Here is a 72,089-nt window from a genome sequence, read left to right as displayed (position 1 = left end):
GAGTGAGGTACAGCAAAATCCCAAGACGCGGCGCTTTTTGAATCGCTGAACGAGTGATATAATTCAGGTTGGCAACTCTGATGTTTTCAGCTGCAGGACTAATGTGACATTTGCTGTCAGCGCGCGGCCATGTTTAAACAGGAAGTGACGTACTCACCTTTTTTTTAAATAAACTTTATTTATACAAAGAAACTGAACAACAATTTTACCAATGAAACAATAGTAACCATTCAACATATTCGCTAGAGGTAATGCAGAGACCATAACAAACAAAAAGACAAAATAATAGTTTTAAAATAAACTACAAATCTAATTTATTACATAAGGCGTTGGTTTTCACAGCTTTACAGTTTGTGCAATATTTTAGAGTGTCCAGGTTGTATTTAAAAAAAAGGACCTGAAGACGGTAAATATTAGTTTCTGATTTGCCAATTTTTTGGTGTGTATATGGCATTTTACTAACACACATCCACAACATCCATTTTGTGTATGTGTGTGTGTGTGTGTGTGTGTGTGTGTGTGGGGGGGGGGGGGTAATTATCAAAAATATCAAATCAAGTCAAACCAATTTTGAGTTTGAGGTGATTATCTAATTATCTGCTTAAGAAGAAATACATGTTATGCCAAAGTGTCTGACTAAAGGTTAAATCACATAAAAGAGTTACGTACGCAGCTGCTGCAGCGTCATTGCGTCCCGTTGACACCAGATGGCGCTGTTGCACTGCTCTCCAATGCACCGCCGGGAAACCGGAGGCCCACAATCACTGCTTAGTGCTGCACGACAAAGTTGAAGTATGTAATGTGGACGTTCATGTGTTGAAATAAAACTATTTGGAGGAATTTATGCTAACTTGAAAATCTCCCAGAAGTTAGAGAAAAAAAATCCATTGTTTGTATAGGGCCTAGGCGTACTGTGGATTTATAATGTAGTAGGCGGCCTATGTATATAATGTATATTTTATAATGCTTTCAGAGGTGGTAGAATTACTCAGATTCAGAAAATGTGCAAGAACAATTTACTTAGAGTATCAATGTAAAAGTATGCCCGCTTATTAAAGAATTAGCCTTTTCTAATGTTATAGGCATGATATAGGCCTACTGTTGCTAATACATTATTTTATTTCATTATTAGTACTGATGCATTTAATATTTTATTTCACATACCGTACATAAGCTATGTAGGCAGTTAAATGCCTCAAATGTGTTAAAAAAAGAAAAGATAAAAAGTACTGAATACAATGCATTAAAAAAATTAATAATCCAGTTTTAGGTTTAATAAGGGTAGTTTACCTTGTGAAAAGATAATATCAGAAGCATGACAAAAAAACACTAAACCAGCAGTTAGATTTTCAGATCACTTTGTTAATATTATGTGCTGTCAGTTTGGTAATCGTTCACATTCTCCGTCCTGGAATTTGTATTTTACATGTGTTGTCTTACATCAGCAACATGATGAGTTTCATATCAGTTTCCACTGTTGACCCCAGCAGAGGTGAAACACAGATTTCCTGAGAACGTTCATGAAACCAGGGGTCAGTTATCTGGTGCCGTCCGAGTGCAAAGAGATTTCTGCCCACTGGGAGCCAAACTAACCCTCCCCACCCCACCACCCAGTCTCGGAACATGGTGATTTCACACTCCTGTTGTGTAAAGCTTGTTTTTCTGTGTGTGTGTGTGTGTGTGTGTGTGTGTGTGTGTGTGTGTGTGTGTGTGTGTGTGTGTGTGTGTGTGTGTGTGTGTGTGTGTGTGTGACAAACACATGGTTTTCTGTGAGGAGAGGTCAGTGAAGATATATAAAAGAGATGGGCCCTTTTTTGTAATTCAGTACATATCCTGTTCCTGCGTGACTGCATACATAAAGCCAGGAATGACTTTTAACAATATGACAACAAACAAATACACACATTGACATCAGGCTACCTGAGACAATGCTTATTTTCATACTACCGATTTTTTACCCATTTTATAAAAGGGTTTCAAATGCATTCAAAAAAAGGATATTTACATCTTTGCACTTCATACTTTACGATTTCTTCTGCACTGTACAATAGTTTGACTAACTTTGCTTTCTATAAACAGTATATGTTTTATTGAGCATTAATAAAATACTTAAACATTCTCAGAATTATAAGAAAAGCAGAGGTACAATGCTCTCTTTTTTTTCTTCGGTCTGACTATTAAGGTACTAAAGGCCATGGGGTGGCGAGACTTAACTGAGAGTTCCTTACCAGTTGGGAACCCAAAAATGGCAGAGAAGGGACTTGGAACTATCACAACTGTATAAGCTTTTTGTAACGTGTCAAAATATTTTGTTTAAATTGATTTGAAAATGTTGTCTTTGAAAATGGTTGGTTTGTCCCACAAATCATTTCCACAACCAGAAGAACAACCTGACATTTGCTTCTCAACAACCAGGGCGAAAACATTTAGAGAAAAAGCTTGATTACTGCAGTTGACCACGTTTTTTCTGCGGAAAAAATCTGAAAATGAATGGAGGCTTTACACAGTTAGGCAGCAGACAAAATGCATCTTACATGGTGAATCTGCAATGCGTGATTATCTGAACGGTGACATTGATTCTAGTTGTGGCTCACTCTCTCGTGAGCACCCCATGCTCTTTGGGACACCAAGACGAGTTGTTCCTCCTCTAATCATCTGTGACAGTTCAGTTTAGAGACGCTCAGATGACCAGATATTTGACTTGATAAAGGCAACAGGAGTCTGCTTTAAACATAGAAGGCTTCTCCGAACATTGCACTCAAAGATGTCTGTTTTTAATTTGATTATGTGGAAGATGCTACTAATATCTTCTAAGCCCTCTCCTTGGTCTTATATCGTACACTTCTCAAAATCATTCCAAGTCATGGGTTTATCACATTGACCTGAACCTACCTTATTTAATAGTTTTTAATATTGATTAATAAGGTACAAGGTAATACATAAGTGCTTCTTGATTTACCAAATTAAGTTTTGACTAATTTCTTGGCTCTGCTAGAAATGAGACTTGAATTTGAGATAGTTGTCCAAATAATTAGAAAGAAGAGGGATTGCTGCAGATCTATGGTCCGACTCGCAATTAGGTGATTGACTACAATCAGTGCTCGGTACACATTTTCACATTTTAAACCCACAGAAGCTTCAAACCTATAGTGTCTTTCGTTCGTATGTGGAAAAAAGTAAAGCTCTCTTTTGAAGTTCACATTTTCTGGCATGACAAGCAACTATGACACAAACAACAACAGGAATACAATAAATACTTTGACATTTAGGGAAAGACACCATCACTTATTGGAGGAGACTTAGACGATCACTCTTATATATGTCCATCAAATAAAAAGCTATACAGTCAGAGGCTGAACAGTCATAAACATGCAATAATTTGTTCTAACTTAAACGTCTTTGTTGTGTCTCTTCTTGTGTATTAAGACTAGGGCTGCAACTAACGATTATTTTGATAATCGATTAATCTGTCGATTATTTTCTCGATTAATCGATTATTAATCGATTAGTGTTTTGGTCCGTAAAATGTCAGAAAATGTTGAAAAATGTTGATAAATTTTCCAAAGCCCATGTTGACGTCCTCAAATGTATTGTTATGTCCAAAACACACAGATATTTCAGTTTACTGTTATAATAGGATTAAAGAAACCAGAAAATATTCACATTTGAGAAGCTGAAATCAGAGAATTTGGACATTTTTTATTAAAAAATTACTCAAAACGATTCATCGATTATCAAAATAGTTGGCGATTATTTTAATAATCGATTAATCATCGATTCGTCGATTAATCGTTGCAGCTCTAATTAAGACCTTTAACGTATCTGGCTGGACTGAAAAGCTTCTGTTAGGGCTACGATAGCACCCAAGACAGCATCGGCATGGCACGGCTATAGCTTTCCAGGGCCGATAACGGTAAGTTGTGAACTAATCAATCAAACTAGGCAGTCTGTAGTCCAATATGACAAATTCGGGCTCTGATCATTTTTCATTTGTGGAACATTGAAATACCACATAAAAAAACAACAGGGATACAACTTGGGTTCTTGTCTAAACCACTGAATCACTGTGTCCACCCCAAGCCATTGAACGACTTAAACCATTTTATGCTGCTTACTGCTGACCACCAAATAATACATTTTCTAAGGAGGATTATCAGGATATTAGCCAGTGACTGACTGACATGACAGCCAATCCTTTTAGGGATTTATTTTGGATTCGTAGATTCTGTTACTCAAACTTTCATATTGAGTTAATGATTTGTGCAAGCAAATAAATGAAATAACCCAGAAGGTTTTCTGAGTACACTTTAGTTTAACCTACGTTAAGTCGAGGCACATGGAGGCAAACACATTGTTTTTTTCAAGCACTGGTCAGTTTGGCTATTTTGTTCCATAACATGTTTTCTTCTCAATACTAGTATAGATAAAAGTTTCAAAATGTAAGTGTTTTCGTTTACCAAACCTTGCCTGGTTGTGTCTGCATATTTTTCATACTCAACCATCTTTAACGCTCAATTCTCTAAACTTTAAAAGCACTCATAACATCTGACTGACTTTTGTGGATTCTTTATCTCCTTTACTAAAAAAAAGGGAATTTTGCTTTTCAAAAGAAAAACTATTTGTGAAAATAGAGTATTGCCTTCTTGCATTATCGCAGATGTTAATGTCTAAACTGCTTTGAACTCATGATGCTCTCTTTTTTCAGAGTATCAGAGTACATCTTTCAACCACATATCATTTTATGTTGTTGTTTTTAAGTTTATATTTAGAAAAAAACTATGGATAATTTCCTCAGCACCATCAGTCCGAATAAAGGGATCTTTTCAAACGCAGGCCCCGTGTGACTTGTAGTCTGTGAGCTCTTTGTGGTTTCCCCTTTTGCTTTTATAAAGCAGCTGTGTCCAGGCTGAGCACAGATTGACGTTATGGTTGTGTAGAGCACCTAATGGGAAGGCAGGATAACAGGGTCAAGTGATCTCCCTCTTCTGGAAGGATCTCTCAGATGCTTGTGGTGAGACTAATTGTGACAGCATGCAAAATGGAGGCATTACTTTTATCTTCATTAACAGGGAGACAAAGATTTTCTTTTACTGTTACTTCCCCCCCTTACCATTAGATTTGTCGACTCTTTTATGTCTTTGATTAAAGCGAAAATGTTCTGTGTTCTTTGGAAGTCAGATGCTTGTGGCTTCTTGCCTTAGTCAACAAATTAATGAATGCTGAGAGGGTGATACCCGGCCAATGTCATTATGACCAATATCTAAGAGGTCGGTACTGTCTGATTTTTAAATAAATACTATTGCGGTTTTTATAACTTTTAATACAGATTTTATTGTTCGAACTAATTATATAGTGATATTATATAGTGGTATTTTACCAAAGCAAACAATTATGTTTCCGAAATAGTAGTTTGGCTCCATTTCCAAACATTTGTGAAGAACAGCTTAAGCTTTAAAAAAATCTGACCAACTTTTGTAGGGCTTTAATAACACAATATAATTGGATATCATAAAGTCCAGGATTAAATAACATTTTAACAACAGGAAGCTCATAGGGCAGTGACAATCAACTCTTTATTTCTACCGTATAATGCCGAACACCATTGTTTTGCGCCATGTTGTTCTTATTGTATGTCGCTGATAAATAAATGACTTAAAAAAACTATAACTTACTTTGTTAAACAATTAACAGCCAGTGAAGGCAGACAGAGTAACTATAGCTATGGTATGATATGCGCTCAAAGTCGGTCAGTGCTTCACGTTGTGATTTTTTTGCCGTGAGTGGGTCGTGACCTGACCTGCTTCCTGTGCTGTTGCTCTCTCTGCAGACCTCGGCTGGCAGAGCTGAGACGGCACAGACACACTGGTAGAGTGTGTGAGACCACAAGTGGATTTGCCATGCACATTAGAGCGTGATAGCCAAGCAGTACGCTCCTATCACATGCCACACACACAAGTACAACACACACACACACACACACTCACACACAAGTACACCCCACAGATACACTCACTAAAGCACAACACACACACACACAGACACACAAACACACACACACACACACACACACACACACACACACACACACACACACACACACACACACACACACACAGCATTCTTGGTCGTGTAAAATGGATTGTAACACTGGCCACTGTAATGAAATGATGCCAACAACCCACAGTATCCCCTTTACAGCCAAACTTACAAAAGGTTTCAGTGTACTCTCAGTGACCAGTGTTGTCACAAAATTAAAACAAGGACTTTTAACCACTATGATTTGTTTACGTTGTGAATAATCTGTGTTTCTTGTTCTGAATGCAGACACCGTGGAGGTATCCAAGTCATACTTGATTCTCCTTCTTTTCAATTTATTGGACATAGCACAAACATGTTTATATATAAATTAATTAAAAGTAGATATCAGTTTGATATGACCAATATAAAGACATTGCAGTAATAGAACAGGCCTTCTGGTTGTTTTCCAGTCAAACCTTTGAAGGGATTTTGCGGAGTGACAAATATCATCAAGGCGGCACACTCCCTAAAATGGCGGTTCCCTGATTTAACCATATGCATGCTTCAGGGAAATCTGCTCATCTGTGATCTTTCATATTTAGGTGTTTAGTTTAACCTGTTTATTGAAAAAAGAAACGGTAGCAAAACAGAGTTACTCCTTGAGTAAATGCAATGATGCCCCCATCTCTCAGGCAACTGACACCAACACCAAACGCTGCCTTATCTTAGGGACATCGTAGGCGGCCATGACAAGTTATACGCCATTTTGAAATGTTGCATTATCTCAATGCGTTTGCGACGGTCTCAGGCGAAACATCAAAGACACGACACCAGCCCTTGGCTTTGACATGGTACCTCGTAAAAAAAATGCACAACTGAAGAGTAGCAGACATCTAACGACCAACGCCATCCTTATATAAGGTGAAAAAAAATTCTAACAAAAAGAGGAGCTTTGTTTTTTTTTCTGTTGCGTTAAACAGAAGAGGACAGGTGGGGCTGTGCTGTGGCCTGATAAGAGCCTCTGGATTCACAGACAACAGGTTCCTAAACGTATTGTGTTAGGAGGATAAAGGAGAACTGTTGCACCTCCTGAGACGCTGGGGAGACAACAGTCATCACGGTTGCTTTGTGGTGTGCCTTGTATTTTCTACTTATTTGTTCCGTGTTACTTCCGGCCTTCAAAGTGTGCGATCGCTCTCATTTGAAGGCCTAACATTGTCTCTTTATGCGTCTCATTGTCCAAAGTGTTGGGGAAGCTACTATGCTACAAACACATTTGGTTTGTTTTCTATAATCTGTGGCTCGTCAATGGGGGTTCAATAAGAGAAGCAATGCTCTATAAAATTCATTCCTTTCCTTATGGTCCAACAATGTTTACAGTAGTTAACTGCAAAACAAAAATGGCACAAAAATAATGTAACCGTTTGAATCATTGTGCAAATATGAACTTAATTGAACTTCCAGCAAGCCACTGCAAAATGTAGTTAAACTACTACTTTAATTAAAAATTGTGAACACATTGACTTCTCACTAACTCTGTGCACCCTCTCCATTGTCTTCCACATGTTGCCATGTCTTCTAAGTGATGCTCTCTCTTTCCCTATCTCCCGTTTCACTTCACTTTTAGCTTGTTGCTGCTTGTGCCAAGTGAAGGTGTTCCTAAGGAGACACAGAATTCACACTCTAATGTGCAGTGACAGAGTGGGTGACAGATCAACCCCCGGCCCTGCACCCATCCAGCTGAGTCTGCCAGTGCGTGTGTGTGATGTCACCTGTGGACCGTGCTCATTTCCACATACGTGTCCTCTCTGCTAAGGCAATCAGTCTGTTGATGCTGTTGCAACAACGAGGCAACATCTACAGCTTGGCCTGATATGATTCTAATTTTTAACCAAAGTTGCACCATGTATTTTAAGTATTTTAAGTATTTTCCTTGTTCCATTTTGTCCCCCCCCCCCTTATGATACCTTTGATCTCCCTGGAATTTCAGCGCACGCTGCCCTCTCTAAGTGGCCTTTGGCTGTGTTTGATCACTGGTTGAGTTATAGATGTCTCTGTGACACATAACTCAAACCCCAGACTCAGATGTCAACATAACATATGTTTTTTCCCCGCTCACTTCACCGCACAGTGTGTGTGAGTGTGTGTGTGTGTGTGTGTGTGTGTGTGTGTGTGTGTGTGTGTGTGTGTGTGTGTGTGTGTGTGTGTGTGTGAATGGAGTACATGGCGATGGGTTAGGAAAGAGTACGCTTTTTGGTGAGTTGCCTTGTGCTCTAAAGAAGTGGTTCCAAACCTTTCCTCTTTGGATATCTTAAAATGAAACAATGTCTACTTGTGTCCCGAGAGTTCAGTTGGGAGCAGATCAACCAAAAACGTTCTCTGCTATGACTCTTTGAACTGAAGGATTTTTAAGGTAAAAGTTTTCAAGATTTAAACCTCCTATACGAAGAACTTTTCAATGTGTATTAAACAGTCCAATTTTACCATCGATGATCATAAATTACCTATAAACAACGCTATGTTTTTATATAGCCTATTTTTATTAATGCCTTTGCTCTTTTCCATGTCCGATTTCAAATGTTAGACAAAAAGATTTAATGCAGGCAGACGGGAACATCCTGTTTCCTGAACAGTACTCAATCAAAGTTCACTTTGCTTCCCAATCTGAAATAGTCACATATTATAAATACATTAACTCATCACAATTCATTCTGCGGTCTGTTTCACTGGCTTCCTAAACAAAAACATTTGTAGATGACACGCGCTAGCAAAGATTGTGTCGTAAAAACACTACTGCTTCTGTCCAAAAGGGTCGCTCGAATCAACAAAAGCTGAAAGTTCCTTATAGCTACTTTAAAATGAAACAATGTCTACTTGTGTTGACACGTGTGTAGTAATATTTTCTTTCAAAGTCTGATAAGGATAAAGTTTTCAGTATTTAACAAAGAAAGAAAAAGATGAGAAGCATTTTGTGTAACAGGATCTTACTCGCTTATCTTACCCCAATCCTCTATAGCTCCTCTAAAGGACCATTTCAAAAAGGGTAATGCTGAAACTGTTCTACAAACTCTAGTCTTTATGGTGTTAGGAATTTCTTTTGAAAATGTATTACATTGCTTGAATAAGCTGGCTCACCGTCGCTGAGCTTATTTTATTGGACCTCCGTTTCTCTTATATACACTGTATAGAGCCAGCTGAACAGTGGGGGTTCAAGCGAGGTTCACACATATGGCTAACTGGTTCCAAATGAGTGCGAGGAATGCCTGCGTCCTTATTAACCAAACATCACCTTGTCAGATCCCACATGCCTGTTCGGAGCCCCTCCCATCTGCCACGCATAATGAGATGAATATCTCAAATCAGCTTTCTTTAATTAAACTTACAACACTAAGTAAGCTTCTCACCAGTCTCCTACTAAGAGGGCATTTTATACGCTCTCTCTCTATCGTGATGAAATGATTCCCATCAGGAAGTGATTACACATTTGGATAATTCTGAGCAGATGTGGAAATGTCTCAACAAGTTAACAAGGCTGCGGTGGAAGTACAGACCTTGTCACATGGTGAAGCAGCGTTGAATAACTGTCTCCGGGGTTTTGAGCCTGGCAATGGAAGTAAACTAGAATGGAGCAGAAGATAATGGTAAAACGTCACCAGTTGTTAGCTATTTTTTTTGGGGGGGGGGGGGGTTATGGACCAAAACACCAGAGATCTTTGGGTTTTCCATAATGACCAGTGTTGTAACAACGAGTAGTAAGTGACCAATATTTTCATTTTCGACAGAGTTGAAGCCAAACCTCATGGCACAACTATTTATGATGTATGTATCGAGTACTAGTGGAAATTTGAGGTCATTTTTATACACTTTTATATTGAAAATAAAGAACAGCACTTGCCTTCAGCATGAACATGACAGCCAAAATGGAAAATAAAAAAGCTCCGTGAAACTATTGAACAAGATTTATTTATTTTCTTCATTTTTATTTTCACATTTCAAACCAGCAGGGATCATGAGACTCGTGAGACTTTTGTCTGAATGTTCACTTTGTTTTGGGATTGTTTCATAGCTACGATTAAATGAAGTATTACACCTGTTTAATGACATTTTTCTTGCGGATTATATATTTTACTGTCCGTCCTCTCCCCTTTAAACATGACCCACATTTGAAATAAAAACAAGGTTAGTTCTTTTTTATTGCAGTGACTTTATTTACTGTGCAAAACAGACAGCTATTAGAAACTGTTCTACTACTGCAGAAGTGAAAACATGTACAAGTATAATTTGAACATTCTGCACACCATTCACCAATGACGAAAAGTTTTTGTTTTGTTGTTGAGGTCAACACTCTACCCTAACTTACTGAAAGATACCAACAAGCACTTTTAAAATTTGAATGTAGCAAAGGAAAAAAAAAGATTTCTACACACTTCATGCCTGTGCGTTTTTCTTTTGTTAAGCTCAAATGGAGATAAAGAAAGCCTAAATTGGCGATGCCTCCCATCAAAGGTGTTTTTCTTTTTGTGCTCAATGTGAACAGCTTAATGTTGTGTATGGAGAAAAATACATGTAGATAGAGGGGAAGGGGCTTGGGGGAGGGGGGTCTGGGTGTTCACCTACAAGCAAAAAAAGAAACTTTGGTAATTGCCATAACACAAATAATGAGAGGCTATATGCAGAAAAGTGTTTGAAGAGTGGTTGTTCTGATCAAGATAAGATTGTAGACAGTATCATAAGACAGAGAGAGGGAGAGAGAGGGGGAGAGAGAGGGAGAGGAAGTGTTTTTCCATCTGATACAGCTGAAAGGGAAAAAACCTAAGTGACAGAGTTACTTATGCGAGCCAGACGCTGAGACGAAGCCCGCAGAAAACAACCAGGCTAAGTGGAGTTTATGGTGTGATTCGGATGTCACTTGTGGTCAGATCATACAGGAACATAATGCCTTTATACATATATTAGCACTGCAAACTCTTATGTTGTTTGGAGCAGCATACAGATCACACTAAGGTACCCAAATGTGGGCATTTGTTTGTCCCTTTCCTAACATCATTTTACAGATAGTAAAAGTGAAATGATCGTCGCCCACTAGTGGACATGGTGCCACAAAAATATTTCAATCCTAAAAATAAAATACTAAAAAATGTATGTTAAATGTAACTGTTTTTGCTGCTGATTTCTTAAAGATTACCAGATTTATATAATAACAACTTTTTTTAGTCATAGACATGACTTGATTCAGTTCACCAACCACTAAAGTTACCATAAAGTTAAGCAGGCATCATGATCTTAAATTCATCATATGGCCTTCTCTAAATGTCTTTGAACAAGGTGTGACATTGAGATAGATTTGGACAAAAACAAACTAAAAAGCAAACCTACAATAAAGTGCCATAAAAGTACCAAAAGACAATAAGGTAACTGATCTCATATGGCCTGTAGACATTTTTATCTGGATGAAAATGGTAGCGTTACAATATCACAAAAACATTAGTATACTGCAGTAAATGTATTTCTGGTCTATAAGTAAAAAAAGAAAAAACACCTTGTGTGTGTGTGTGTGTGTGTGTGTGTGTATGTTTGATAGATATATCCCAAACATCACATTTAGATTCATAAAACATGCAAATTATGCAACACCCACACTAATTACCAGCAGCTGCATGACAAATGAATACCAGGCTAATAATGATTAGGATAACAGTGACCCGATGGTGCTGGTGAACCAATAATATTTGCATCGGGAAAGCTTTATATGCGCGTAATCCATCCGTGCCATTAAAAAAAAACATACCTGTTGTGGCTTCAGATAAACAGCGAAAGGTGAAATATTTTGCAAAAGAAAACGCTTTTTTCACTCGAGAGATTTTTTTTTTTTTGGTTGCCATTGTTTGGGTTTCACATGATTGATGCTTGACTTAATCCAGTGCTCTCTGCCGCTTCCCAGGAGGGTGAGGCGGTCTCTTTGTGCTTCTCTGGCCCGTGTGAAGAGAACCAAAGCGGGAGAGTGAGGGTCATAGCTATTCGGCAGGGTACCAGATCCTTCCCACCGGCACATCTGCATGTGAAATCGCCATTTCACCCCTCCACACTCCCTAATTGTTGCTAAAATTATTTGTGAAATTGCCTTCTACCAGGAGTGTTTTCCACGGCAATTGTCACACAATTTTATATGCACGGTGGGCCCACAGAGTTGACACATGCACCTCTTCTTTTCAGCCATATGTGCTCTTTTTTATTGTTTTTTAATAGTGGTGCGCATTATTTATTTTTTAACAATTACCTTTAAGCAATTACTCTTGTCTGGGCAAGTCAACCTGTTGTCATCAATAGCGGGTCGATTCAAAATGCTGTAATTACCACGAAAAGCTATAGGAGCGATTTAGATTGTTCATGGTGCACGCATTTACTTAATTGAAAGGTTAACAAGCCAAAAGCATCTTATAGTGTAACCCTTAGCCAAGCGGGGCTTTTCTTTTGTCGAAGAATTTGTCCATTCAGAAAAACGACATCATCAGGTCCTGACTCAATTATTTTGGGCCGTCATTTTAATTCACACAAAGCTCCGCGTGCGTCTATGGAAGAATAACTTTAGATAATACGTTTGATTTTTTTTTATCGTATTGAATTAAACAAATGTTTTTATCGAAAACAATATTATTTGGGTGAACAACTGGGTAAATGAATACATTTTCTTTTTCCAAATGAGATATTTTGAATCGAACTTTAATTCTTATTTTTAACATTAAACTATTTTTAACAACTTGCAATTGTGTTTTTTAAATCATTTATTGTAGTATAACTTTGGGGCTCTGCTGTTTTTCTATAGATTAAGTTTATAGGCTTTACTTTTTAATTTGTTTTCAGAGTCCCATTATCAATCAAAATAAGAAATAAGAAAAGAAAGAAAGAATAAAAAAGAAAGTACGAAAATCGAAGAGAAAACCCAACAACACCATTTTAAAAGCATTAATATTCCACAGGTCTGAGCAGCTGAATGTCATGGAGGCAGACACGTTTTTGAAAAGACGGGATTTAGAATAACATTTAGATATAATAACATTTTGAACCGCATGGTTTTTGGTCTATGTGGTCTTATGAAGGGAGACAGTCGTGAATTAAAAGTGGAATGTATCGCTCTGATTGGTCGGCCGGCTCCTGGCTAAACCCACTCTCTTTCATCCATAAAAGAAAGGTCTGGGAGCCTATGGGAGCGCTCGGCTGTCTCCTCCTACGACATGCACGAAAGTTGGCCACTTAAACTACTTCCAACCAGCCAGCAGACATTATACTGTATCCGAAGGGAAAAGAATAACATTACATTGTTTTGGTTTTTTTGCAGCTCAGAATCAAAACTTCAAGTGCGAATGCTGTATTTTGCAGAGTTTTTTTAAATTTGATTTTTAGCTACTGTTCATTCTTTATATTCTGGCATCGCAGAAAAGCATCACTTTAGTTTTTCCCCGGTGGAAGAAGAAGGGCTTGTCCAGTTTCTCTGCCTGGGATTTGGGATTTGACCGTAACTGCAACTTTCTAAGCGATTTGAAGACATTTCCCCTTTTTTTGTATTGGACTTTGTGAGAGTATAGCAGGTTCGAGTCCGTTTGGTTGTTCGTCCAGCAGTAGCATGATGGCTACTTTACCAGGAACGATGCCTCGGATGATGCGCCCTGCGCCAGGCCAAAACTACCCCAGAACCGGCTTCCCTCTGGAAGGTAAGAGAAGTGACAACATGTGTGTTCGATTGATGTTTGAACTTGACAAAACTCATCAACTCTACACTCTGTCAATGTGTAGTTATAGAAACACACAGCATAGTTTTTTTTTTTTTACTGGGGATTGTAGGGAAATAAAGAAAAAAGCTGGTTGAACAAATACGACCTCCGGCCAGTGATTAAAGTTAACTGCCCGGAAACCAAAGTGAATTGTAGTTGCAGAAAGCGTCAGTTCGTGCTTTGAAAATCAACGTATAGCCTAACCTTTGAAAATACCTGCTATGCCACTCTTGTGTTTTGATTCAGGTTTATATTGTCCTCAAATTTATGGTCAGATTTTTATTTATTTGTAACTTATTTTATTTGGAGTCCAGACATATCTCTGTTATCCCTGCTTGTTAATATTCTGGAAATATTTGTATTTATTATTGTTATATGTTTTAAATTCATGGATTTTTTTATGTTTACCTTTCAAATAACAACGAATTTTATTTTAAAATAAAGGCCTATTATTAATTATTTAAAAATTAATAGGCATACCAATTGTGTTTTAAACAATTATTTGTGCTAAAATTGAAGCCAGCCTGACAGGAATTTACGCACATAAAATGACATTTTTAGGAACATTTCTTAAATTAGATTGTCACAAGCACACACAAACACACACAAAAAAAGCAATCTAATTGGTAATTTCTCAAAACTCCCGATGCCCATTCTCGAGTCGTCTGAACATATGGGCAGAAAAAAAGATCACTTTGTATTTGCATGCATTTATGGAAACAGTTTTCCCATTACACCCAGTTCGTGCTCAAGTGGCCAGGACTGAAATGTGCGAAAACCACGTAGCTCGCGAGTTACTCGATCTCCGGGATTTGTTCAAGTGTCCTGCTGCTGCAAATGGCAATAATACACACAGCAAAGAGATGACTCAAAGGATCACATCAATATTTGTACAGCATGACTAGGAATAATCAAGGTGGCGAAGTGTCACCCTCTTTAGTGTCTCTTGAATGTGAAATTGGATCCTGAAGTGGCCTTGGATACATCCTGTCAACCAGACAGACGCTGGGTGAATTTGGCACGTCGCTCTCTTGAAATTGTATAATATGATAATGTGCGTAAACTGCGTCCCATTAAAAAGTCAGTAACACAGCAAACACGCCACTGTTTGTGACAAAACCAAGACCGAAATAGCTTCATACACAAACCTCAAAGTGATAACTTGTAGCAAATGTTGTTATTTCTTGTCAGTTTTTGAGACGTTTGTTGTTTATTGTGGCGCAGTGTCCACCCCTCTGGGCCAAGGTAGGGTGAACCAGCTTGGCGGGGTGTTCATCAACGGGAGGCCGCTGCCAAATCACATCCGACACAAGATAGTGGAGATGGCCCACCACGGCATCCGACCCTGCGTAATCTCGCGACAACTGCGAGTTTCTCACGGTTGCGTCTCCAAGATCCTGTGCCGTTACCAGGAGACCGGCTCGATCCGTCCAGGCGCCATAGGAGGCAGCAAGCCGAGGGTGAGTGGAGTGATGAACGGGTGTTTGTGTGTGTGTGTGTGTGTGTGTGTGTGTGTGTGTGTGTGTGTGTGTGTGTGTGTGTGTGTGTGTGTGTGTGTGTGTGTGTGTTTCTGTAAGTACGGGCGTCACGAGGTGCACGAAACACCTGAGTGAGCTGAACACTGACGGTTGTGTGTTATTATAAACAGCCTGATGCCTGACGTTAAGACAACATATATTTATATATATATATATAATGAAAGTAATAATTTATCATCATAATCATTATTATAGTTATTATAATGTGCCTTATCCAACCAGGATAAAAACATGTTCTCACATTTACATTGCAGCCCACCTGTAACATCCTTGTAGTCTTGTCTGAATACATAACAAACTTTGCAGCTGATATTTTTGATCTCCTAAATGTAATTCTGAATATAGGCCTAGATGGTATAATTCGAAGCTGAAAATGAAAACAGTTTCAGACACTATTATCATTTTTTTGTTATTGTATTTTTTGTCTGCAGTGCTTGGTTTTACAGTATCGTTAACATTTAAAAGTAGATAATGGGCATATTAGATTTTTGAAATTACAGTAGTCTATTTGTTGTTATTATACCCTAGACCTATTATGCTTTATGGGGAAGTAAGATAGTCTTTTACTGGTGTTAACTAGTGCCATGTCATTTTCCTATTTGAAAAAAATAAATACATATTTTGTGTTGTATTTGCAATATGCGTTTTGTATGCTTTAAAGTAAAAAAAAAACGTGTTCATCTTAAAAAAAAATCCTCTCCATTAAAACCGTCTAAATTCCACGTTTTTTTCTTCTTTCTCCTGCCTTTGAATCACTTGAAACTTTAAGCAAGTGGCAACTCCAGACGTGGAGAAACGGATCGAGGAATACAAGCGAGAAAACCCCGGTATGTTCAGCTGGGAGATCCGGGATAAGCTGCTGAAGGACGGGGTGTGCGACAGAAGCACTGTTCCTTCAGGTGAGGCTTCATCTGGTAAGCTGCGATTTTTTATTTTTTTCTTATTACGAGTTCAACACTGCAGCACCACTACTGAACACCACTTTGAATCCAACATGTGTGTAGCCCCTTTACTAATAATACAATGTCACTTATCTAATAGCAAAAAAAAAAAAATCCTCCGTTATTTTTATAGCCTATAGCTACCTGCATTCAGAGTATAATTCAAATTTTATTTAGAATTTTTTAATTATATATTTTTTTTCAGCGCAGTTGCTTTTATGAAACTTTTTCCTGTTCTATATTTTTGAATGGTATTTTTCAAAAAATGTATGACAGGATTACTATATGGTTCTTTTATGGGGTTTTTAGGGCTAATCACCCATTTATTTACCTTTTTGTTGCCATTAGTGAGCTCCATCAGCCGCGTTTTGAGGGCCCGATTTGGCAAAAAAGATGACGAGGATGACTGTGATAAGAAGGATGAAGATGGAGAAAAGAAAACAAAGCATAGCATCGATGGCATCCTCGGTGATAAATGTAAGTTAACTGCAGAAATTATATATATATTGATATGGCCCTTTTGCATATGTTTGAAATAACTAATTATTATTATTATTATCATTATGACGTAGAGTTAATTGCAGCCTTGTCAACAGGACGCGACTGTTTTAAACACACTTCCAACTTAAACGTCCTCTTGGGAAATTGTCCCACACATCTGAGTTACGGCTAAACGCAGTGAATTTAGTTTTTGCTTTTAACTCCGAGCCAGCAGCAGCAGCAGTTGTTCATTCACTCAATTATTTATGACGAGAGCCTTGGCAGAAGGTATTTAACTGCAGAAAATTAATTTGTGTAGCGAATTCCTCCTCATTCATTCAACTCGTTTAACGACCTCTAAACGACAGCTGACAGTTGACCCAGTTCACAATCGATGTCAGTTCACTGACATTTCACCACTTGTCACTTTAAAGTGGGAATCAATGTTAGTATTATTATTTGCTATTAGTAATGCTGCGAGGTGGGAGACACACGGCTTTGATGTAGGTTTTGGATGTCAGTTTTATTCAATAGTATTCACAAGCTGATAATAACCCTAAAATGAATTGGCATCTCATGGTATGTTATATTTATGTAGAATATTTTACACATTTGATTTTTTTTTAATATAATTCTAATGCTACACGTCAGGATTAAAATTAGACTTTTATTAAGTTGTTTGTAACAAACGTCTGATTTTATTGTCATATTGTTTTGTTATGTGTAGTGTTTCAACAGTATTTACAGGCTGATAATAAACTTAAAACGCATGGTTAAACCCCTGGTATGTACAATTTTTGTAGAATATTTTACATTATTTTTCAAATATAATTATAATACTTAGTCAGAATTAACAACAGCGAGAAATTTGAATTTATTGTTTAATAGAGTTTTTCGAAATTTTACAAGACAGACTTCTGATTTTATTGTCATATATTTTTATTAAATGTAGCCTATAGTGCTTCACTGTTTGTCATGCCCCAGGAGTAAAAAAACGTTTTTTTAAATGCACATCTTCCGAACGATATAAAGCCTGGCTCCTTTATGGAGGATCAAACACGTGTGAATGGGGTTTAGGTCCCTCAAAAAGACACACTGCCAAAATATTTTTCAAACTTGAAGATGAACTTCAGTAGCGAAACCTCCCCTCCATTGACGCTTTTTGTAAAGTGAAGAGTCCGGGGTACAAAAGCAAATCCTGGAAAGCAGGGCAGCGCAAAGGAGATTGTGGGCCCGCCCATTCTCATTCAAAAATCGGGCAAAAGAGAGAGAAAACTTTGGACAAAGGACAAGGAGAGACATACAAGGAGATGAATTATTCAGTACGCCCCGCTGGTAGATAGTTTTGTAATTTTATATAATGGCCCATTGGAGAAGAATCGGTTGATAGCGTGAAAACGGTCTCTTTTTTCTCTGTCACACCACGCATTAAGGTTATGAGGAAAATGTCACAATTTTGTTGCAAATATCTCCAGTGTCTGTATAGAAGGGCTGTTAACCCTGCTGGCTATAAATGACCAACATTTTTTTTCTTTTTCTGGGCTGAGTCTGCTCTTTACGCACAGCCCAGGCGCGTAAAATACAAGGACACGTTTTCGAAGTAATGTGATAGTTTTGACTTGTTAAGTGTTAACCACATTACCGCTGCATTATTATTGACTTTCCACTGTTGGTTCAAAATATCCAGATAATGTTCCTGCTTCCATTTTTCTGCTTAGCGCTGCCTGTGTTTTAAATTGGGACTCAATTACGTTGCTATAAAAAGAGACGCATGCCTGTGTGCGTAATAGTCTACCGGCATCCGGATGGCATCTAATAATGTTAATACTTATTAGAGTAAGCACTGGAAACGATGGTTGCTGAATAGGTGGCTGTGTTCGTGCCGGGTGTAATAGCTCGCGGGCATGGTAAGAAATGTATTTATCCCCAATCAGCCCCTCACTCTCCCAGTTTGAAGCGCAGCCCTTATGTGGAGAGGGGTTTTAAAGCAGATTAAATACAGCCTTTTATTTCTTTTCACTTTCATCTCAGAGCGGAGCTCACAGTGGCTCGCCCAGGGCACAAAATTCATGAGATTTTTTTTTTCGTTTGCTTATACAGATTTTAAGACTTTATTTATTTATCTATTTGTTTATTAGGCCCATATGTGAATATGATTTTCTCAGAGGTTACATCACGGATTTATCCCAGCTTTAATCTGGCTTTATTAAACGTGTTTTTAAACTGCTAACCACATTACAATGTTGTAAATGGTATTTTCTTGCATTGAGTAGGATGTAGAAGCATAGTGTATTTGCCCTTTCACGCTGCTGTATTGCATATTTTTTATTATTTCTTTTTATAAGTGTTGAACCTCTATAATCTTGGTCCATCCTCAATTCTACTATTTGCTGAAATTGTATTCAAGTTGCTCACGTAAAGCTGAAATATAACGTGCCTAAATTGAATTACGCGCGAGAATTCGTTCAAAGGTTGCACTACATCTGTGCAAACTTGGGCATCCAATATTTGTTTAGCGCCACATGCTCCCACACTACTTAGAAAGGGAAGGTGAGTCAGCTGTCCAGCGTCCATCTTCCACACTTAAGTAACCAACCTGACCGTCAGATGAGGTGCAGACAGGCGATGGACACTTCAGCAAATCGCAGGATTACCTGCAGGTCCTCACAGTAATTAAACAGATGCCAGGTGGGATTATTTACGCGCGTCAGGGAGGGAAAGTGACAGAGTAGCGGAGAGGTGTGAGGAGAGTCAAATATTCTGGTTAGAATTGGCTAAAAATTAGGATATATAATGCGTAAAAATTATATGTTTTTTAAACTTTTACATTTTAATGTTTCCATTTCCGTTGCAGTGTGTGCGGTGTATCATCTGTACGTCTTTCTTAATTTACATCATAAATCAACCCATTTTTCCAGTTGTATTTAACACTCCCATGTGGCAAGTGTGAAGCAAAATTTTAGTTAAAGGTGCAACACACTTATTATTAAATGTGCTTCCTACCGAAACAAAGAAAAAGAATAATATCTGCTGTAATTAACGAGAAACTCAGGATAGTGGTGAAAAGTGTAAAAAGCTGCCCTTCTCCATGCTTTTCCACGATACAAACACACACGTGCACGCTTGCACTATCACACACACACACACACACACACACACACACACACACACACACACACACAAACTTCTGCGCACACCCAGCCAGTCTCTAAGTGTATGGTAATATAATGTAGCTATATTTCGGGTCTAAAGCCGTGCTGAATGAGGAGGACAGGGGAATGAAGCGAGAGACCACTTCAAACAAATCCATCTGGAACAGTGTGTGAGAGAGAGATTCAGTGAAAGTATGGGGAAGTTATTTAGCTATTAATAACGTTTTTTTCCTCGGGCATTGAGAGTGACTCCATCTGCACTTTCTCGCAGCTATTTGGCTGGGTGGAAATTGAGGGAGACCCAAATGTTGGGCAGAGATAACATACCCATCATAGCCCAGACCCTGCGCTGTGCTTCACTGCATTAAACTAGGATTAACCTCCCATGTCCCCGCAGCCACTCAAGCCACATTTCACCGGATTTTACATCGGTAGGCCTACACTCCGTATAAAGGGGGCAGGCGCTGATAGACTCATGACTTTATCGATAATAATAATAATAATAATAATAATAATAATAATAATAATAATAATAATAATAATAATAATAATAATAATACAACAAATGTTTTATTTTAAGTAGGCCTAAATAAAATAATTATCAAGTGAATATTGCATAGCCTAATGCAAATACATTGATTCAAATTTCACTTTTATTTTTTTATTTTTTTTACTTAAATGGGCAACTTAAATGTGTAGGCCTATACATTTTTTACAGCCAAGTAAACAGTGTCCGTTAAAAGAGCTAATTTTACACGTTTAACAGAGATGTATAATAGGCCTATAAAGCCAATTAAGTTATTCAGGAAGGCACTTCCGCTGCCTTGTAACTCGTTGCTTGTAATGATCTAACTGCAGTTTATCTCAGGCTGTAACGTGGTGTGACCAGTTTTACTTTTAATTTTAATTCTTGGACGGAAGTTATATTATAAAGCTGTTCAATTATTTTCTCCATCCATTCATTCATCTTAGAAGGCATCTTCAACATCGTGAAGTGTGAGTAGGCTATTTCCCCTCAGATACAATTGGTGCCATCTTTTTTTTTATTCAGCATCTCAAATTCAAAATTGGTGTTAGCCTATAAATTGTCGCTAATGACACATTGCCATATATTATGGTGAATAGCTACTGCCAGTGTAACAAATTAGCCTATTGGTTCCAGCAAGGTAACATGAGCAAACCGTGCAACATATTAACATGAAACCTATTGCTTATACGAGTAATGAGTAACGCATCAATTTTAAGGAGAGCAGTTTAAGCTTGTAGTAGGCCTACCGTAGCCTATACTTGGAGAGACATGTCACTAGCTTTAAGTGTCGGCAAAGTATTAGGTAAAAAAAAAAAAAAAAATGGAGTAGGCTTAAATTCATTCTGTGCTGGCATTTGACTTTGATCACATCAGAAATATTCATGGAAGCACAAACACTGGCTCAGTCTGCCGCCATTATCCCGGCTGACAGTGATACCTCTCAAGGCTGTCTATTAATTAAAGTGGCGCTCACCATGTGGGACGACTCCCTATCTGGGCACAAAAATGGTTTTTCCATCTCTTGTGGGGCAATCTTTCCTCTCCAGCTTCTTGTGGGAAATTTAAAAGTGCACAGAGGAAGACATGGGGATTTCTAGCTCATTTATAAAGACGAGTTTATAATCCTTTCCTGCTTAATAACTTAAAAGGATTCAATTTCTCCCCTCATTTATGGGGTTATGATCACACATTGTTAGGCGCAGATAGTAGCATTTCAAGGTTAACATTTCCTACTCTAAAAAAAAACATCAGAATATAAGCTGTAAACCCATAGGTCCCCTTTGTTTAGCCCCCTACAAATACTGATAGGTCCACTTTAGATGTTGTTACTATTAATGTGATAACAACGTAACGACGAAAGCCGAGGAAGACCGCGTTGATAAGATGCCGTCTCTTCTATGCCACCGAGCGTCTTTTAAATGAAGTGATATTTAATTATAGCATATAATTTCACCATCGAGAATTTAATTCAGTAGGCTTACGCAGACTCTGAGGATTGGATGTCTGGTTGGGGGTCTGAAAACCCCATACGAGACAAATTAAAGAGGAAACGTTGCCCTCCAGGTATCTTCCTGTCACAACAGTAGGGTGCTTCAGCGCGTCTCTCATTTCGGTCTGTGTTTTATTCCGCCAATTTTTCCCCTATGCCGCTGTGCCTGCAGGGCTGCAGTCCAAAATACACATAACATATCAAGTTTTCCTCTTTTAAGTTTGATCTTATTTGCTTAAAGTGAGACACTGCAGGTAAAAGTAACGTTTTTTCAAGCACTGGTCAGTTTTTTATTTTCAATTTTTGGATATGCTTCCATAACATATCTTCTTCCAAACTAGTAATAAAACGACCAACATGTACATTTAGGTGTTTGTTTTATTGTCTGTTTGCACGGCCATTAGCTCTACATTAGTTTTTTTAATACTCTGGAACAGAAATCTCAACTTTTATTTCCAGACTTGCTTATTCATACAAACATTTCTGAAAAAAACATATAATACAATGCTGAATGGGCAAAGTTTCATGATGATATCTATAAGTACAAATTTTACCCTATTCACCTGCAGTGTCTCATCTTAAATGTTACTTCTCTCTGTTTCTCTCTCTCTCTCTCTCTCTCTCTTTCTCTCTCTCTCTCACACACACACACACACACACACACACACACACACACTCACACACTCACACACTCACACTCACACACACACACACACACACACACACACACACACACACACACACACACACACACACACACACACACACACACACACCACACATATTCATCAACAGGTGTGGTTTTGGGTACTTTACACTTTAAGGGAGCTGAATTACGTGTAACTTCATTTAGGTTTGTTTTTATAATCCATAATTCAAAATCCAATTAATTTCATGATGTGTCCTGGTTGTAAATTAATTTCTTGGGAGGCCTATTTCAAGTAATTTGTGACTGACTTTGTGGCTTTTGTTTTTGAAAAATAGAGTTAATTTTTTGACAAATATTTTTATTGTTTATGGGTTAAAATTCCCAATATAAATATATTTAGATTAAATTAAGTCAATCAAGATGAGTCATATTTATGCTCACTTGAACTATGACAGTATTTTTACTACTATTGTTGCTGATGCTATTTTCTACTAATGTCAGTGATAGTCTCCCATCCTGTCATCGCCTTGCAAACATTAACATTTCCACTATTAGGCGTTTAATGTATCCCCCCCAAATTGCCCGGGCTTTGTGGAGCTGAGGATGTTTAATTGGCTGGAAGAAGATGAATGAGTCTGACAGGAATCAGCTGTCCAGAGATTCCCCCGTGAGTCTGACTCGGAAATCATAACCTGACCAGCTTTTCCTCCTCTCCAACCCGCTCGTTGAACTTGTCACATCTAATTAGGGTGTTAAAACGCAGCGAGTGCATCGGTGGGAAACAGTAGGTGGTTGGTCCTGGGGCAGCCAATAAGGCCTTTTTGGGTCAGATGGTGGGGGATAGGGGGGGCAAGGGGGCAGGGGGGGATAAACAGTGGTTGGATAGTGAAGTTGTTGAATTGGACCGCTGCTGTGGGCTTTTATTTTCTAAAGCAGGCCCCTATTTTTCCGCTATTACTCCAATTATGGCCATGCAGCAGCAGGGCTAAACAGGGCCAGCCTGCATGGACTGGATATCCTGGTTTTAATTAGCTATGAAATTAATTACTGCAGACATCTATTAAAGACTTTTAAGTTTTTTTTTTCCTTTTCTTCCCCCAACAGAGTTTAAAGGTGTAACAGTGGATTAATGGCTTACAGCCAAAATTACACTTTATTGCATCCCGTCAGTTTCTGTGCCGCCTGTCTAACAGGTGTCAGGCAATCTTTGAATTCAGATACACAGAATTCAATGTTTGAATTTGCCCAGTTTTGTTTCACCTTCAACTGTGTTATAATCTAGAAATTGAAAACATGGGGATTTGAATTTGAAATCCAAATATTTTTTTACCACAATTTATGCTGTAATAAGTTGCTCCACTGCCTCACAAATACTACCTTTTTCGTTTATTGCTATAGCCTATATCTTCTTTGCGAAATGTGAAAATAAACTATCATCTTTGATTTCCATTTTAAGAGGACGCATTCTCTTTTCATAGAATGCTTTTTTCCCTTGTATTGGTACAAAACAGTCCTGTGATGTCTGACAGCCTCCCCTCACCATTGTTAGACGAACAGCCACTAGAAAAGGACTAGAGAAAGAAGAGGGAGGAGAAAAGGCCCTTCTGTTATTTTCTGTCTTGAGACTTGCTGCATTGGGCCATTCAGGCAAGTTGATGAACTCCTCCGAAAAGTTTATTAAGGGGGCCGAAGACAATGCGAACTAAAGCCTTTGGGTGCCCGGGCAGACAGTTTATAAACTGGCGGCTATTGTGCGTCAAAGGCAGATGCATGAATACTTTTGAATAGGGGCCTTCAAACTGACACGATCAGGCTGGACAGCAGCAGTTTTTTAAAGGCAGAGATGGCGCTTCTGCTGCAGCCCACATCGCTGGCTTTCCTGCATTAATGTACATCTGCAAAGGAAGGGGGGGAGGAGAGGGCACTGTCTGTCATAGCCAACGCTAGTCTTCCCCTTTTCACACTATATGTCTGCTTTAAATATATGTGTTATGGGTAGACAAGCACTTTCTTGTACTTTTCTTTGTATACATTAAAGTTAGTAGAAATGCTATTTCTTCATATTTAAACCTCCTGCGTGGAACTTTTAAATGTTTATGAAACAGTCTAATTTTCCTCCGAGGATCATAAGTGACTTTTAACAGCAAACGAGACGATCAACGAAAACAACACATTTTTATAAAGTTATTATGAATGCCTTTGAACATAGACACATATATAAATACATGACGTCATCGATATGCATCCTGTTAACTCTCTTTAACTCAGTTCCTAAACAAATGCACGCGTCGCCAGTGTTGTAAAAACACTACTGCTGTTGTCCACAGGGGCCACTAGAATCGAAAAAAAACTGAAAGTTACTCATATACTACTTTTAATTGTTTTCAAAGAACAGGACTTTTTTTTCCAAGCCCAGAATGTTAGTCTTGTAAATCATCATAAAAGCAGATGGTTCATTACATTGCATCCTGTTTACTAATGCTGTATTTTGGGTGTGGAAATTGCACACAAGCTGCTATGTGGAGTGTTACAATTGGTCTTTCCTGTTATTGTTGAATTTCAAGCTTTTTAAAGAAGCATTCTAATATGATCATTTATGCACCCTAAAAAGGAGACAGAAAGCAAAGGCGTTAAGGCTGCTGTGTGCTTTGGCAACGTGGATTCACTGTTGATATATGTATATTTTTTTCTGAATGGGACACACTGGTTACGCGCACTCAAGAAGATACATTATTCCCCTCCTTTTCAGCAAACAATAGACTGTCACTCTTTATCCCTCTTCCCTCCTCTGTCCCTCCCTTCTCCAGCTTTCTCTTTCAGTGCGCTCCGTCGCTGGCTCTGTGCCTCTCCACATCAGAGGGAGTCCAGTGATTTGTGACCCCAGCAACCCACACTTAATCTCGCTAAAGAGGGGGAGCATCCAGTTTTTTTTCTCCGCAGCTTGGCGGGCCCCAAATAGGGCCAAGCCTGCTCTGGCAGGTGTCAACATTAGCAAACAATTGGTCCCCCCCCCCCCAGTCCCAGGGCCTGTACCCCTCAGTGCAACACTGAACCTAAACTATTTGAGGCGCGCTGAAAGGCGCCACATAATAGGCAATGCGGAGGGGGAGGAGAGGAGGGGGAGGACAAGGGAGAGATTACACTCTCAGACAGCTATTAGCGGGGATGAGGCTTTTCTAAACAAACAACCCCAAAAAAACAGGGAAGACAGAGAAGACGATCAATACTGTGTTAGTTTACCAAGTGGAGCCATCATTGTGGCTTTAGGAGTATTTATTTTCTGCTCCATTGTTTTTTCTCGACTTTCTCAAACGTCTGTGGGCCGTATTGGCAATCCAATTTAGTTTGGAGGGGGGGTCCCTGGGAGGTCTATTTCTCAGTTGTGTGTTGGTGGCTTGTGTTTTTTTGTTTCGCTTGCAGACAGTGGTGGGGCAGTTCATTCATAGATTGGGTGGTGCTGTAATGAATCTTGATTGGTGAGTATTACCTTCGATAGTGGACAATGACCGGGGCTGTCCGACAGAGCTTGCTTGTTTTGCTTGGCCCTTTGGGGATTGCAGTCCGTCTACTTCGTTAGACGTTGAGTGTCTAAGCAAAGGCAGCAGAGGAAATGGGAAGAGAATGAGTGTGTGACATGTGGACTGTTGCTGCTCTCGAGTGGAGATGTGTCTGACAAGAGGGCCAATGTTTTTTTTAAAAGGCCATTTATATATCCCTCACTGCTGATTCCAGGGCCAGGCCACGGGGAGAGAGACAAGTGTTCTTGGCGGGGTGAGATTAGTTTCAAAGGTTTCTAATGGGAAAATCCTATATAGTTATTGGACATTTAATTGCTTTGGAGATGTCCTCTTGGTCGCTCTTGGTATCCCTAGAAGAAATCCCTTCAGTAAGCAACCAGGTGACGTACGGCCCAAAGCAAAGCCTATGATTAGAGAAGCTTCCATCTGTTTGATGCAATAAAACAAGTGTAATTGGCTGACCCACATGTCAGAAAGCACCAATAACAGTGTCAACGAGCAATAAGATGATTCTTAGCAATCGTGGCATTGACGACAAAGTACAATGTTGTATGTACCTATATTTACAATATTCAAAATGTCCCATAGACTTTAGGTACAATCGTATGTATTTTGTTTTTTGCCTGGACTTGGCAAAAACTCAACAGTTTACTGAGTAATGTCAGACTAAAGCAGCGTTAAATGAACCATGTAATTCCATAAAGCAAAGTTATTGTAGTTAATAAGTTATCTACCAAACAGTATAAATGTTGTTGCCAGCTGACAGATAATGTCAAACATTGACAAAGGCCTGTTCATTTGTAAAAGGTCCACCAGTAATTCCTCGGTTTATTTATGTAGGCCCCTTATCAGTCAGGAGACAAGTTTTGGCGTGCAGCTGCTGCCTCGATTTGTGCCAAATATTCCAGCGGGGTTATACGAAACTATCTTTTATTTGTGGCTCAACTGAGCAACACTGTCTTCATTTTTCTTTGTAACATTTAACTTTTTACTTTATCATAGCGTTTGCCGATATTCCACAAATGTTGTACAAAATATCTCACACTTAACATAGTTTTGTACATGTTTTCCTTCAAATATCAGTTATGATGATGCTTGAATTACTCTTGAATCAGTTAAACTGGTCGAAATAAGTATTGTAGTCCTGTCATTGCAAAGATGTGCATGGCTTAATATTGTCGTTTTACAGCATTTTAAATGTCATGTTAAAGCCCACTCAGAACATTTTTTATTGCAGCTTAGAGGAATACAGAATAACTATACATATATCTTGTGAAATTTTAAGTGCAACAGTGTAATATAAAGCGAGGAGACCATTGTCTTGGTGTTTAGACCATTGTTAATCTGTCAAGCAATAAAGCTGAGGATCACAAAAAGGGGGAATAGAGTACATCGGGACATGATTAAGTCCATGTTAAATTGTGCATTGGATGAGCAGGTCAGAGCCACATAATTTATTGAAAGAATTGAGTTTCCTCCAATTCGCCTTGCCACCTAAGGTTGTCAAACTCTGACAGCTGGCACAGATCGGGACAGTGTGTTGCATTATGACCGTCCACTGGTAACCATGGCGCTGCATTAGAAAAGACAAAAAGCATTTCTGGCTAATTTTATTACAATAAAGGAATAGCCCACATAATGTGCAACAGTAATTACGTTTAGCACAGTGCGCCCGTGCTCTCCCCCCTCAGTGATGAATGAGACACATTGACCATGGTCTGCTAGTTTAAAAATCGCCATTAGCCTATGCTACTTAGGGCCAGAACATTTCACATTTTATGCTCTTGATGTGCTTCACCACTGAAATAATCATTTGTTTTAATTGTGCGTAGTAAGGTTTTTTTTTCGTTCACATCCACAAAGACAATAAACATGTTCCCCTAAGTGTTGCAAATCAGACATGTGTTTTTTCCCCCCAACCAAGTTAAAATGTGTAAGCGGTTTGTCCAAACAGTGGGGTGGAGCTCCCGTCCTTTGCCCGACAAAATAACAACTTCAAATGTTGTCCCCTATTTTTCAACTAATGGGCTTATTTCTGCATCGTCAGTCATTCTCTCCTTGGGGAATATGTAGTCTCAGTATGAAAAGCTTTTGCCACCGTGCCACAGACATTACATCCCGTCAAAGTGGAGGGTTATCAGAAATGAATGCCCAGAACTGTAATGCTTCCGCTGTGGCCAGATAAAGAAAAAAAAACTATTTACAGGAAATATTCATTGAATTACTGTTCTAAAGGAACTCTTCGGAAACAGTTTGTTTACTTGCAAACCACTTAATGTCATTGCATAATAATATAATGTGGAGTATGATAGTACAGTATATTTTCTTAAACATATGATTGAACATCCTTTGAGTTGATTACGGAGGACTTTCGTGCCTTAGTTATTCAATGTTTTTCAATCAGTAGTTTTGGTCTTTATTTATGTGAATCTTTGGTTCTTATTCTAAAAGTTTCCATCATTCTTCCCTTCTTGTGTCCTCATATCACACAAACTTTTACACAATATTTTGCTGCCTTTGCCCAGCCTTGGCCAAAAGAAATTAGGAAAAAACTTCCCTTGGGCACTTAAAAAAATGTCCGCTGTAGCATTCCTATATACTGCGCCCCAGTAATCTCTCTTTGGCTTTGTTGAGAAAATGATTTGTTCCTCCAGGAGACCTCGGCTCATCGCCCAGAGACGTTACTGTTTGATTTCCTGCGAAGGTTTTTAGAGATTTTTTTTTTTTTTTGTGTGCTGTTAGCTGTGGGACCGAGGCTCAGGCTCTGGTGCTATTTGGCAGAGGGACCCCCAATGGGCTGCATCCTTTTTTTAACTTTCTTGGGCTCACTCTGTTAATTTCATTACTTTCGCCCGTGACCTCAATTAGCAAAGACTCACGCTCAGTGCAAAGCTCAGTCTTAGTGGGGGAGAGAGAGAGAGATGTGGTAACAGTCGTCCTAACAAGGTTCACATTATGTTTCCCTTGAAGTCTTTATGGGTCCATGTGGCTCTGTTTTATTCCTTATAATCTGACTTTAAAGAATACAAATAACATATGCTCATAAAATGTAGAGTTTTGCATTATAATAATAAGGAATAATTAAAACAAATACAGTATATTTGCAATATTACAACACACATTCTACCTAATATTTACATTGAAATAAGTCTTTCAAAACAATAATGCATACATTAAAGAAAACATAACTTTGGGTAACAGCCTTTGCCTCATGCAGAACAAAGTTTTATCTTAGACTTAAAAACAAACAATTATTGTGGCGCTAATGTCCTAGTTTTACTCAGTAGAGTATATTAAAGAAAAAGAATCCCACCCTTCGAGCCCTTCACGCTTTCACACTCAGGCAGCGGTAGAGGCATGGGGAGTCAATATGTCAGCGTTTATGGATGCCCTGCGGAGCTGCACAGGGCTGTCAGGCCCCTATTCATGCTGTAATGGCCCCCTGAGGAGCTCCTCTCTCTGGGTTTGAAAAGGCCGTGGGGCCCCGTGGACGCCCTGTTGTTGAAGGTGAGCGTGCGCTCTCATGGACGCGCCGTGCCTTCATCCATATGACAAGAGCCATAAAAGAGCATCGCTCGGGCTGCTTCTCTCTCTCTGTCTCCTCTGCTTTCTCTCCTGCGTCCCCCTCCACCCCTCACCCCCCCTCTCACCCACTCTCTCCCCACCTCTAACATAGCAAAGGGGGCTAATTGTTTGTTGTGAGAGCCAAAGATTATAGAGCCTCCCATCTTTCTTCCTCCCTTTGCCCCGACTCCTTTTCTAAAGAATGTGAATCTGTCCCAGAGACAAGAAAAGAAAAGTATTGGAATTTTCCTGGAGGAATGTTGATGTAAAAAGGACTAAAACTGACACTTGCTGTAAGAGGTTGAGTGTTTGGTGGCGAGGGGAAGGGAAGGCACCCATTTCTATTGTCACCAGGTAGTTTTTTCTAGTTTTAGGCACTTTAAAAAAAAAAAAGTTTAAAAAAAACGTGTGTAATTGCTGCACAAGTTGTCTAAATGTATTAGAGCTCTTGTCCACTTCTCCTTCCTTTCCTTCCCTTTCCTTTCCTTTTCTTTCCGACTTGTCCTATCTATCGACAAAATAGATTTTGGGACAAGTGCCCTTGGCCCTGAGCCACCTGCTACAAACTGGTAATTGACATGATAGGCATGAGACAAAGCTGAATCCAATGACATCTGTCCATAAAGGTGAGCTGCGAAGGATTCTTATTTTCGATAGATTTGTGGACTTTTAATATCCTTGTGTAAAGATACACATCTCATCCAGATTCAATTTCAGCTAAATGTCAAATTACGGCCCAGAGAAGGTCACTGACAACCAGAGGAAATTGATGATACATTTGGCATGTCACCAAACCCAAGGAAACAGTTAACTTGATTTTGCCACATTTGCAGTCTTTTGACAAATTGTTTGGCATGTTGATCTGAATATTTTAATCTAATATAAATGAATAAATGCCAACCACGCTGAGGCCATATGCACACTTTTTAGAGTTTTGTTTTTGTTTGTGGGGAGATAATAACTCCAGGAAGAGTGTTATTTATCGCAAATTTGTCTTAAAACCATTGTGGTTATCGCTGTCTTCTATCTTGTATTCACACATAGGGGTTCCTATCTCAGATACATCCTATCGGTATAAATGCCTTGATTCGCGTGCCTCCTTTAACTTGGCAACCCCTTTGGGATTGAACAGGCGAGTGCATTAAGCGGAGATGCCGCACCATTCTCTGAAAAATGCAAATTGGGAAGTTGTTAGCTATTTGATGTGTCCCCCCCATCCCCCCCCCCCCAACCCCACCGCCCCCGAAACATCCCCACCACTCCAGTGTTTGCTGGGTGAATCGCATACAGAGTCCCGGGGACAGGCTGGGTTTGTTTATATTCAGGCCCGGAGCCCCAAAGACAGCGCAGAGACAGATGCATGTCAGAGATAGCAGATCCCCATCTCAGGGAAAAAAAGATGCCTCTTATCGCAACCCATGTTTGCATAATTAGTCCTTTTGATATTCACCCCCTCCGACTGACAAAAAGTATAATTGCGGTATCAACTACGACAAAAGGTATAGCACAAAATAAACAAGTCAACATAAATAGGGAGAAAGACGCAATGTTTATTTTTGTCCTGTGGGAGAAAAAAAGAGGGAGGAAAAAACAGCATTTTAAAGTAAATCTGCTGTCAGTCACAGTCAACTGGTGTGACTCGGCGGCGCTCAGAGGCTGGTCCCTGTGAATGCCTGCAAAACACAGAGCGTGAGGGCCTGATTGTAATTATGCTGGAACTAATATGCTTTTCAAAATGAGCCATTATGAGCTAATGCTGCACTGCCAAAGCCCTGTCTGTTTTTGTCCCCTCCGTCTTGGAGAGTTTGCAAAGGTATGTATGGCTTATATTGAGGCCATGGGTTATGATATCAGAGACGCTCTGACTGACTCAGATGAGCACACTGCTTACCTTCAGGCTAATGCAGCTCACAGGTGAGGTAGAGATGAAGGATAAAAAACGCCTTACACCTGCAAATAGATATTAGTATGTTGTTTCACTATTATTACATTGGATTTGCTCAAAGAAGGAGTCATTTCTCTTTATCCATCATTTATGTTTGAATTATATATATTTTTTTAGTTTTCCGAATATATACAGTATGTATTTTTAAATCTTTATTTATACAGGTCATCTCATTGAGACGCAGGGTCTCATACTCAACCCTGGTTGACACAAAGTTTTTACTGCCATTGTTATGTATCATAAATGTGTAACCTTACAGATCACCTGGTTAATTGGCCGGTAGTGAGTGGACAGCTGGGTGTTTACTTAGCATTGCGTCAGCGTCTCGGGGTCTAAAAGGTGGAGGACTGGAGGGAGTCTTAGGTTTAGGAGGGATAAGAGGAGTGACTGAGTAGAGGGGGGGTACTATGAATAGGGGAGGGGGATTTTTGAGGAAACGTGGTGATGATGAGTATCCCATCTGCCTGCAGTCTGAAGAGGCTAGTCTGTGGGGTCAGCAGAGGGATGGCTTTAAACCTCCTAGTGACCTGAAAACTATTAACTAGAAGCACAAGTCTCTTCAAGAGCAAGAACCCAACTCTGTTTTATCTTAAAGGTCTGGGAGGAATTAAAGCATCATTAGAACAACGTCAGAGCATCGGGAATATCTCTGGTGGTTAGAGCCACATCTTACTTTAGAGATTAGTTCTTAGTACAGAATTAACTACACACAATAAAACAGGGTTAACCAATGGTTGATCACTGTGAACTAACATATGACTTGTTTGTGTTCACCCACTGTGCAGCCATAGTTTGTTTAGCTAAAGTACTGTATTATTGGTCAGTATGCACCTGAGAATCAAACAGATATGGATGCATCATGCTGGCTAAAGTGCATTGTTCAATGCCATTAAACTCATATTTAATAGGGTATGACGTGAACATCGCAATGGCAACTTTCAGTTTGTGTTAATTCTTGCACCCCCTGTGGACAAAAGTGGTAGTGTTTTTACTACGCCAGATGTTGTTCCTGGGTGAGCATACCTATGACAAAGACATTAAGAAAAACTATATAAAAACAGCATTCTTTGCACTGATGGTCTCGTTTGCGTAAAAACAACTGTCATGTATGATCATCAGAGGAAAAATCAGACAGTTTCAGAAATGTTTAAAGGTTCATCGTAGCACCTTTAAAGTGGTAATCTATTTTTTAAGGTTTATCAATTATATGCAGAACAGTTGTATTATGGGTCAGTGATGTATCTCCTCCAATTAAAACTTAACTATTTCATCTATTGAAACTATCTCTTTGATAAGTCACACAACATTCATTCCAATTTTAAGTCAGTCAAGGTAGCTTTTACTCAAACCACCTTACTCATTGTTATTTTTTTTATCTTAATCAAGCACTTACCTAGACAAAGAAATGTGTAAACCAGATTAATTCCTATTTATAATGGGTGCAGGTTTTAATCAATATCAGTGGAAAGAAACCTCGGAGGGCCCCTGGAGGAGAGTACATGGCAGTAATCACGCCCAATGGATGGCACATAATTAGATTCTAATGGGACAATAAGTAATGAGACAAGGCATGAGTGGGTTATCAATATCCCCTGGACCTGTGAATGGAATTACCGCAGTCTGTATTATACAAAGGTCTAATCAGAACGTACCTTATTGTGCCGAGCGGACCATTAAGGAATTGACCTATAGACAGCCCTGCAGGGATTCCGCTGTGTCTTCTTAATGTTCAAGATTGGTAACATTGGCACATGTGTGTGGCTAAAAAAAGACATGAGGAAATGTAGATTTTACCAAGCTTTTTCTGCAAAACAGACTAAAATTGGTGTTTTTTGTCTTTACACCTGCTTGTGTATAGGCACGTTTCTGAGTAGTATACTCTTTAAGGGGACTATTGTGACAATTGCTAACAAGAAATCAATGTCGGGAACCTGGAGAGAAGCCATGTGTTTTTATAATGTATTTTTCGGTCTCCTTCGCTGCAGATGTAGTCAGCATATAGATGAGTTTTTGACGCCCCAACCCCAATCCCAGTTGGGTGTGTGCAAAGCGTGTGCCATTTCCCATCTCGCCTCACTCATTACAGGCAGGGCTGTTGACCTTGTGCTTCTGTTACATGTACAAGAGCAGATGTGTTTGCTGTGTCGGGGCTTAATGGGAAAGCTGCAGTACAAGCTATTGTCTGCCGAGGTTTATCAGTCATTAGCCTAATAGCATGCTAAATGTGACATACAGAAGATTGCCACATTGGTTTTACTTGCAAAGTAAGGTCTTCAAAAAGTGCCTTAAACAAAGGAATGGGGGTAAAGAAAATATTTGTAAGGAGAAGACTTTAGGATTACCCTACATGTCAGTACACCTAAATGATTCAATTATATAGCCATATGGTGATACCTAGCTAAGTTTAATTTATCTAGTTTTTGAAACGTATAGTGCTGTAAAGTGCCTCAAACAAAGGGGTGGGGTGGGGGGTAAAGAAAATAATTTGAGGAGAAGATTTTTGTGTCTTTCTCAGAGAGACCCTTGAGTATGTGTGTGCCGTGGCCCCCACCGCGTCTCCCTGTAGGACACAGAGAGGTGACTTTGGAAAGTGATCTGGGCCGGTCTCAAGTGTCGTCATGGCAAGTTACCGGGCAAATGGATATACAGGCATCCTCCTCATGAAAACCAACAGAGGGATATGTCCTGTATGTACATATTCAACTTTGTATGTTCAAGGGTGTTCCGCCTGCCGCCACGAAACGACGGAGTGAGTCAGTCTGTGTGCTTCAAGAATCAATCTTTATTAAAAAGGATAAGACTGAAGAATTGATTTAATGAATGCGGCCTCATGTCCTGCGGCCAAATGTAATCCGCCGAGAATCATTGAGCAATGAGCTCAGGGGGGACAAAAAAGAAAATGTTGGTAGACGACTGGTAGAGTGGCCTGTAATGATAGTCTCCATATAATCCCCATAATTCCTTGTTTAATTAAACTCTGGAGCTGGCCTTGAGACTCCGCCAGCTCTGTTGCTCTTTTGTTCTCACAGTTGTTATTTTGGTGGAGGCTAGGTTTTTTGAATATTCTTTTGTCCACTTGTGTTGCAAGATGGGACTGTGGAGTGAAGCTATATAAACAGAGACGGGAGCCTTTAAAACAATGATTTTAGACGGTTAATTCAAGGTGTAGCATAAGTTCACATCCGTGCTGAATAGCAAAAAGGGGGCCTTCTCTGTCACAAGCAGAGATCTTTTCATACTCCCTCTTCTTCAATATCCCCCCCTTTATTTTTTTCATCTCTCCTCTCCCACACTTTCTGGACTATGAGCAATGATGCAATCCAACTAGGCCCGAAGCAACACTGGCACATCACGGCATGCCCTGTCAATGTCTCAATGAGGGAAATTATGAAAATATGAATTTTATGACACGGAATGAAAAGGGCCCATGCAGTTTGAATAGACGTGCAGAGGAGGTGAAAATGATGCAATTTTCTAAATTCAGTTATGATGGTAATGTGCAATGGTAATGCTGTATTTGCTGTCAAAGATGTCCCTGTCGGCCCGGATTGTGGCAGGCTTTTGTGCTGCTGTATCTATATTCCTCGAGCAAAAATTCAGCTTATAGTGTGAATGCCTGAAAAAAAAAAAAGTAATGTAAAATATGTTCTGATTCATTTAATGACAGCCGATGGAAACACACGGGACTGAATGGTTTCGGAGTGATATTGTTGTTGTATTTAACACACTTCTTTGGCTGTGCTGTGTACTAGCTGTGTGCCCTGGGCCAGTCAGAGAGAAAAGCAGGGTTAGGAGCAGCAAGGTGGCCCGTGCAGATTAACCCTGTTACCCCCCCCCCCCCCCCTTCTCAGCCCCTGTGCCTGCACTGCCTCTGGGGCCCCACTCACACACTAACTCACTCACACACACAGGCAGGATTGTGTACCACCAGGGCCTTCTCTATATTAAATAAATATCCGAAGATTAAGATAATATTCTCCCAGTTGTACATTGAGAGAGGAGAGGCTGTCATTTGAATCCTCTGTGTGTTGCCACCAGCCTGGCCCGCTCGGCTCTTGAGCAACAAAAGAGGTTATGCCGAAATGCAGATAATGCTTTAAAGGGATAGTTTGGTATTTTGTATAAGTGGGGTCGTTACCTTATGGTGATGGCGGGCAGTACAGACACTATAAGGAGTTTGGGGGGGGGGGGGATTATATTTCGCTGTATAGCCCAAGTCAGCCTTGTTCTGTTGCAGACAGGGCCAGGAGACAAAAAATATTTTCTCCAAATGAGAAAAATGCTACTACTTGAGCAAATTCATTTGATGACCTTTTCTGCCAAATGCTTGTTTTCTTTGTTTGTTTTTTTAGTTCCACGATCACATAGATAACCCCCTGTATTTTTGTTTATTTTCTTTTTAACCTCCAGGTAATCGCACGGATGAAGGTTCAGACATCGACTCGGAGCCAGACTTGCCCCTGAAGAGGAAGCAGAGACGCAGCCGCACCACCTTCACGGCAGAGCAGCTGGAGGAGCTGGAGAAGGCCTTTGAACGGACACATTACCCAGACATCTACACCAGAGAGGAGCTGGCCCAGAGGACCAAGCTCACAGAGGCCAGAGTACAGGTGAGACATACACCAGTAGCTATCTATCTATCTATCTATCTATCTATCTATCTATCTATCTATCTATCTATCTATCTATCTATCTATCTATCTATCTATCTATCTATCTATCTATCTATCTATCTATCTATCTATCTATCTATCTATCTATCTATCTATCTATCTATCTATCTATCTATCTATCTATCTATCTATCTATCTATCTATCTATCTATCTATCTATCTATCTATCTATCTATCTATCTATCTATCTATCTATCTATCTATCTATCTATCTATCTATCTATCTATCTATCTATCTATCTATCTATCTATCCATCCATCCATCCATCCATCCATCCATCCATCCATCCATCCATCCATCCATCCATCCATCCATCCATCCATCCATTTATCTATCTATCTATCTATCTATCTATCTATCTATCTATCTATCTATCTATCTATCTATCTATCTATCTATCTATCTATCTATCTATCTATCTATCTATCTATCTATCTATCTATCTATCTATCTATCTATCTATCTATCTATCTATCTATCTATCTATCTATCTATCTATCTATCTATCTATCTATCTATCTATCTATCTATCTAAAACCTCAAAAACCTGGACAGATTCAAAACTGAAACTGTCTGCAGAGGTAAGCGAATACATGGTTTTTCATATTATAGGTCATAAACTCATAAATGATCAATGCAACGTATAAAAACTCATCCAGCTAACATCAATTGCTCATATTATGTATGTTCCACCTTGTGCAGGCCTCACAGGGATCCTTGCTGCCTGAACAGTAAATACCATAACTCCTGAGTAACAGAGCAACACACATCACATGCACATGAACTCATCCTTGAAGGCACTCCAGCTAAACACATAATAATATTGCCCTTCTTTAGAGCTCATCTGTCAGGAATTGATTGGCCTTTTAGCTGTTTTTGCGCTGTCTTCGTAAGGGAGTTTGCTTCTGCACCCTTAACTTCCACATTTGAGATATTTGACAGAGGTGCCCCCCCATCTTCACACCTCAGACTCTGGTCACTTGTCTGACATCCTCGGTGCCCTGTGGTTGTGTGTCTGTAAGATTGAAGGGGAGATATGTACAGTAGAGTTATAGCAGCAGCTGTTCTTCCAAACGACTGAGAGAGAGAGGGAGAGAAAATAAAAGAAAAGAGGAGAGAAAGGGAATGCATTCCTGATGGATTTCTCATTTCGGCCTTTGGCCAGGATCTCATCCCATCGCTTTCAAGCTTGCCGCTGCTTGTAAAACCCTCCACATATCACACAGGGTTCCTCATCCTCTCCGGGGACCCTGTGCCCCGACAACAACATTAATCAATCAGCCGCTTGTAAAAAAAAAAAAAAAAAAAAAAAAAAAGAGAGGTCTGGGGCACCCCTCTCCTCTTACCACAGTCGTTTGCACTCCCTCTGAAAAGCCCAAACTGCTCACCGCATGCTAACTGTTCATCACACTACAAACATGCAGTATGGGGTAACTAATTCCACACATGTCTTTGTCCATCTCAAGAACCCCCCAACATTCAAAGGATGTCTTATATGTCCGAGTGTTTTAATGCCTCACTCAAGGAAGGGGAAATTTATCTTGTGGTTGTTATAAGGCAATATATTAGTTGTTTCTTTCATTTTTTTCAAGAGTAAAAGAGGTGGATGAATGGCGTAAGAACAAAAAGCTTAGAAAAGTTTCCTCGAAAAGCATCTCGATCCGATAAGTAAAAAAAGTCAATTTAATTTAGCAGGTTTTAGATTTTGGCATACAATTGTACTAGCCACACGTGTTCCTCCATTTATAAAGCTCATAGTAAATGCCATGTAACAAATGCACCAGTTTAGTGCAATTCAAAGGCATCACTTCAGACAGGTATGCCTTAGGTTTAAGAACAAATTATATTCCTTTATTTAGCACTTGTGCATTTATTGCGCCTGGCAGAAATATGTAAACATGAAAGCGAGGGGAAGAAAGAACACGGAGAGACTGCTGTGTCTTTGCTGTTAGATAATAAACTTAAATGATGTCATGTGAAAACCTGAGGAATTTGAGTCACGGCTATAATTTGTTAATGCTGTTTCCCTCATAATCTAATTCTTTGAGGCTTTGAAACTCTCAAAAGGTCAACCTAAACTTAATTTTCTGAGAAGGTTACGAAGAAAAAGGGGGCTCATCTAGGACAAATAAATAGTGCCTAAAGTTGGGCTGCAGTTTGTTGACTGTGCATGAAGGAAGATCTGAGTATATCACTATTGCTTATTTTTTACGAGTGATTTTGGCAGCATTTCCCCAAATACATCTCAAAGTAATCGTTGTTTTGAAACAGATTCGAAATGGCTACTCGAAAAAACAAAAACATCGACATTTGACTCAGTTAATGAAGAATTGCATAATAAAGTGAACTAAATCTAGAATAATTTAGTTTGAATATTAATTGGATAATGTGTACATGTGGGTGTTTGCACTACAGCATTCTGAAAATGGCCACCAGCTGCTTTCACATACATAGGTGCCCAAAAGGCCCATGAAGGGGGCAGGAGAGGGGAGACCCTTTGGCCCAAGAGCAAAGCTTCTTCAGCACAGCTGCAATGACGCATCTTCCAGATGTCGTTCACAGAGGAACTGCTATTTGGTGCTGAGAAAGACACTGTAGACACAGGGGTTGTTGGTGCTCCCACAGACTCATATTTTAACTTGAATTTGTGTCGGCGGTCATGGACCACTGTTATCCGTTTGTCATTAAACATGGTGATAATGTGGAGAGCTGTTTTATTTAGGTTGGATGGATAAGTACACTGTAGAAGGAAGAGTGTTAAAGTGGGAACCTCGAAAATAAAGTCAAAACACAGTTTTGAGAATTAACTCGACAGTTCGAGACTGCGGTAAAGTGGGAAAGATATAGCCATTTAAACTGACAGTATCAATAACTTACGGTATACGCTTAAAACACAAACTAAGCATCTTTGCTATCGTCGTAGTTATCTTTCAAACTTTTCTGAAGTCTCGACATTTCATTTTTTTTTCTTGAAGGGCATCATTGAAAAAACAAACCAAACCTTCCCTCCCATGGCCCTTATATTCTTCATCAACCATTCTCATGAGGCGCGCAAACAAATTGTGTTGTAAATTAAACTGGGAGTGATGAGTGTTTGGCTTAGCGCTGACTCACAACCTAAACTCATAAACAGAGCTAACTCCCTAGTGTCTGCCCTCGCCTGCCATTTTAAGAGCCTTTCACCATCCATCTTTATCAGCCCTACTGCCCCCTTTGAACGGAGCTAGCTACCAGCACTGCTTCACCACCGTGAGCCTCTGCGATGGTTTTATCACCCCAACTGACAAATTGTGGGATATGATCCGTATCTCTCAACAATTAGTTCCAGGCTTTGTCAGTGGGAGGGGGGGAAACCAAGCCAAGTCCACCTTCACTAGGCCATAGTATATGCTCCGCTGGTGCTGTGTGTGCTGCCACTTTCCATCCCGAGAACCCCTCAGTTTTAACTGGACTAGGCAGCGAAGCCATTCCATGAGCTATTATAGTAGAAGAGAGCATCATTTGTGTCCGTTCGGAGTGAACCGAGTGGGGGTTGTAGTACTAAGGGAGGGGGGGCCAGGCAATGGGCTGCAGGCTGCTGTAAATCAGCACACACACAGATGAAGCAAATGACATTCTCCTCCATTTAAGGTTGAAGTTTTTAAGAGAGTGACTCCTGAGTCTCTGGACTGAGGGACTCATCATCTCAGCATGCCGCCGCTGGCTCGCCTTACCGAATCTGTCACATAGATCCTCTTTCATTACCAATAAACATTCTGCATGCGGCCATTATACTGAGTGGAATCTAATAAGGTATAAGCATTGCTTTTTTTTTTTTACGAAGCGTGCAAATCAATTTGGTTAAAAACAGTTTCTCCCTTTATCTGTGGCTTGTGCATGGCCTGTTGATGTGTATGAAGAAGTCCCACTGGCCTTCATAGCTTTATTGGATGGACAGGCACAGGCCAAAAAAAAAAATGCGAATTGTGCTTTTAAAGCTAGTTTTCAACATTGTGACAATATAGTCCCACAGGGAGGTATCAAGAGGTAATGCACAGTTCCATGATTGTTATAGTATCAGTCGAGTACCGGCGGCAAGAGAGGCAATCACAATGGAGCCGAGTGGTGACAACCAAACCCAACAGGCAAACTGTATTCCCGCCAGTGTGGGTTTATGTCTCATAAAAGGGATAAATAGGATTTGTGTAAGATTGTAGGGGAATAAATTGTTGCAATGCATCAGTGTGAATGTTCTAACACTTTCTTATTATTAGAATTTAAATGACTTTGGTACAGTGCTTCTGTACTCCTGATACTTATCAAGCTAATCCCACTCTCCTCTCAAATTCACACTCCTAGCTACTTTAATTAGCATAGTGCCAGTCTGGAAGGCAAGCAGGGAGGGAATCAGAGAGACAGTGAGGGGAAAGAGAGAAAGAGAGAGAGAGAGTGTGTGTGTGTGTGTGTGTGTGTGTGTGTGTGTGTGTGTGTGTGTGTGTGTGTGTGTGTGTGTGTGTGTGTGTGTGTGTGTGTGTGTGTGTGTGTGTGTGTGTGTGTGTGTAGGGTTGATGGAGGGGTGGGAGGAGGGTGGTGGGCTAGGCTGGCATTGCGTGGTATGAGACAGAAGAGGATTTGTATGTTGAGGCTGGTTGCATCACCCCTCTGTGTGTTTCATGTGGATATGAAGTCAGCAGCACATTTTGTTTTGTCATTATCTCGCCTCTTGGTATTCATCTAGCGAATGTTGCAAATTGGCTCCTGAAAGGCGTCACATATTCAGGGCTCGTCTTTGACAAAATAATTCATGGAGGAATCGTCTCAATCTTTGCATTATGAGTGATCCTATTTAAGAGAAACAACAGACAGAGGGGTTTTCACTGCAGTGAAGTGTCATACGTTTACCATGTTGGGAGTGTGTCCTATCGCTGATCTGCGATAAAAAGAAAAAAAACGCCATTTGATCGCTAGGATATGATTCTGTTGGCGGAGAGTGAATGCAAGATTAAAGGCAATGATGCGATTCCAGCTTGGAAACTTGAACTATGGGACTTACAGTGTGAATGTCAGGGGCTGCTGCTTTATTGTAGCTCTGTTAGGGTTTATACAACTGCCTTGTAGTTTTGTACTCTACAACAACCTTAACCCACCACCACCACCATTTCCACCAAATCTTCCTTTTCTTTGTTTTCAAAAGCACGGCTTAGCCTGACTTCTTAAAGATGAGTAAGTGCTCTTCCATCATCCTCCCTGGACTTTCTCCGTAACCGAGATGTAGTACAAACACATCCAAGTGCACCCAATCCAGAGAAAGCCTTTAGTCTGTGAACAGTCAAACAGAAGTGAGCCACATAGCATAGCAGCAGCACCCTTGTATAGGTAGATATGGGACATGGAGAAGCCACCACAGCTCTCTGTACTGCAGAGAATTAAAGCGGATTGAGGAGAGCAGAGGAGAATCCCTGGTCCAAGGTGACTTTGTGATCAGGTTCCAGAGCGCAGCCCCAAATCCTCAGCTTCAGGCTGTGTGTTAGGCTGCATGAGAGTGTGTGTGTGTGTGTGTGTGTGTGTGTGTGTGTGTGTGTGTGTGTGTGTGTGTGTGTGTGTGTGTGTGTGTGTGTGTGTGTGTGTGTGTGAGTGTGTGTGTGTGTGTGTGTATATGTGTGTATATGTGTGTTCGTAACGTATGCATGTGTGTGATAGCGTGTGGGCATTTGTTTATTCCAGTCTTAGGTAAGAGGCTGACGATTGTTGAAGAAAGTGGCTCAGCACATGGTCCCCTCTTGTCCAGTGTGTTAAAGAAAACACTGCACAGGGCTTGTTTTGTGCACACTAAATTAATGAAGCTGAAGCCTGTCGGTAGTTTGATTACTTTGAGTAAGTTTAATATATTAAAGGTACAGTCAGCGATTCTGGAAAATGCATTTTGTCAAAATCCTTTTAGGTCAAAATCAGTGAATATCTCCTCCCAATACGCACTACCTGTCTGTACTGTGCGTGCACTATAAAAATAAAAATAAAATCTGGAGTTAATACAAAGCCTAGGTTATTTAAATCGGTATGGGCCCCCTTTGTTAACATGCGCTTTGTATAAATACCAGTTTACAGAGCCTAGGCCGTGTATTAACACCATATTTTTTCAGCACACACAGTATGGACCGGTAGAAAATCTTCGGACAAAAAGCATTCTCCAGAATCGCCGACCAAACCTTTGATGTTTTCAAAGCAAGCTGTTCAAAGCCAGAGAATATTGTAAGTGAATTATTTTGACAGTTGAAGATATAGTGATTTGGCAACCTTTTCCCATGGAAAATAATCTTTATTAAATTATCAACAGCAAATACTGTACATTTTGAAGTAAACCGGCTTGATTACATTTTATCTCAAGATAATGTTGTTATCCAATGTTTCTGCCAGGACGACAATTACAGCCAAACGTTTGTTGCCTTTTTTTAACGTTTATCTTCCCTACTGTATCTGCCTTTAACAACTAGAGCATGATTAAACTTTATCATGGTACATGTGTCCATACACAGCACTTCAAGGCGACTTCAATGGTTGGATCTTTATGGGCCTTTAATGTTAAGGGACAGGGCTCATACAAACCAATTTTGAAAGAAAACTTAAATTCCAATGAAGTTGTAAACACAGAACAAGTTCAGTAATCACAATGGATTTCATAAGCAAACATTCAAAAGGCTTTAAATTCAATCGACAGTGATATTCTTCATTTCTGGGAGAAAATATTCTTGCAAAGTAAATGTTGAACATTGTGTTCGAGCGGATGCAAATGAATCTATGTATGCAGACGATACATTGGTAAAAGTTAGGGAATGGTAGATCGCAGGGTGGAATAGGAAGTGAAAGTTCAAGCCTGGAAAAAATGGGAAATGGTGACAGGAAAAAAAAGCAGACTTCAAGTTGTGTGTCTGCCATGATGGAACACCTCCCTCTTAGCGCCGATGACAACGGGGGAAGGAAGTTAACGTGAACAGAAAAGACAAGGGTTTGGGTGAGTGGATGGGGTCGGAGGTGAAGTGGCACTGCGGGGTGGGGTGATGGGGAGTGTGTGGAAGAAGAAGGGTGTGTTTGTGTGTGTGTGTGTGTGTGTGTGTGTGTGTACCCCCCTCCCCAGGCAGCTGTTTGTCTGGCCCAGTAAGAGCTTAGTTCAGACCCTGGACTACGCTCCACTACATCCCAATAGCAAGACATTTCCACTGGAGCCACTCACCAACATTTGTTTTTTGGAATAGCCCGATTGTGGCTTTGCTAACAGGGTCTTTACAAGAGATTAGGGCTTCAGATAAAGATTTCCTATTGGGTTTTTCCACTTGCATAATTGAGGTATATCCCAAATCCCAGACACAGTCATTGCCTGTTGCATCCCATTTTCTTCTTTTTAAGTAAAGCGGTCAAAAAGACTAAACCACGCTATAGGCAACAACAACAAAAAAGTCACCTAGGTCTTTACAGACGCCTTGACTCTGGTGGGAAAAAGAACCACATTCAAATTAAGATCTCCGTTGGGGCCGAGATCCCTTGTAGGCCTATACGAGTTTGTATGTATGTTTGTGTGTACAAAAAGAGGCAGTGCCCAGGAATAAAAAAAGCAGTGAGTATGTCGCTGTGTAAGTCCCCTTGAAAGTGTCCCTCTTTAGACCTGTTTAAAAAGGGACGCCCACTCTTTGTGTCCACTGTTCTCGCTGGCGTATGGAGGGGCTTTTGTCCCCCTCTTTCATGTGCTCTCACAATGGCCCGGGCCGTTTGAAACACAACAGTAGATGAACTGCGCTGACAGTGTATTAAACTCTGATGAATTGCCTGTGCGAGGCATAGATCAATGTCCTTCAACCCTTAGCACACAGCGAAGCCCGGGCCTTGTCTTGGTTAAATGGAACAGGTTGCTGGCTCTTTTCAATAGGGCCTGATTATATTCATGTTTTGTTGAGGCAGAAGCCTTTTTAAAATGTGTAAATCTTTGCGGACTCAAAAGGAGCCCTATTTTTCTCCCCTTTTCATTCAGGGGGAATTTGGTGCTTCTCATTTTGAAAGCATTTTGCAGCTGAGGAACTTTGCGTCTCTTGACTCTAAAGCTAAAACATTTGTTTCTCTTCAAACTGACTGTTAAAGCTCTAAAAACAACCACATTTAAATAACACAGTAGTTGTATACCAGTTAATGTGTTCCTGTGTCTCTAGAAAAAGTGATGGCCTCTCTTAAATCTTACTAGCTTCATAAACATACTTGAGGTGTGTGGTGTGGAGGTTTTTTGGCCTATGTTTGACCTTTAAATGACTTCTTCCCTTTGAAGGGGGCTTAGGGCAGCCTGTTTACACAGAGCACAGCTTCAGACCCTTAAGAACAACAGGGACGGACCACTGAGCCTCTATGGAAGCTCCCACAGGGACCGCAGTCTCTCAAAGCAACACCATTAACCACTCACACTAACTGGCAGATGAATCACAGGTGGCAGGAGCAGGCACACTTCATTGGGAGTAACAGTACACATACAGTGAATGCAGACACTGCAGGTGAATAGGGTAGACATTTTAACTTATAGATATCATCATGAAACTTTGATGACTTATATCAAAACAATAATTCTTTTTATTACAATTTGTTCAGAGATGTTTGAATAAATATGCAAATTTGGCAATATAAGATGGAAGGACATATATACAGATGCAAACAGACAAGGTTTATTAAAATAAACACCTTAACTTAGATTTTGGACCTTTTACTTTGGACTTACATAGTATGAAAGAAGACATGTTATGGAAGCAAAATATCCAAAAATCACAAAATTGACCAGTGTTTGAAAAAAACAATGTTTTTGCCTTTTGGTCTCTCCTCACGTGGATGAATAAAATATATTGTAACCTTGTAACCAACACTTAAATCTAAAAATGATTTCCTTTTTTTCCCAGGTATGGTTTAGCAACAGGCGGGCTCGGTGGCGTAAACAGGCCGGGGCCAATCAGCTCGCTGCTTTCAACCACCTGCTTCCTGGAGGATTCCCGCCCAACATGCCAACTCTACCCACATACCAGCTGCAAGACTCCGGCTACCCCAGCACCACGCTATCGCAGGGTAAGACCACAAGAAACATTGCCGTCCAAAAACATACAGTACGCTCTGTACTCTCAGTTTAATCTAATTTGGGTAAAGATTGCATTAGCCCTATTTATTTGTGGTATGCCATATTTTATGTTCATTTTAACATCAGAAATTACATATGAACCATGTGCAGCATATAAGGAATCATGCAGCTGCAGCAAGTCATTACAAGCACAATCACAACTTTGTCACAGTGGAAACAAGCCTTCACTTCTCTTTATGGTTGCTATACTTTTAATGTATGAAGAGACATGTACAAGAAGGACACTTAATGTATGCCTCGTGACTTTCTTGATTAACAAAATTGAGGCCATCAATTCAGTATTCTTGTTAAAGTAGCTATACGGGGAACTTTTAAAATATTTCTGAAACAGTCTCATTTTTCCTCTGATGATCATAAATGACATCAGTGCAAAGAAACCCTTTATCCCTTTTTTTATAGTTTTTCTATATGCCTTTTTCCGTGCATTCTTACCGAGGATCAATTGGTGGCGTCTTAAAAACACTACCGTTTTTTGTCGAAAGGGGCCGCTATAATCGACACAAACTGATAGTTCCTCTTAGCCACTTATCTCCTGGATTCTCTCTAACATGTGCACTGTCTTGTGTTCAGAGGGCAGCACGTTGCACAGACCCCAGCCCCTGCCTCCCTCCTCCATGCACCAGGGCGGCCTGAGTGACAGCGGCTCTGCCTACGGTCTGTCATCCAACCGACACAGTTTCTCCAGCTACTCCGACACCTTCATGAGCCCCTCGGCGTCCAGCCAACACATGAACGCTGTGGGCAACGGGCTCTCCCCACAGGTCAGTGCACCATTTACCTCAATATATCGACCGTCAAAGTGTCTTTATTAAGCTCATTTAAAATAACCTGGAGTGCGGTACATGTCAAAATGTTGGGGGGCACCGCAGTGGCCATTACCATTAAGGCAAAAGTCCTTGTCACAGCAGACCCAGGTTCGACTCCAGCCTGGGCCGTTTACCGCATGTCACCCCCCTCTCTCGCTCCCCATTTCAACTCTGTGCTTAAAACTATCCAATAAAGATGAATAACTCAAAAGAAAAATATCATCAAAATGTCAAGGTCAACTTGTAATAAAAAGCCAGCACAACAAGGTGAGTTTAAAGCAATGATTTAAAGTCATCAATGGACTGACTTTTGATATTTAGGGGTAGACTGTTCCAAAACCTCCGAGAGCATCTGGTGTGTTGACAGCATTGCTCTGACCGGAACTTGAAGCTGCGCGTATATATATGTAACAATCCCACATATAGGTAGCGTTCACATTCTTCAGTCAGCCACCTCTCTGCCCCTCCTCCCCTCACTGCTCAGAATATGTAATTGTATTTGACTGAAATTAAAAATTCAGAAACAGCGTGTTCAGCAAAATAACTGGCAGTGTGGGCTTTTATGTTCGCCTTCCTAAAGCCCCTGGATTTATTTTAGCTACTCCAAATTGCTACATTTGTAAAACAATTGGATTAACATCAACAAATTAAAATTCATCTTGATAGCACCGCAAGTACTCGAAGCTGCTCTAAAACAGCGGTTCTTCCGACTTTCCTGGGACGTCTAAATCCTGCGCCCTCGCACTGCGAACACATGCAGATGAAATAATTAGCTAAAGCTTATAAATGTAGACCCATAATCTGCTGCACGTAATTGTCTGCAGCTGGAAGACTCCAGTAGTGCTACAGCAGTATGTGTGATTTTCTCTCATCTCTTTACTGCATGATTTTCTAGGAAGTTCTCTGTGAACGGAGTGATCGGGGCTACTGTATGTATGCTCTTTATTGGAGTTTTTAGCTGCTAAAACTAATGTTATGATAAAGGACAGCATTACCCAGGATTCTCAAGTTTGTGTTAGGTTTCGTAAATGCAGTTTAAATCTATAAAAGCCCCCAAAAAACATCATCTTCACACATTCTCTTCTGCCGTCTTACCCTGTGAATCAGTATGTGCCGGTTTATTTGCCTCCTCTCCTGTGAAGCGATGGATTTGACTTGCTAACCTCTTTGGGCACCTCCATTAATGAGCGTTTGGCTGCGGCTTTTCGGGTAAAGGGGTTGAGCTTTAAGTAGCACAGAATGGAAAAGGATTCTTCCATTGATGCAAATCGTGTGTACGGAGTGAATTATACACAATTACCCATCAATACTGGCCAGTCTTGCCCACCCCTCCACCAACAAGATGTGGTTAACAGGCAGAAAATAAGATTGAAATGGTGCGTAAAGAGTTGAAAATGAATTTCAATGCCGCATTTGTCCGCAATTACCCCGTCGTTCACACGTGTTTTATTGGGAGTTTTTTTTTTCTTCCTTTTTTTTTCTTCCTCAAATATTTCTCAAAGCAGATTGGAAACATTCTTGGTATTACCCTCTTTCTTTAGAGAAGAAAGAATTAAGGATTTTGTGACAAAAAAGAGATTTTCTCTCCCTGCTGCAGCGACGGAGGATAACATGGAGGCTCACAGCGTGTTTGATTGTTAATCGTGGCACTGCGGCTTTAACTGCTAATGCTCTCACTGCAAACCTGCAGAAAAACACCAAGAACATGGAACCGTTTTTTTTTTCCTTTTTTTCTTTTTTCATTAATGGCTCTCTCTAATACTGGCATGGGGGCACACTGTCGCTTTCTCTCCCTCCCTTCACAGGCATTCAAGAATGTGTTGGGATATTAAACATTTCCTGTCAGAATGTGGATTAGGACAGGGGCCTTTGGGCAACTGTACAGCATGGATTTCCACTCTATTCAATTACTCTATCAAGTGGGTTTGATTAAAAAAGATTTATTTTTAATAAATATATTTATTTAGAATTTAAATAGTAGATTTTTGTGTATTCCCTTTTTTTTAAAAGGGGCATAAGCGTGTGGTGTGGATGTTTTGATGTGTCACACCATGTTTGGCCCTGGACAGAATTGAAATGTATTGAATGCATGCAGAATGCTGTGTGGCATTCTTATCAGTCTCTCAGCATGGAGATGAATGTTCCCACTGACAGCAGAATCAGAGTTCACTCTGTGGTGCAGTGACCTGCTGGGCTGGGCATCTCCCTCTCTCCCTCTCTCTCTCTCTCTCTCACACACACACAAACACTCTCTCTCTCTCTCACATACACTCCCTCTTTCTCTCTCTCTCTCTCTTACCACAAACATACAGCTATCCACAAAAAACTCACAACACAAAAAAACCCCACACAATAAACATCAAGTTTTCCTTGTCCTGTTCAGACCTTATTTTGTCTTTGCATTCAAACAACTTCCATTCCAAATCACTTTCAGCTTTGAAAAAATTATTGACACTCACTTGACACCAACACTGTTTATTTTTCCTGATTTGCGCCATGTTTCTGCTCTCCCTGTAATGGGAAAAAAGGCACACAAAGAGACTGTCCATCAAGATGGAAATGAGAATTTGATATTGTAAGTTACAGACAGCATCTGTTTGCAGGAGATATGCTTGTGTGCATTGGTATGTGCAAGCTATTTCTTCAAGTGTCTGCTGGCATCGATGGCCCAAGCTGTTGCTGTGTAAAAGATTGACATAAAAAAATTCTCTGATTCCCAGTAAATGGGGCTGCGGTGGCTGGTGGCCAAGTCTGTAATGGAATCCTGCAGCGTTTTCGGCGGTCCCGACAGGAGCCAGCGTCCATCCCCATCCCGTGACCCATCCCGACTGCACACACACACACACACACACACACACACACACACACACACACACACACACACACACACACACACACACACACACACACACACACACACACACACACACACATTTTCCCATTTTCCCATTTTCCGTCTTAACTCAAACTGGTTGCTGTCATTGTGGGGGAATATATAACACGTTTGGTTGGTTGAGAGAAGGAGATAGAGGGAGAGAGAGAGGCAGTAAATTATGGGTGGTCAGAGTGTGAAGCTGTGTGCATGGCTGGGCAAAAGGTATGAAACCAGAAGTGTGTTTTGTTGTTGGTCTTGTTTCATTTAGTGGCACAGCAGGTGTTTGGAAAGAGGGAGGAAAAAAAGGCAAGGGCAAGGAGGACAGGCATTCCAGTCAATTTTTTTAAAGCCGTCTTTTACCTGAAGATTTAAGCTTACGTCTGCTATTTTGTTACGATGGTCTTTTGCACTTGTAATACTTCATTTGAAATGAGCCAGCATGGGCATTGTCTGGACCTCCTGCCATAACTGTGCTTTTAAATTAGAATTTTTGCATAGTGGAAAACAAGTAAGCAATACTTGCATTGGATGGACAGCTTTTAACTGAAGAGGTTACACACAGGTTTCTCTTTCAGGAATATTGTATATTTTCAACCACAACCTTATAATAAGAAACTCTAAATAGCCTTTTAGATACTTCTTTTTTCAATGATTCTTTGAAGCAGAGTTCATGGGTATTGCATTTGTGGGGGAAAGACATTTGGACCAATTCCTCATCATTGCATGACAGGGACACCTGCTGGGAGAGAAACCAAAACAACTGCACTGGCTTGGGAGCCTAAATCATGCAAGAGGAGACCATTACCAGAGCTTGGGTTTCAATCCACAGAGAAATGGTCTAGAAATTAGGACATTAGGGAATAATAAGAACAACAATTTACCTTATTTTGCAGTTGGAAAAATGGGAAATGAACCGTGCGAAGGCTTTATATAGTGACATTGTTTGGTGTTAACAGGTTGATACAGAGACACAAAAGGGCAAGTTTATCGCTGTTTGGACCAAGGAAGTTGACAAAGTTTTGTTAAGAACTTCTTTATTTCTGTTTTGCAGTTTTATGGAAGTGTTTTGGAATGACAAGGATATGTATGTGTGTGTATCTGAGGAGGGCCTTTGGGCTCTGTGAGTGGGCAGGGCCTACGCACAGAAACACACACACACACACACACACACACACTCACACACACGCACACGGGATCAGAGGCAGAGCGGCTTCTCACCCCTGCCTGCCTTTGATCTGTGTCCCCAGGCCTGCCTGCCTGCCCGCGCGGCGCTGCACCGTACCACGCACGCTGACACCATGCTCACCAGCGACTCCCCACAACTGTCTGACAGAGATAAGCCAGGGGAGACTCCAAACTGTGCTGCTGCTCTTACATTAGCTATAGCGCATGCAGACGCTTCTTTAAAAAAAAATGGGATGAATTATTTTTTAAGAAGCAAGCTCTGCCGTTGCCAAAAAAAAATGTAGAAGGGGAATATGTATACGGAACAATCTGGAGCTCTGGCTTCATTCCGCCTCCCTCCCTGACTTCTAACAAGACGTTCTGCACCTGAATACCAATGAGAGAGGGGGAGATTGGTGTAGTCCCCCACATTATTAAAACTTGGGCATTAAGCCTCTCGCCTGGGCACTGTGTCAGCTGGCAGGCTCCACTGACAACGAATCAAAGGGGATGAGCACATAGCCTGCATTCACAGCTCAGCCACTCGCAGAGCAAGAGGGGGAATACATACTGGTTAATTAGAACTCCCATTAAAACAAATACTGTTTCAATTTGGCAAGTGTAAAAAAAAAAAGATGTAAGAGGCTTTTAGAAAAAAAGAAAAAACTGCTGTTGGCAGCTGCCAAGAAAAAAATCCAGGGACTGTAAATCATATCCACTGGCTATACTGTTTCTGTACAGATTATTAGTGTTTGCGGTTGTTTTTTGCAACACTTCTGAACTCTGAGGAACAGATTTCTGCATCCGTGGCTCTGGTAGTTGTACCTCGTGGTCGCTGTTGAGTCGCGTATGTGGGCTTCATTTTCTGTAGGATTACGTGTCTTGGTTTGTGTCTGCAGCTTATATCCACACAGACAGTAGCTTTTTCTGAAGTATGACATGGGTAATAGCATTGTTTTTCCGACTTAACTCAACGCTTTGTGACACTTTTCTGAACCAAATCGTGCCACTCGTAGAGCCGGTATAGTGGAGACAGTACTAGCAGCCTACTAGCAGTGTGTATACCTGAGCCATTTGTTGCTCGCTTCATAATTCAGGTCTCCCCATAGCACTCCAGTGAAGCCATTTTTCTTTCTCGTTCCAAAATATTTTTCGGTGGGAGCTTTATGTATTCATAATCTATTTTTTTCACCTACCAACCTTCCTTCCTTCCCTCTATTTGGCTTCTTGTCATCCCACGATGCTTTGCCAACAGCGCTCTCTCTCTCTCTTTCTCTCTCTTTCTCTCTCTCCCTCACTCCTATTGCTCCAACTCTCTCCCCTGGAGAGGCAGCTCTTCTCCCTACGCCCAGATGAAAGGCTACGGCGTACAATAAAAATGCTATTTAAATGCATGGGTGTTTGTGTGCGGGTGAGAGATATTTTCCCTGCTGAAAGTGAGCTGCTGCATCCTGATAAATAGCAAATATAAGGGAATGTGATTTACATTTATCTTGCCGAGGCAGCCAATATGAATTTCAGTAAATCCTAGAAGATGGGAGGGGAGGGGGGGGGGGGGATTTAAAGGAGGGAAAAAAATGACTGAGGCTGATTCACATGCTGTGTGTCCCACGCAGTTGAAAAAGCCCATAAGGTGGAGAGAGGAGTGGTATACTGCCTTCTATTAAAGTATGGGCACACAGACATCGATCCTATCTTAAAATACCTATTACAAACAGACATACAGGATTTCCATACTCATACACAATTTGAAGGTGAGTTGTATTGGAATAATAAGTATGAACGATAAGAGTATAATGCAGTATCTAATAGCAGGCAGGTGAAGAGTCTGCGCGGCATACGCTGGGTGATCTCTTTGGGGGGGGGGTCGAGGGTCAGGGAGCAGGGGGTTATGGGTTGGGGGGGTTAGGCCTATAGAAGGAGGAATGGTCTGCTGCAAACCTGTCCTACTAGCCGGAGGTCTGGGGATGTTGTCTAGCTGCATGTGGTTCCTTTTAGTTCCAGATGCCACTCTGACAGGTGCATAGCTGTGATTAATACTCTCTCTCTCTAACCTTTTTCTCTCTCACTCTACCCCCCCACCCCCCCACCCTCTCTCTCTCTATCTCTCTTTCTCTTTCTCCTTCTCTCTCTATCTATCTCTCTTTCTCCCTCTCTCTCTATCTATCTCTCTCTTTCTTCGCACTGACAATAAGATAAGAATTCAGGAGCTGGTGTTGGTCCTCAGCTGGCTGTCTCGCGCAGCAGCTTTCCCCTCTCAGTCTCCAGCTGAGAGCCATTTCACTATTTATTTACATGTGATTATGGCTATGAGGTGCAGATATTAACACTGTCAAGAACAATTTGACCTGACATTTTTCACTAGACCTGGCCCCTGCTGTGTCTAGCAAACAACCCTCCTCCTCCTCCCCATCCTCTCACTCTCCCCCCTTTCTCTCCTCCTCTCTCTCTCTCCCTCGATCCGCCTCGATTTCCTCCTGGTACACACACACACACACACACACACACACACACACACACACACACACACACACACACACACACACACGCCAAGACCGCCCTGCCTAGCTGAAACCACTCTCCTGGAATCAGAAAATCTGCCGTTTAATTTAGAAGAGGCATTGGTGCAAGGTGCGGAGAGCTGCAGCCTCTGTGTGTGTGTGTGTGTGTGTGTGTGTGTGTGTGCGTGCTTGCGTGCTTGTCTGTGTATGTGTGCTTTGAAGGGGCCTCTCTTGTTCCCAGTGGCTGAATCCATCCCATAGTTACTCAAGCATATCACTAGCAGAGAATAGAGGATTGCTCCCCACACGTTCTCCAATTGCAGTCCAATAGACGGCATATTAACCTCTGGTTAGTGCGGGGCCCGAGTTTATAGCTTATACCGAGGGACGTTTAGGAGGGGGGGGGCTTCCCAGAGCGTGAACAGCTGTGCTTTGTTGAACATTAAGGCTAGAATGGGCTAAAGAGGGCTGTGGAGGATTTAGTTTAGTGATCATTTGCAATAGGAGAGCAAGAGCAGGGCAACTTTAAAGTGGCTACGAGGAACTTTCAGTTTGTGTCAATTCTAGCGGCCCCTTTGGACAAAAGCAGTAGTGTTTTTTACGAGCGTATACCCAGACAAAGGCTTTAAGAAAAACTATAGAAAAAAGCATTCTCTTTGCACTGATGGTCTTGTTTGCTGTGACATGTAATCAATGATCATCAGAGGAAAAATGAGACTGTTTCGAAAACATTAAAAAGTTTCCTGTAGCTTCTTTCACTAAAATATGAATTGTATTCCATTCACACTTGTTTTAGCTTCCTTTGTATGCGTGAACAGGCTCATGGTGCGTGGTGCAGAAGAGACACATGGCTAACATGTTGTGAGGAGTGACAGCTTGTTCCAGTGCCCGCTAATCGTCCTCATCTGTGGCTGACTTGTCAATGCCCAGATTCTGTCAGTGCCAATCAGCCAATTAATTGAACACAATTAGCAGCACCCCACCCTAAGCCCCCCCTCCCCTCATAGACACACTACATTCTTCAAAGGCCTATTCCTCTCCCTCCAGCACTACCAACCCCCCCCCCCCCCCCTCCCCTCTACCACTCATTCTGTCTCTTCATTCTATAAGACACTTTTCAGTTTTTATTAATGTGCCGCGGCCAATTAACGCAGTGGCATGCAGGCCAGAGCCCGTCATCTGCTGCCTGCCTGCCTGCCACCATCCACACACACACAGGGCTTGTCTGGCTGGCGGGCCCCACGCCACCTCCACCGTGACCAAAACGCTTTAATTCAATTTATGCAATCACTGTTATTTTTAAATAGTCATTTTGTCTGCTCAGATGAGGGGCCTTGCTGCCCGCTGGGCCGGACCCTCTCATGTGAGGGATGGGGGAGGGTGGAACATTGTGGAGAGCAGGAGTCCATTGACTTTGGAGGGAGAGAGAGATTTTCATTTGTTATTTACTTCCTTCGTGTTTGTTTATAGTTTCAGGTTATTATTAGATGTTTGATTTAGATTATTTTTAACCGGTTGAGAACCCAATTGCGATCCAAACACAAACAAAGATTGTAGTGGTGGATTTCTCTTCTCTAACCGCACTCATTAGATCATAAGCAATGAAAAAATAAAATAACATCTAATTCTTTATGTTATTTTTTCCGTCCATTGGAATGGACAAATAATCGTCACACGAGACACCACCCCGTAGTAAGAATGTACAGTATGTACAAACAAAAACATGTTTATTTATTTATTATCATATATATTTTGCAACCTCTCGAATTCCTTGTTTCTCCACTGTCTAAGTATTCTGGAAAAGTTATTTCCACATTGTAATGTACTGGAGAGCTGAAAAGCTTAAAAGAGTGATTTGAAGCAATACAAATTCAGATTGAATTAAGCTTGTCAAAGTAGGGTTTATAATATAAAGCCTACTATATATATAAACTTTATATACATATTCACATGTTTTAAGGATCTTATTTATTTGATATGTTGGACATTTTGAAAGTCAGACACTTTCCACCAGACACTGGATCTATCTGTGAGTTTTTTCCTGGTGTCAGTGAATGAAGCACTCTTCTCTTCCTTATAATCGCAGCCTCAGGACCGGCCTTCAAATATTGATCTGAAATTCAGTGTCACATCACCACTGTGGATCTTTTAATCACTCTCACTCTCTGCCGAGGCGAGTATCAGCCCGGCAGATCTGCTGAGGTGCGAGATGCCACTCTGCAGCACTCAGATAACTTACAGACATTTGGAGTGCTCCATTTTTTTCTCTTCTTCCCCAGTCTGCCCCAGTGACCTCTGCCTAACTTAAAGGTACATCTCGAGGGCATTTTGATTTGGGAGCTATCGGTGACAGAGAAACTAATCCAGTCTTGCGCAGATTAAGAAGAGCATTTGTGGAGTGGGGTGATGTGTTTGGCTCTGGAGCCCGGGTATAAGGGAACAGAAGAGGCCTCCTATCAGCTCTCCAGGCAGGCTAGCCCTCGGGCCAGCGCAGTCCTACAGGAGTCTTTGTACTAACCCAAAGCCGCCACCTTCCCTCTGCCTTCCACTCTAGATCACTTTCCCTTCACTCCTCTGCCCCCCCATCTCGCCCTCTCTCTATAGGCTATCCTCCATTTCCTCGCTTTACATTTGCAAATTTGTAACATGTTAGTCCAATGCAAGAGTTCATATGCCTAATATTGTCAGGTACCTCAAATAATAATACTTTTATTCAAATGGCAGTTTTCAAGCGTACACACAAACATCTTTCCAATATTAAAAGGTTCACAATCGCACAGACCCCTCCACAACTCCCTCCCCAAAACATTAAGCAGCATAGTGTAGTTATAACATTAAGATCAAGCAATGCAGTGCAGTCAAACAATACGATTTGAGACCCATTCAAAGTCTGTACTGCTAATAATTAAGATACATATTTACTGCACATGTCAATAATATACAAGATATTAGAACAATATTGGAAAAGTGCAATAACACCAAGTTTTTAATAAAGAATAACATATTAAATATTGGTATTACAGCACAGCTGCACTTTGTTTCATGCCGACTTTTCCTCCTTCTTGTTTTTCCGTTTACAACTCACACAGTGTTTCTCTCGGCTCTGTGTCTCTGCCGCATTGTTTCCTTCTGGAAAGAAATCCAACAAAAACATGGCGTCAAACATTCGCTCAGACAAAAAAAAATGTAATTTGACTGTGGCAGAAATTAGGGAGGTATGAAAGGGCCCCTTTTTGTGTCTCAAGTGCGCTATTTATTTATCTGAAAGGATGCACATTGTATCAATTTACACTTCCCTAGTCACTTCGCCACAGGCTGGAGGGCTCAGAAGTTGAGAGAATTAATTACTTTTTTATTATTATTTAGAAAGTAATCTATCTGTAGAGAGAGGGAGCGGAAAGGGAGAAGGGGAGAGGGGGAGAGGGTGAGTGGAGGGGGGGGGGGGTGAGAGAGGCAGGGAACGCCCTGGAGCATTGTCCTTTAAACTAGGTCCTGGCTCACATTATCTCCCAAACCAGCACTCACACAACGTCGAACAACAAACGAACTATGGGTTGCTGAGGACGCTGTATGCAAGAGAAGAGAGGAGAGACGGAGGGAGGGGAGGAAGGAGGGAGGCTGTGCGGATGTCTTCTCTGCAGGAGTCTAAAGAGTATAGTTAAAATAATGTGCATTAATAAGATTTTTAAATTTACTCAAATTAAAACTCCACAAGTCTTTAGTAATGTTGTGGTAGCACAAGCAAACTATCGACCCATTAAAGGTGGAGTCAGTGAATCTGTAGAACGCTTGTTGGTCAAAATTCACTTTTTATCAAAATCCGTGAGTATCTCTTCACAATCCTATATGTACTGTGTGTATGTTGAAAAATAAATCCAGTGTAATACACAGCCAACTCTCTTTCTGTATATGGGCGTGTTGCTAGCTACGGTGGGTCCCTTTGTGTACCAGTTTACAGAGTCTAGGCTGTGTATTAAATCTGTGTATTAAAGATTTTGTTTCCTCTCTGAGAGAAAAATTCACCGGCCAGGAGTTTGAACACAGTAGGGATCCAGGAATACTACACTTTGTGCCAGGATTTTGTATCTTATAAAGTTTTGTTCTAGATCGCATGTAGCAACAGAAATACGTAAAAGTATCCGGCTGCAAACGGCTTTTACGAGCTTATGTGACCAAGTATCGTTTAACCCCCTGAATGTGCAGTGAGAGAACTTTATGGGGACATCAAAGTGGCAAAGCAGCGCAATTAAAACTGACCTGCGGATGACATGAAATACTGTATATGTGGGTGGAAGTTGACAACTTCACTGAAATGGCTGCCACTTCAATAAGGGAAAAAAAGCAAAGTTCACCTCTACTGTATTTGTACATTTTTAAAGTTGTGCGATCACAAGTATAGTTGCACACAGCTATTGTGAACCTGGCTTCTACCAGAAAGAACTAAACCTTCTCTCATCTCACAAAACAAAAAAATCATCAAGACAGAACGCTCTTTAGGGAATGGACAAGTGAACGACATGCGACGTCTTCACAGATGACAACACGAGTTAGGCTCTGAAAGTGGCCGATCCATCCTAATGTGCTAAAATAGCAACGCCCACGATAAGAATTCATTTTCTTTTGAAGAACCTTTTATTAGCATGAAAAATATTCAGGCCAATTGTTGGCTATTCTATTTCATAGGGAACAGCGATGTAATCAAGCTTCAATTAACCAACGACTAAAGTGGACTCTCTCATAGCCCTCCAGCTGTCTATCTCATGACACTTAACAAGAAATCTGCGTTTACACTGTCAGCCATTGCAAACCTCCGGGAGATATATTCACTGCTCTTATCCCGCAGCTCGGCTCCATATGGGCCAGAGCATCACATGTGTGTCCGGCATGAAGAACTATGGCCATGAATCTCCCTCTTATGGAGACATGTCACATGCTTTGTCCGCAGATGTTGCAGGGGACGGAGCGGGGTGGAGTGGAGTGGGGGTTTCCATCCTGATAGAATTAACATGTGGAAATGACTAACCAGCCTTTATGTTTCTGATTTGATTTGAGAGCTTTATATTTGAGTATATTGAGTGAGTTATATTTCCTGGGAGGCCTTTTGCTAAAGATTAGATTAATTTCTCAGAATATGGGTAATTTTTTTCCCGTCTGTGGGGATATCCCTATGGCGTGGAGCATCACTTGTGGACTGTTTGGCTCGCCCCTGCATTTGCCTGTATTGTTTGCAGCGTAATTGTGTGTGTGTGTGTGTGTGTGTGTGTGTGTGTGTGTGTGTGTGTGTGTGTGTGTGTGTGTGTGTGTGTGTGTGTGTGTGTGTGTGTGTGTGTGTGTGTGTGTGTGAGTGTGTGTGTGTGTATGTGTGTGTGTGTGTGTGTGTGCGTGCTTGCGTGCGTGCATGCATGCAAACATATGCTTGCGTGTGTATCACCCCTGTGTAACCACCTCCATGATGGGCTAATTGGTTTAGCAGCCGAGGGGCCAAAGGCCAGTGCAGCATAGCAAAACTCAACATGAACCTGATGTTGAAAGGAAGCCTTCCCTGCTATAGGAGGGAAGCATGTGTGGGACAATTCTCTTTTTTACCACCCCCTCCCACACACAGATAGGCCTACACACACACACACACACACACTCCACTTGCCTTTTTCACTTAAAGAAACTCGCAGCATAAGAAAACAAAATTCTCCACAGTGTTCTGGGTGCCGCTGTGCTTCAGACTGGAGTAGCACTAGAGGTAATCTCTCCCATTTTAACATATTTTGAGACCATCTTCCAACGAATGTCACATGCTATTACATTAATCTAGAATATTGAATTGGAGGCTTTTATGCACTGTGAATAATATACACACTGTGATATTCGGGCGAGCCTTAACCAGCGGTATCAGCTGGGCCCCCTCAGTATTCGGTTTGTGGAGCCTATACTTTGTGCGGGGATCTGAGGGGATCATTTACCAGTTCCAACTCCATTACTATTCATGAGATGGGTAGGCTAGGGGCGAGGGATTAGGGACTCCCTCGGTGCTTGTTGTGCTGTAGGCTTCGGGCTCAGGCCTCAGGCTCGGGACAGGGGCTGTCTGGCACTGATGGTGGGTCTATTATCACCCTGGGACCCTTCTGTCCCACAGCAGAACACTTACTGGCAGCACCAGCTAATGGAAACAGCCTCTCTTGTTCGCTTTCTCTCGTTTTTTTTACTAACCTCATCATCCTCCTCGCAGCCTTGCCCTTGCTCTTTTAAAAAAAAAAAGACGGTTCCCAATTTCAAAGTTGAAATATTGCATTTCCTTTAGATATAGGCCTATTTAGTTTTTTTTTTACCTTTCATTGGACCGTTAAAGCACATAATTGAAAATGGGAAGCAAGGGAAATGGGGAAGACATGCAGTAAACAGCCCAGGCTCGAACCTTGGTCCACCGCAACAAGGACTTAGCCTAAATCAGTACGCACTCTACCAATTAGCCACCAGGATGCCCCAGGGAAATTGCGTCTTTCTATCGGCTTTTTTTTCCATGAAGTGCTACAGGACGGCTCTATATTTAAAAAAAAAAAAGTTATTTCCATCAATTCTGTCAATGCATTGATTTTTTAACATTTCTAACACCCTCCATTGCCCCTTGCTTTCCTCCCCCTCCAGGTGATGAGTATCCTGAGTAACCCTGGTGGTGTACCGTCCCAGGCCCAGCATGACTTCTCCATCTCCCCGCTGCACGGCGGCCTGGACAGCTCCAATGCCATCTCGGCCAGCTGCAGTCAGCGCTCCGACAGCATCAAGGACAGCCTGGCCTCCTCCCAGTCCTACTGCCCCCCCACCTACAGCGCCAGCAGCTACAGCGTGGACCCCGTCACCGCAGGCTACCAGTATAGCCAGTACGGCCAGAGTGAGTACAATAAAACCCTGTGTTACAATGTATATGGGCTAAACTGTGTGATTGGGTTGAGCTTTGAGTTGTTGCAAAAGAGTGTGCATACGAGAGTGGAAAACTCCTTTATAAACCTACGAGGAACTTTTAAACGTCTATGAAACAGTCTCAAAAAAGACATAAAGGACCTGTAACAGCAAACGAGACCATCAGTGAAAAGAATGCTATTGTTACATAGTTATTTGTAATACCTTTGCTTGGGTCTGAATCCCGGACACTTAGACAAAAAACGATTTACGGAAGTCAGACCGGTAAAGTATCTGATGTAGTCACATACAAATGCATTACCTCATTGCAATGCATTCTGTCGTCTCTCTTCCAATTGCTTCTTAACAAATGCACGCGCTTACGCACTTGTATCGTACAAAACACTACCACATTTGTCCAAAGGTGGCACTAGAATCAACAAAAACTGAAAGCTCCTCGTAGCCACATTAAGTTGAGTTTAAAAAGCCTGTGAAGTGATGCCCAGCTCCCAGGCAAGAAAGCCTCCTGACCTTTGCACCCTGGTTGGTGGAGGCGGACACGTGCTCTTGATAAAGACCCCCCCTACACACACACACACACACACACACACACACACACACACACACACACACACACACACACACACACACACACACAGACACACACACACTAACAACACCACTACCATCCTCTAAGAGAGAGCTGCCTTAGTCACACCCCACTCCACTTGGATGGGAAAGAGGAGAGGGCCACTTCAAAGAACGGCACACCCTCAGGGGCCACAGTGTCCTCTTGCCCACCTCGCTCTTTTTCCCTCTTTCTCTGTTCTCCATCATACACACACACACACACACACACACACACACACACACACACACACACACACACACACACATACACACACAGCCCCGGGGCAGGAAAGAGTTTGGTTTATTAGATTAGCATAATTGACTGATGCTGTCACAGCCATTCATAAGGAGGTAAAATGAAGCACACTTCCCCAACAAGCTATACCCAGCGCCAGCTCGCCAAACATTTGTTTGTATTTATACTCAGCTTCTGGGAGCGATCTGGTGTATTCTGCATCTGCTTTCTTTTTCTTTTCATTTTTTTTCTTAATTTTTTACTGTGTTGTGGTGCGTGAATGCTCGTGCCAATCCGTCACGTTAAAAGTGTGTGTGTGTGCGTGCGTGCGTGTGTGTGTGTGTGTGTGTGTTTGTGTGTGTGTACCAGTACTGTTTTGTCAGTGATGGCAGTGCGGATGTGAGCTGATGTGAGGTTAATTAAGATGGTGATTGAGCACAGTAGCTGCTGTCGGAGGAGCAAAATGATGGGCCATGTGGAGTGTGGAGGGCATGAAATCAGAGATGCCAAGTGTAATGAAGACTGGCACACAGAACACACACGGGGACCCGTCTGAGTGACAGCACCCAGACTCACGTGCTCCGTGCCAGCAGCGTGCCAGCCTTCAGACAAGGGGACAGGGGAGGGGCTTTCATCTTTCACTCACTCTGTGTGTGTGAATAGTTTTTTTCAGTTTAACTCACTCCCTTCTGCCACAACTTGTTTCAGCCCTAATCAGAGAAATGATATGACAGTCAATAGTAGAGCTGGGTGTTGGCAAGGACGTCAGGATAAGATATATATCGCGATGCGTGGGTCACAATATGATATTTCACCATATATTGCTATATGATGCATATTGTGATGTATTGTGAACCATGCAATATTTCACATAGTACACTGATATGTATAAAAAAAGTAATAATAAAAAAAATGTAAATGAACATGCGGTGTATGTTATAATCACATTATATTGGTAATTCAAATTACAAATTGAGTCAAAACAATTGAATTAAAAAATTAAGGCGGTTTAAAGCCTTATATCGGTACCATACAGATATCACAGAAATACATATATCATGATACATTAACGGATCAATTTCTTTTAAGCACAGCCTTAGTGATTATGACATAATGTCTATTGAATCTATAACCTGTCTGACATGTGTTTTTCTTTCTGTTTCCCCTGTAGCTGCTGTCGACTACCTGGCTAAGAACGTGAGCTTGTCCACCCAGCGGAGGATGAAACTGGGGGACCACTCGGCCGTGCTGGGGCTTCTGCAGGTGGAGACGGGCCAGGCCTACTGAACATAAGGCCCTTTGAGAGACGCAACCACTACAGCGCTCTCCTACCACGCCCTATACGCAACCCTTCAACCTCCATGATCCATCAAGTCTGGACTCTTAACTCAAGCTCTAGCTAGCACCGCAGCCCGGCTATGACATCAGCGCACAGGCACATGCACCCCACGCCGCTGTGTGTACCGGAGAAAAAAGTGACGCTTGCAGGCGTTACGCGAACATTCTGGGAATGGAACTAAACTTTTCACACCATTGTCAACCACCAGGCAAGCGGCGGCTCTGTACCCTCCCTTTTCTGAATATGGGGGGGGTGGGGGGGTCTATGCCTGCGTCTCCTTGCACTCCTACTACCCCCAAACCCCAAAAACCCAAACTCAAACTGTTTAGTTTGGCTCAGAAGGCCCAGACGGGACCCCCATAGAACACCCGAGGATAGTCGGCCCGCCTTGGCCCCGGGTTTCCCTCTTTGTCATGGCTTCAGTCCAGCACACATTACGAGCCATCAACAACATGTACTTTGACCTTGCTGTTCATAGTAGTTAACAAAGCCAATATCATTTGAACGACTCTTTATTCTTGTTCCCTTTTTTTGATATTGTTAAGATTATTGTTGCTGACTGTATTATGATTATGGTTAATGTGATTTATGTTGTTCTTTGAATTCCATTGCGTATCTCTTTTTCTCTGTTAGATGTCAGTGTGTAAAAACACAGTGTGTGGATGACTGAGACGATATTGGATATTGGGGTTGAGCGCGTGTGTTTTGCGTGTGCATGTTTTTTTTTGTGCGTGTCGGCGCAGACACACAAGAGAGAGGGGATGATTGTTTTCCAAGCTGCTGCTCCTCTGCCTGTTCCCCGAGCGCCTAATGTTCGTGAGCGGTTTGACCTTCCCACTTTCATATTCCACTTGACATTCCTAAAGAACTTGGCCACTCTGTGGGAAGTCTGGCTGTATGGATCCTGCGGGGAATTAAAGCAGCATTTTTTGGCCGCCAATAGCTTTCCCCTTTCTAACCTCCATCCCATCCTTAGCCGCGCTCCGTGGGGAAGGGGGCATTGTTTTCAAAAACAGGATTGGGGAAATTAATGTATTTTGTTTTGAAATATGGACCTTGCCAAGGAGGGCTAACTCAATTCCCCCCCTTCTCTTTTTTCAAATCCAATCTAGTAGGGAACCCCGTGTGACTTTAACAGTGTGAAGAAGATTAAAATCACACGCAAATAATGTCAACGCTAATTCACAGTGACTCTTTCCATTACCAGACAGTATTTTATGTTTTTATAGAGAAATTAGCAATTTTTTTGTTGTTGTAAAAAAGCGCTTTCAGATGGTTTCCACGATATCGGACTAAATAAGCATTCCTCGAAAACATTCCACACGCTCCGTCAACAAATAAACTTTAGGCATTCCAACTCTCTCTTGTAATGAGATTAAAATGTACACAAGCTGTGGCATTCACATGCACTCTGGAAAATCATATAATCCAGTCAGTTGTAAGAGGGCACAGGTCACACCACCGATTGCCCCCCCGCACCTCCCTCCCTCTCTAGTTCGGCCCCCTATAATCCCTCCACCTTCCACTGAAATGTACAAAAAAATAAGAATAGTGAATATGAGACATTTGTGTAGAACTCATAGTTTGACCTTTGACACAATCCAGGACCAGCTCTTCCCTGGAGATGTGTGTGATTGTTTTCATCAGTGTGATGCCGATGACGATGTGAAAGCAAAAGTTGCTCACACAATCTCAGAGACCTGATTGGGTCCTGAAGTCGCCTCTAAAAACTAGAAACCCTGTACAGTAGCTGGAGCACATTGTGTATTGTTTGTTTATAAAGAGTATGTTTTATACTAAAACACAAAACTATGTTGAGTGGTAGGCAAGCGAGAGGATCTGTGGAAGTAAATGTTTGATTTGAGTTATTCTTTTAACTGGCTTGTTTTCCGTTGTTATTTTTTTTAGTTTTAATTGTATTTAATTGGTTCACTTGTTTTTGACCAAATATTTTCTTTTTCTTTTTTTTTTGCGGCCCAAGTTAAGAATACATTTGTATAAATTAGTCAAATATGAATTCCATTTTTTTTTTAAATTCCAAGTGAAATTGTATAAAAGGAGGATCGGAAAACTGAGCTCAATGGAGAAAAATGAAAGCGTGGTGATGGAATAGACTCCATGGGACCACCTGTATATTTGGCTGGATGAACCTGATGTTGCGGTGCAGACCAGACTTGAGTGGACCACTGTGGACCTGAACACACTTTAAGAGACTATAGTGTCGGAGAGTCCACCAAACGGACTATGGCGAAGAAGTATGGTGAAAGTCCTACGCCTCTTTTCTCCCTGGGAAACTAAATCAAGTCACTTTTGATTTGTGGACCAATAAGAAAAACTCAACGTAACGCTGACTCCGCACTGAATGACGGCAGTTCCAATGACTGCTCCTCGGCCTAGACGCCCCTCACTCATGTGTATATTTTAAAAAGGAAGAATTTTAGAATTGTCTTTAGTGTATAAAAACCCATTTCTAACACTTTGCGTCAATAAACATTTGGATATTTAAAGCATACAGCTCTCTGTCCCCCCCACCCCCCTTCCAGCTTCGGTCTGTTTATGACCCTTAACCTGTTTAGTTTGCTTTCTGACATCTGTGCTTTGCTTTACTCCTTTTTCCGTTCCGCATGTGTGTATATTATCATGGTATAATTTATTCTGCTGTATGAAGTATTAGAGTAGTGGGAAACTTGTACTGGTATTTACTACCTTCAGCCTGTTGGTGTGTTTACTGTAACACTGGCGTAACTGTTATCAATTAAAGATCCAAAATTGATTCCGCCGTTTGTTGAGTGATTTGTTGATTGTGTATTCGTTTTTGATCAATTTGCTCAATTACGATTCCAGTTAGTTGTATTTATAGGTGCATATGTGTGCATGTAAAAGGAGTGTTATTAGTCAATTAATTGATTAAAGTAAATTATCAAATCTAATTCTTATAATCGATCGTTCAGTCATTCTCTAAACAAAAAATATTGGAATTGGAAGAAATTTTCTATTTTTCACAGTTGTATGTGATTGTGAAATAAATAAAATGTTGTTGGTCAGACAGAAAATGCAATTTTCAGCTCTGAAATTGCGATGTCTATTTCCCAGTATATTTTTGACACTTAGTAGAGTAAAAAAAATTAATTAAAAAAGGTACCGGGCACTGTTAAAATGAAAAGTAAGGAAATTCCATATTTCAAGGCAACTGCCTACTCATGAGGCAAAATAAAAACTCTTAAGTTTTAAGTAAAGCTGTCCACATTTGAGCCAACTTATTATATTATGTTGAGATATCATTAATTTGTTATGAAAATATAGCTTTCATATTTTAAAGGTGAAGTAAGCGGTTTATTTATGTTAATATAAGTGTTAAATCGCTCTTTATTCATACAGTGATCACTTTCATAATGTGCGCGTTTCATAAAGCCGATCTCTCAGTCAGCTGCTTTGCATGTAATCGGCAAATAAACTTATTTGAGGATCCCGAAATGTATGTCCAATCACAAGAGAGAACGCTACAAACTGACACCCGCCTCACTCATGGTCTCACTGCCGGTGCACGTTAGAGCGACAGATGGGTGAATGTTTATGCGCCTACAATGGCGGAGCAGGTAAAAATCCTTCCCAATGTCTGTTTTGATGGTTTTTATCATGTTTTATCACACTTATGGATCTGAGATGATGCTAGATAACTCGCTGCTTGAAGACCGCAGTGCATTAATGTGGTGACGTAGGGACGAGCGAGGGGACTGCTAACTGCAGTACCTGACAGGAAGTTAGCTAAAAGAACCATTCCGCTTACAGCACCTTTAAGTTCTATATACTAAGAATTCCAAAAGATAACATTTGTGCTGACTAATTCTTTATCAAACAGAAACAAACAAATCCAAGTCATTCAAATAGTTGATTCAAACATTAAACAATGTTATAACTGTCTGAAAAACTTTCTGAACAAAAAATTATTGGTTGGCTCAACTTTTACTTTTTGGAAATCTAAGCATGAACTCAAAACTTGAACCTACATTATATATGAATGATATGAAGTGATCTCAACAAAAGACTGAGGCGGTCCAAATGTAGGCATTTTTTCATTGATTTATTTGAGAGCGCCTTTCAAGTCACCCAAGGATACTTTACATGGCACAGATAAAATAGACTCAACGTAAAATAATACAGAAAAGAGGGATTTACTTGAAAATGTTTTCCTAACTTTCTCATTTTAACAATGTGCAGACTAATCAATAATTCAATAATTGTTGGCTGCTGCAATAGTGTGAAGTTCATGAGTGCACCTACTGTATATATAAATAAGTATATGCACATTGCCTGTATACGCACGTGTGTGTGTGTGTGTTGTGTGTGTGTGTGTGTGTGTGTGTGTGTGTGTGTGTGTGTGTGTGTGTGTGTGCGTGCGTGCGTGCGTGCGTGCGTGTGTGTGTGTGTGTGTGTGTGTGTGTGTGTGTGTGTGTGTGTGTGTCCTCCATGTGAGTTCATGTACATTAGTGTATCCAGCAGGCCACCACCATCGAGTGTTCCAGTGGCTGTTGATGTGATTAGTGAGTGATGAGCGCTCAGACGTCCCAGGCGCAGAGACACACACACACACAGACAGACAGACAGAGAACGTGTCCTGTTTGCAGCTGTAGGAAGTCATTCATTCTGCCCAACTGACCAGCAGCGCTTCGGCCGGGGAATGTTGTCTGCAAATCTCTGTGGTATGGTGTGAATGCACTTGAACTAACCGGTGTGGTATGGACGGCGCATCCGCTATGCTTTAAAATATTAAGTATAAGAAACAGTTGTGCGTATTCACTTTTCACCAACAGAAGCCCTGCTGGATGTATATGTCAGAAACGTCTTAGGGTATGTTCATTTAGTGCGTGCCGATTTCAAAACACATCTCAAACAGGTTTGCAGATGTGTCTGTATATGGCTCTAAAAATGTCTATACATAATCTTCTTTAAATGAGTGAAGACAGCAAGGCATGCCAAGTTGCGCTGAGTGTGAAAGGAATTTACATTTTACATACTACAAAATAATAATAACCAATACTTTTATTGCTCATTTTGCAATTAAATGAAACTAATTCATGGCAACACTAATCCCAAATATTAACATCATCATTAACATCAAATTGTATTAGAAGATAAATTGCTAAATGCTCATCTGAATAAACTTCCATTTAGACTGCGTTATCACGAGGTTACTATCATTCATATTTCATACTTCGTTTAAACATTTGAGAGATTGAGAGCAGCACAACGAGTGTAAAAGAAATGCAGAATATTTAGTATTCCCCCTTTAGATTAAAATCAGCAACAAAAACTGCACTGTTATCACCGCATTATATCTCCGATGCTCGGTGCAATATGATGCAAATGGGGAATTCTCTAGTACAGTGTTTAATTACAAAACACACATACATTTTATTTTTTTAATCTCGGCTCTGGAGAAGCATGTCGGTAAAGCAGCAATATGGTCAATTACTAAATCAATTTCAAAGCCAATTTTCTGAGTTCACTATAGGAGGAACCCTGGAGGACTTGAATCCTCTCTAAACACACTTCATTTGCATTGTCAGGATGCTTTTTGCCGCGCCGTTTGTCATATATCACTCATAAATATTCCCTCCAGAAAAAGTTGTGGTGTTCTGGTTGTCCAGATTAGAGATAAGACCTTTTTGGCATGTGCTATGGTTGTCCCCTTTGCTCCGGCTTGTCTCCTGAGGTTTCGGACCGGGGAGTTTTGTCTCCCTGCGTTGGGCTGTCACTCAGACCGGGCTTCGGTGGCAGCTCAGTGGTGTGTGTGTGTGTGTGTGTGTGTGTGTGTGTGTGTGTGTGTGTGTGTGTGTGTGTGTGTGCTTGCATGCGTGCGTGCGTGACTGTGTGTGTGTGTGGGAGAGAAAGCTTTATAGTGACACTTCCCCTCATCTCCCCCTTTGATCCCCTAATTGATTGACTACAGGAGCAGGGGATAAACACTCGCCTCTCTGGAGTGCTTTAGATAAAGTGCAGAAGCTCCCTCTCTCTCCGTCTCTCTCCGTTTCCTCCTCTCCCTCTCTTTCTCTCTCTATATATATGGACCTACGGCCATTTAAAGGTGGCTATGTGCCATGGTGGCTTAGCTCCGGGGCTGTGTCCTCACTGCAGGCCTGCGTACCGGCCCCCTGTGCATAAATGGCTATATAGGGGGTAATGGGTTTGTTTAGATCACAGGGACGGAAAATGAAAAACTCCTGAGCTGTCGTGGTGGTGGAGACCAGGAGGCCCACCATATCGCTCAGGCAGGAGGCAGTATAGTGATAGTCAAGTCACAGCCTCAGCACCGGTCGCTCGCTCATAACTCGCTTTCAGAGTGAGCCGTGGAATAGGGGCTGCTCCTGATTCAAATCTATATTTGGAACCAGGAGACTGAACTGGGGTTGTGGTGTGTGGTAAATAAACAGCAGTGGAAGAGTCATGAAAGCCATGAAGAAGAAGAAGGTAGAACACAAACAACCAATGGGGCTTCTTTGGAAGAGTATTAGGGACACAGGAGGAGTTTTTTTTCTTTTAGTTTTGCAATTTCGAGAATGAAGTTGAAATTTCGAGAATATTTCAAGTATAAAGATGAAAGACAATATCAAGATAAAGACTGCAATAAAGCTAGAAAGATGTTGACAGATTTCAAACTTCTAGTATCAATAACTCATATAGGTCAAATGTTATTAAAACACAAACAACGCATCTGCTATTGTCGTATGGCAGAGATGGTGACCAACCTTATTTAAATTGAAATGAGACATTTAAATTATCTTAGCTCCACTAATAATATTGCTCTCTATGTGCAGCGGGCTGTGAGACAAGAGCGCACCTCTGCCACAGATCAACACTGATGCAAATTATTCCATACCTTCATTCTTATAAAGGATTACAGTTATTAGTCGAGCTTAGAGGACTGGCTTCGGTAAAATGTTGGTTGTGTGCATCGTTTGTGTTTTAATAACGTTTTGCTTATGAGTTATTGATCGCAGAAGTTCACATTTTTCAACATTGGTCCAACTTTACCGCACTCCTGAAACTCTCAAGTATATTCCCTACATTTTATTTCGTCAAGTGCACAATTTAAAAAGAAAACGTCCTGCTCTCATTTATTTCCCACCCGTTGCCCAAACACTCTACCTTAGCCTTCAGTGTAGTGTTTTTTTTAAAGAAAATATGTGTTTCAAAAAACATGACTTTAGAATGATTCATACCAGATATGATAATGATATTCTAATTTTACAAATCTGTCTCGAGAAAGGAGAGTTCAGAGCCGTGTGCAGGTATGCTAAGAAATGATTAAGAGATGCTCTGGGGGTCTTGGTTTTATTCTCTGAGATTATGTGTCACGGGGAGTGAAAAAAGCTCCCAGCTGTCGCCATGAAAGCACTTACAGTATAATAATCCCCCCAAATCCTGTAATTATGCCAGCATACGGCGTGTACCTGAGCCTCAGCTTATTGTGCTCGTCACCTCTAGGATCCCACTGACACAGACGCACAGCTTGGTCTGCATATATCTCCTATAACCCTACTGTGTGTTTAGCATAGGGAGAAAAATCTTGTTCGCAGTACATTTTTTTATATTTTGAATTTCATGGTTACCCCCTCTCTAAGGTATTTCTGTCATGAATAACAAAAAAAAAAAAAAAAAAAAAAAAAAAAAGCAAGAGCTCAAATAGGGCATTGTCATATAGCTTAAAGTTGTATGGTAATGGTTGAAGTGAAACTGTGGCCTAATTAAAGAATATTTCACCTGTATTGAATTGGACTGTTTCACATGTTGTTTATGAGGTATAGCTTGACTTATGTCGTCCAATATTGCACACAAGTGTAGAAAAAAAAAACGAAAGTAAAAGAATAAAATTACACATAAAGTTGTAAATCTCAGAAATCAGAGCTATAGATAAAGATCACTGCGAAAGGCACTGGCAAGCTTGATTTACATTTAGAGTCTGAGCACAGTGCCCTCAAACTAATTAATATTAATAACTTAAAATGGAAATGAGTGCAGTGCCGCCCCTAAGTGACGAACAAGCTGGGTGCATTCAGACAGGAGATTCATATATAAGCCCTTTCTCAGGAGAGGTGGTCTAAACAGGCGTGACGGCAGGGCATAGACCGCCATACACAGCGACAATTTTTCTAGATAATAGCCTATCACGCAGGATACAATTTAAATTAAAAAATGCAATTTTCACCTTGAAATGAACAAATGATTACAGTTTCTATACAAATTAAGGCATCCAGGCTGTGCCTCAGTACTGTGCCAAGGCCATGAAACCTGACATAATTACCATGAAATACATTTTCAAATATTTGTATTTTGTCCATCGCTTTAAAACATGCCACTCTGCCTTCTGTGGGTTTGTGATCTCACCTTCTGGGGGAAACACATAAGAAAGGAGAGAAAATCATCAGAGATGAAAAGCTCTTCAACAGGAGAGAGATAAAAAATGTGGGGAAAAAAACAACCTCCCATACACACAGTAAATCGGTGCCGCTCTGCACAGCACGGCCCCCGGAGCTATCTCTAAAAGCCAAATTACTGCTCCTTATCTAAGGAATCATCTACTAGTTATCTGCTCCTGAGATAGGCTCCTTCTCTCTCTCTCTTTCTCTCTCTCTCTCTCGTGCCTTGTGCTCATCGCTAGAAATGCTATTTTATTTGTGATTACAGACGCCCTTTGAATAAAAAAGATGTTTGTGTTTGAGATCCAAAGTTTCGGCAGATTTCTGAACTCTTCAGATTCTTCAGAGAGGCATATTGTATTGAAGGCAGAACACCTTATTTGGGTAGGCAGGGGCTGCTAGGTTGCTAGGGGTGGTCTGCTGTGGAGAGAGAGAGGGATGAAAGTGTAGCCGATGGGAAATATGAGACAAGACCTCAATACTTCTCTGACTGCTTGATAACGCAGCATATGCTTTCGGAGGGGGATTCACACTGAGATGAGGTGTCGAATTGACTTTAAATGCAGAACCCCTTATGTTTGAGAACACACAGAGACAGGAAGTTCTGGCAGGTACTTTGTAGGAAGGTGCCAAGAGCAGCAAAGTTTTGGAGTTAGTAGAGTTTCTTTGCTCAGAGATAAGAGTGCCCCCTTTAACTGTGAGGGAAATTTAAAACATTATGTTTCCTCCAGTTCGTGTGAACTGCTACAAAGTTCTTATGTAGTCACATGAGTGAGTCGGAGTGTTTTAAGACGAAAACGAACATGGTTTGACAGAGTATACTGAACATGACCTTGAATGGATACACATGTTCACTGTAATATTAAACAATTATCGTAAAGTAACATTTTCTCTTCATTTCTCTTATTTATACAGAAATCTTATACTGTAAAGGCCAATGTGGTTTGCAGGTAAAACACTTATCTTAAACCTCCTACACAGATCTTTGAATGTTTATGAAACAGTCAAATCTTTCATAAATGCAAACGAGATCATCAGTGAAAACAACGCTATTGTTATATTGTTATTAGTAATTATTTTACTTGACTGAATGACCACCAACACAGACCAAACATTTTACAGTAGTCAGACTGAAACATCCTGTGTTACCTGGATAGTACTAAATTAAAGTTTACCTTGCTTCACCATCATCATAATACCATTATTAATCATAGTCACATATAAATACATTACCTTATTGAGATGCATCCTTCAGTCTCTCTTTCACTCGCTTCCTAAACAAATTTTACCCAAATGGGCTGCTAGAATCAATAGAAACTGAAAGCTCCTCGTAGCCACTTCACATGATCTATACTCTCATGTTTATTCTTAGTTACCAACATTACAACAGCCAAACCAGGATATAACAGATCAAGCCAATGATGTATTCTTAAACAGAGCAAGGTAACATTTTATTAAGACTCTGTTGCGCTGTAACGTACAACATGTTAAGTTGATTGTTTTCTTTCAGCACCTTCCTTTTCTCCTTCCATTTCTTTCTTACCTTTCCCTCTCTCTCTCTTTCCCTCCATCTGTTGAAGTCCCTCAGCCAGAGAGGCGCACATCAGATTTCAATAGTTGACCTCTTAATGCTGAGGTCAGCTCTGCACCGGCAGCGATTTCACACTCAAGATGAAAGGGGAAATGAACACTGAGGATGCTGGGTAGGGGGGGGGGGGTTGACATGGACGCCCAGACCAACACCAAGCCAGTGCCAGTGTCTCTCCCTGCTCCACTGCACCAGATCGTGGCTATGAGAGAAGCAGGGTGTAGATTCAGGTTTTACCACC

General features: G+C 40.9%; 2 protein-coding genes across 4 annotated transcripts in view; one reads left to right on the top strand and one right to left on the bottom strand.

The window, feature by feature from the left end:
* Positions 1-126, bottom strand: part of mrps16 (mitochondrial ribosomal protein S16) — a 5,020-nt gene extending 4,894 nt beyond the window's left edge. The window contains exon 1 of the mRNA XM_080026187.1: positions 1-126. This exon is cut by the window's left edge and continues 13 nt beyond it. The gene's annotated coding sequence lies outside the window, so the exon portion shown is untranslated.
* A 13,513-nt stretch (positions 127-13,639) lies between these two features.
* Positions 13,640-61,791, top strand: pax7a (paired box 7a; the record flags this gene model as incomplete). Of its 3 annotated transcripts, none has more annotated exons than XM_080026844.1 (9): positions 13,640-13,727; positions 15,012-15,247; positions 16,095-16,239; positions 16,615-16,743; positions 36,003-36,202; positions 45,170-45,332; positions 45,973-46,163; positions 59,388-59,631; positions 61,676-61,791. In XM_080026844.1, 9 exons carry the CDS (start codon positions 13,640-13,642, stop codon positions 61,789-61,791), a joined length of 1,512 nt encoding a protein of 503 aa, XP_079882970.1. The 3 variants fall into 3 exon arrangements, with proteins under 3 accessions (XP_079882970.1, XP_079882971.1, XP_079882969.1); XM_080026845.1 differs by having other exon boundaries at positions 13,643-13,727; positions 16,095-16,224; XM_080026843.1 differs by having other exon boundaries at positions 13,643-13,727; positions 59,388-59,652.
* Between the last annotated feature and the right edge of the window lie 10,298 nt (positions 61,792-72,089).

This window comes from Ammodytes marinus (genome assembly GCF_949987685.1).
Source record: "Ammodytes marinus genome assembly, chromosome: 4".
NCBI classification, from domain to species: domain Eukaryota; kingdom Metazoa; phylum Chordata; class Actinopteri; order Uranoscopiformes; family Ammodytidae; genus Ammodytes; species Ammodytes marinus.
The sequence above is the reverse complement of the archived record's forward strand: the minus strand, read 5'-3'. Positions and strand labels throughout refer to the sequence as shown.